At 39.0% G+C, this 72089-nt stretch overlaps 2 protein-coding genes across 2 annotated transcripts; both read left to right on the plus strand.

Moving 5' to 3' along the window:
- The first annotated feature begins 36634 nt into the window (after window positions 1-36634).
- LOC104451727 (jasmonate O-methyltransferase) lies at window positions 36635-42109 on the plus strand. Its single transcript, XM_018875550.2, is given in 5 exon segments — window positions 36635-36755; window positions 36938-37342; window positions 40728-40951; window positions 40953-40995; window positions 41484-42109. Coding segments are annotated over 5 exon segments (1113 nt in total). The 5' UTR covers window positions 36635-36689; the 3' UTR covers window positions 41859-42109.
- Window positions 42110-45023: 2914 nt separating this feature from the next.
- On the plus strand, window positions 45024-46457 carry LOC120294685. The gene is made up of 2 exons (XM_039315076.1): window positions 45024-45387; window positions 45471-46457. The coding sequence occupies exons 1-2, from the start codon at window positions 45283-45285 to the stop codon at window positions 45855-45857; spliced, it is 492 nt and encodes a 163-aa protein (XP_039171010.1). The 5' UTR covers window positions 45024-45282; the 3' UTR covers window positions 45858-46457.
- The last annotated feature ends 25632 nt before the right edge of the window (window positions 46458-72089 follow it).

The following is a 72089-nucleotide window of genomic DNA, read 5'->3' on the forward strand; positions in this document are numbered from 1 at the left end:
ATATTCGTTCCCATGTCCTTTGTCTTTAAGAAAATCATCAACATAGTTCAAAGGAGTACGAATTCCTTTTAAGGCACGATATAGCTGGTAAATATAAGCGGGCTTTTGAACTCTTACTGTGTGATATTGCTAGTATAAGTACCTAGAGGGGGGTGAATAGGTATATAAAAGATTTTTCTTCCGTAATTGCACAATACTAGACAGTTGATGGATTTGAGACAAACGATAATCAAAGTAAGACGGAGAGAAGAGAAAATTGAACACGCGGTTTATAGTGGTTCGGCTTATATCAAGCCTACGTCCACTCTTCTTCACTGACAGCCTATTGGCTGGATTCCACTATGAACAAAAGAGAAGTTACAGCACAGCTTTGCCTTGATTCCACAAAGTGTAGATGTTCTACCACACCTCCTCAAGATTTCTCACAAATATAGACTCTCTTTTGTATACAAGTATTCGCTCAGAGTAATTGTCTAAACAAAAAGGAGCTTCAGACTTTGGAATTCTTCTATCGCGCACTCCTTGAACAACTAAGACCGTCTTCCTTATATACTCCTTTATGCCATCATACCCGTTGGCACTTACAAAAGGAATTCCTCCAATCTACCCATTGGACGGAATCAATTAGGAAGATTGTTCGAGCTATTAAAGGAACATGTTGATAGCCCATCAATCCGATCGCCCATATAATCGGGATCTCGGTTTCCATAAGTAGAACCTTCAATAATATTTAGGCAATCACCGGATCTTCAATTATCGAGTCAATCTTCGATCAATCAAAGGACTCCGTTATGTTTTTTCCAGCCACGAGATCTTCTCCAGTTGATAAGGTTAAATCCTTAACGAAACATCCAGTTCGGATAACCTTTCTTCAACGGATTAGAGATGTCAATGAGGATAGACTTTGAGTCTTGAGTCGGCTGTCCGGAGGTCTTTAGACTTTAAATAGCGAGTCCGCAAGCCTTCGAGACTAGATCGATGGAAACGTTTTGGCAACTTCAAAAGACTTCAAGAAGATTTCTCCAACAATCTCCCCTTTTTGATGGTGACAAAACTTTCATGCGATTTGGATAACTTTGACCGCAAAACATTTCTCAAACACATATGCATATCTTATAGAGATAAATGGCTAAATGAATAATCACTAGAATGCAACCGCAGAAAATAGGTTAGTCTAGTATACGATAAAGCCATCCATAAGATATCAATACTAGTTAATAGAAGCGATCAAGTCCAGGTCTAGTTCGGTTCTCATCCGGACACAAAACAAAAATCAAACGAGTTCAAACAACAAAACAATCCAACAAAAAGTTTAACAATTGAAAGTTTGTTCAAATCTTGCATCTCTCTCCCTTTTTGTCAGCATAAAAAAGGTTGAGATGTAGTCAAGATTGCTTGGGAACGCGGACAAGCTGGAAATTTTCCATAGATCGAACGATGCCTTCCGGCCTTTTAAAGTCTTCCTTCGTTGTGCAATCTCCTCACTCTTGGCATTGGCCTCATTCTCGAATAGAGAGGGCTTGCATCTTATCATTCAATGAACAGGGAAGAAGCTTGACCTTCATTCTTCAAGCTTTGAACCTCCCATCCCAAGGCATAAATTTGACCTTGCATCTCCAAGAGAATATCCATGATTCTCGCGAAAATCTCTGTAGTATCGGTCCGAGTACTTGCTTGATCCTATCTTATGGAGTAAATGCAAACGATGGTACATCAGCATAATCTCGCAGTTTGGCGATGAAACTTCATGACCTTTCTCCGGAAATTGAGAGGCATAAACATCCTATGGGTGCGGGTGAGCGGCGACTCCTTCACTTGCATCGGGATATGAAGACTTCACTCCTTTCTCCCGATCTCCCCTGTTTCCATGCCTACGGGTGGAGAAGAGTGTTCCTCGGGTTCTCCTTCTTCTCTTCTTTCTTCTTCAGTCTTTCGCCTCTGCTTCTTTTTCAGCTTCTCTTTCTTCTTCTTCCTTCTCCTCTCGCTTCTTTCGTCATTTGTTCCGATTCTTTCGTGGAACAGACGACTTAAATTCTTCAAAGCCATTGCAGAGATGGTGATGTCTTCCTCATCATCTTCATCCTCAACGAGGAGAGCTCTTCTTCTCTTGGATGGAGCAACCATGGGCTCCTTCCCTTTTCTTTTAGCTGCGAAGAGATTTGATGATGTTTGGTAGGAGTTTTCTCCTTGAATTTCTCCAACTCCTTGCTCAGTTCCTTCAGACGCATTTTGGTCACCATTTTCAGTCCTACCACCATATGATCGCACGGTCGAACACAAAAGATTTGCGGAGGCTGAATATTCGGATGTCGAATAACTTCGTAACAAGGCTTGGATAAGGGAGTTGACCTCTGTCCTTCATCATTGCTCTATACATGTGAAACATAACAAAGTGTGAGGGAGAGAAAACCTTTTCCCAAAGAGGATGGCATACATCGGCTTGGCCTCGAACTTGAAACATCGGTCTTGGAAGTTGATTTCGGTCGAAGGCAATTAATCACAATCTTGTGAAGCAAGATGTTGAATGCACTCATCCTTAAGTAGGTGATCTTTTCATCTGTTCTCCTGTCCTTCACCAGTTCCAGTGTGGCCCGAGCAATGGAAACTTTGATTGGTTGATATCTTCCTCTTTCAACTCCTAACACATCTGCAAAGCATATTCATATCCACAACATAGTCCTGGTCTTTAACGCTGAAAGAGAATCTATTCGCATCCAAAAGCTAAGATTTGAATAGAAGTATGCAAGCATTAAAGATAGGCCTCTGTAGTGTCGAGAAGAACTTTTCAAGTTGAAGATAATCGAACTTTTCCCTCAAGTTCACATTCACAAAGCATCCAGAAAATCAAAACCCACACTCCTAGGGTTTATTACCCCACGCTTCAGCAATTTCGGGTACAGATCCTTTTGTTCATTCGATCTGAACAAATCTCCCATTTTTCCTTGATTTTCAACCGCAACACCCATTTTCGGTTGAAATTGACTGTACAATTTGTCATCATCATTCCCATCTACAGGATTCGGCCCCCAGTCACGAGGATCACTTGGGATATTCGCAAGGGTTTCCTCAGCCACCCCTTTACGAGCAATTCCCAAACTTTCCATTTTTCGCAGAAAGATATATTCGTTCCCATGTCCTTTGTCTTTAAGAAAATCATCAACATAGTTCAAAGGAGTACGAATTCCTTTTAAGGCACGATATAGCTGGTAAATATAAGCGGGCTTTTGAACTCTTACATGTGATATTGCTAGTATAAGTACCTAGAGGGGGGTGAATAGGTATATAAAAGATTTTTCTTCCGTAATTGCACAATACTAGACAGTTGATGGATTTGAGACAAACGATAATCAAAGTAAGACGGAGAGAAGAGAAAATTGAACACGCGGTTTATAGTGGTTCGGCTTATATCAAGCCTACGTCCACTCTTCTTCACCGATGACCTATTGGCTGGATTCCACTATGAACAAAAGAGAAGTTACAGCACAGCTTTGCCTTGATTCCACAAAGTGTAGATGTTCTACCACACCTCCTCAAGATTTCTCACAAATATAGACTCTCTTTTGTATACAAGTATTCGCTCGAGTAATTGTCTAAACAAAAAGGAGCTTGAGACTTTGGAATTCTTCTATCGCGCACTCCTTGAACAACTAAGACCGTCTTCCTTATATACTCCTTTATGCCATCATACCCGTTGGCACTTACAAAAGGAATTCCTCCAATCTACCCATTGGACGGAATCAATTAGGAAGATTGTTCGAGCTATTAAAGGAACATGTTGATAGCCCATCAATCATGTTCGCCCATATAATCAGGATCTCGGTTTCCATAAGTAGAACCTTCAATAATATTTAGGCAATCACCGGATCTTCAATTATCGAGTCAATCTTCGATCAATCAAAGGACTCCGTTATGTTTTTTCCAGCCACGAGATCTTCTCCAGTTGATAAGGTTAAATCCTTAACGAAACATCCAGTTCTGGATAACCTTTCTTCAACGGATTAGAGACTGTCAATGAGGATAGACTTTGAGTCTTGAGTCTCGGCTGTCCGGAGGTCTTTAGACTTTAAATAGCGAGTCGCAAGCCTTCGAGACTAGGCGATGGAAACGTTTTGGCAACTTCAAAAGACTTCAAGAAGATTTCTCCAACAATCTCCCCCTTTTTGATGGTGACAAAACTTTCATGCAGATTTGGATAACTTTGACCTGCAAAACATTTCTCAAACACATATGCATATCTTATAGAGATAAATGGCTAAATGAATAATCACTAGAATCTGCAACCGCAGAAAATAGGTTAGTCTAGTATACGATAAAGCCATCCATAAGATATCAATACTAGTTAATAGAAGCAGTCAAGTCCAGGTCTAGTTCAGTTCTCATCCAGACACAAAACAAAAATCAAACAGAGTTCAAACAACAAAACAATCCAACAAAAAGTTTAACAATTGAAAGTTTGTTCAAATCTTGCATCTCTCTCCCTTTTTGTCAGCATAAAAAAAGGTTGAGATGTAGTCAAGATTGCTTGGGAACGCGGACAAGCTGGAAATTTTCCATAGACTGAACGATGCCTTCCAGCCTTTTAAAGTCTTCCTTCAGTTGTGCAATCTCCTCACTCTTGGCATTGGCCTCATTCGAATAGAGAGGGCTTGCATCTTATCATTCAATGAACAGGAAGAAGCTTGACCTTCATTCTTCAAGCTTTGAACCTCCCATCCCAAGGCATAAATTTGACCTTGCATCTCCAAGAGAATATCCATGATTCTGCGAAAATCTGCTGTAGTATCAGTCTGAGTACTTGCTTCAGTCCTATCTTATGGAGTAAATGCAAACGATGGTACATCAGCATAATCTCGCAGAGTTTGGCGATGAAACTTCATGACCTTTCTCGGAAATTGAGAGGCATAAACATCCTATGGGTCGCGGGTGAGCGGCGACTCCTTCACTTGCATCGGGATATGAAGACTTCACTCCTTTCTCCCGATCTCCCCTGTTTCCATGCCTGGTGGAGAAGAGTGTTCCTCGGGTTCTCCTTCTTCTCTTCTTTCTTCTTCAGTCTTTCGCCTTTGCTTCTTTTTCAGCTTCTCTTTCTTCTTCTTCCTTCTCTCTCGCTTCTTTCGTCATTTGTTCCGATTCTTTTGTGGAACAGGACGACTTAAATTCTTCAAAGCCATTGCGAGAGATGGTGATGTCTTCCTCATCATCTTCATCCTCAACGAGGAGAGCTCTTCTTCTCTTGGATGGAGCAACCATGGGCTCCTTCCCTTTTCTTTTAGCTGCGAAGAGATTTGATGATGTTTGGTAGGAGTTTTCTCCTTGAATTTCTCCAACTCCTTGCTAGTTCCTTCGACGCATTTTGGTCACCATTTTCAGTCCTACCACCATATGATCGCACGGTCGAACACAAAAGATTTGCGGAGGCTGAATATTCGGATGTCCGAATAACTTCGTAACAAGGCTTGGATAAGGGAGTTGACCTCTGTCCTTCATCATTGCTCTATACATGTGAAACATAACGGTGTGAGGGAGAGAAAACCTTTTCCCAAAGAGGATGGCATACATCAGCTTGGCCTCTGAACTTGAAACATCAGTCTTGGAAGTTGATTTCAGTCGAAGGCAATTAATCACAATCTTGTGAAGCAAGATGTTGAATGCACTCATCCTTAAGTAGGTGATCTTTTCATCTGTTCTCCTGTCCTTCACCAGTTCCAGTGTGGCCCGAGCAATGGAAACTTTGATTGGTTGATATCTTCCTCTTTCAACTCCTAACACATCTGCCAAAGCATATTCATATCCACAACATAGTCCGGTCTTTAACGCTGAAAGAGAATCTATTCGCATCCAAAAGCTAAGATTTGAATAGAAGTATGCAAGTTAATTCAAAGCATAGGCCTCGTAGTGTCGAGAAGAACTTTTCAAGTTGAAGATAACTGAACTTTTCCCTCAAGTTCACATTCACAAAGCATCCAGAAAATCAAAACCCACACTCCTAGGGTTTATTACCCCACGCTTCAGCAATTTCGGGTACAGATCCTTTTGTTCATTCGATCTGAACAAATCTCCCATTTTTCCTTGATTTTCAACCGCAACACCCATTTTCGGTTGAAATTGACTGTACAATTTGTCATCATCATTCCCATCTACAGGATTCGGCCCCCTGATCACGAGGATCACTTGGGATATTCGCAAGGGTTTCCTCACCACCCCTTTACGAGCAATTCCCAAACTTTCCATTTTTCGCGAAAGATATATTCGTTCCCATGTCCTTTGTCTTTAAGAAAATCATCAACATAGTTCAAAGGAGTACGAATTCCTTTTAAGGCACGATATAGCTGGTAAATATAAGCGGGCTTTTGAACTCTTACTGGTGATATTGCTAGTATAAGTACCTAGAGGGGGGTGAATAGGTATATAAAAGATTTTTCTTCCGTAATTGCACAATACTAGACAGTTGATGGATTTGAGACAAACGATAATCAAAGTAAGACGGAGAGAAGAGAAAATTGAACACGCGGTTTATAGTGGTTCGGCTTATATCAAGCCTACGTCCACTCTTCTTCACGACGACACCTATTGGCTGGATTCCACTATGAACAAAAGAGAAGTTACAGCACAGCTTTGCCTTGATTCCACAGTGTAGATGTTCTACCACACCTCCTCAAGATTTCTCACAAATATAGACTCTCTTTTGTATACAAGTATTCGCTCGAGTAATTGTCTAAACAAAAAGGAGCTTCGGACTTTGGAATTCTTCTATCGCGCACTCCTTGAACAACTAAGACCGTCTTCCTTATATACTCCTTTATGCCATCATACCCGTTGGCACTTACAAAGGAATTCCTCCAATCTACCCATTGGACGGAATCAATTAGGAAGATTGTTCGAGCTATTAAAGGAACATGTTGATAGCCCATCAATCCGATCGCCCATATAATCGGGATCTCGGTTTCCATAAGTAGAACCTTCAATAATATTTAGGCAATCACCGGATCTTCAATTATCGAGTCAATCTTCGATCAATCAAAGGACTCCGTTATGTTTTTTCCAGCCACGAGATCTTCTCCAGTTGATAAGGTTAAATCCTTAACGAAACATCCAGTTCGGATAACCTTTCTTCAACGGATTAGAGACTGTCAATGAGGATAGACTTTGAGTCTTGAGTCCGGCTGTCCAGGAGGTCTTTAGACTTTAAATAGCAGAGTCGCAAGCCTTCGAGACTAGATCGATGGAAACGTTTTGGCAACTTCAAAAGACTTCAAGAAGATTTCTCCAACAATCTCCCCTTTTTGATGGTGACAAAACTTTCATGCAGATTTGGATAACTTTGACCCGCAAAACATTTCTCAAACACATATGCATATCTTATAGAGATAAATGGCTAAATGAATAATCACTAGAATCGCAACCCAGAAAATAGGTTAGTCTAGTATACGATAAAGCCATCCATAAGATATCAATACTAGTTAATAGAAGCAAGCCAAGTCCAGTCTAGTTCGGTTCTCATCCGGACACAAAACAAAAATCAAACGAGTTCAAACAACAAAACAATCCAACAAAAAGTTTAACAATTGAAAGTTTGTTCAAATCTTGCATCTCTCTCCCTTTTTGTCGGCATAAAAAAAGGTTGAGATGTAGTCAAGATTGCTTGGGAACGCGGACAAGCTGGAAATTTTCCATAGATCGAACGATGCCTTCCGGCCTTTTAAAGTCTTCCTTAGTTGTGCAATCTCCTCACTCTTGGCATTGGCCTCATTCGAATAGAGAGGGCTTGCATCTTATCATTCAATGAACGGGAAGAAGCTTGACCTTCATTCTTCAAGCTTTGAACCTCCCATCCCAAGGCATAAATTTGACCTTGCATCTCCAAGAGAATATCCATGATTCTGCGAAAATCTGCTGTAGTATCAGTCTGAGTACTTGCTTCAGTCCTATCTTATGGAGTAAATGCAAACGATGGTACATCAGCATAATCTCGCAGGTTTGGCGATGAAACTTCATGACCTTTCTCTGGAAATTGAGAGGCATAAACATCCTATGGGTCTGCAGGTGAGCGACTGACTCCTTCACTTGCATCAGGATATGAAGACTTCACTCCTTTCTCCTGATCTCCCCCTGTTTCCATGCCTACAGGTGGAGAAGAGTGTTCCTCGGGTTCTCCTTCTTCTCTTCTTTCTTCTTCAGGTCTTTCGCCTCTGCTTCTTTTTCAGCTTCTCTTTCTTCTTCTTCCTTCTCCTCTGCTTCTTTCGTCATTTGTTCCGATTCTTTTTGTGGAACAGACGACTTAAATTCTTCAAAGCCATTGCAGAGATGGTGATGTCTTCCTCATCATCTTCATCCTCAACGAGGAGAGCTCTTCTTCTCTTGGATGGAGCAACCATGGGCTCCTTCCCTTTTCTTTTAGCTGCAGAAGAGATTTGATGATGTTTGGTAGGAGTTTTCTCCTTGAATTTCTCCAACTCCTTGCTCAGTTCCTTCAGACGCATTTTGGTCACCATTTTCAGTCCTACCACCATATGATCGCACGGTCGAACACAAAAGATTTGCGGAGGCTGAATATTCGGATGTCCGAATAACTTCAGTAACAAGGCTTGGATAAGGGAGTTGACCTCTGTCCTTCATCATTGCTCTATACATGTGAAACATAACGGTGTGAGGGAGAGAAAACCTTTTCCCAAAGAGGATGGCATACATCAGCTTGGCCTCTGAACTTGAAACATCAGTCTTGGAAGTTGATTTCAGTCGAAGGCAATTAATCACAATCTTGTGAAGCAAGATGTTGAATGCACTCATCCTTAAGTAGGTGATCTTTTCATCTGTTCTCCTGTCCTTCACCAGTTCCAGTGTGGCCCGAGCAATGGAAACTTTGATTGGTTGATATCTTCCTCTTTCAACTCCTAACACATCTGCCAGCATATTCATATCCACAACATAGTCCTGGTCTTTAACGCTGAAAGAGAATCTATTCGCATCCAAAAAGCTAAGATTTGAATAGAAGTATGCAGTTAATTCAGCATAGGCCTCTGTAGTGTCAGAGAAGAACTTTTCAAGTTGAAGATAACTGAACTTTTCCCTCAAGTTCACATTCACAGCATCCAGAAAATCAAAACCCACACTCCTAGGGTTTATTACCCCACGCTTCAGCAATTTCGGGCATGATCCTTTTGTTCATTCGATCGAACAAATCTCCCATTTTTCCTTGATTTTCAACCGCAACACCCATTTTCGGTTGAAATTGACTGTACAATTTGTCATCATCATTCCCATCTACAGGATTCGGCCCCCAATCACGAGGATCACTTGGGATATTCGCAAGGGTTTCCTCAGCCACCCCTTTACGAGCAATTCCCAAACTTTCCATTTTTCGCAGAAAGATATATTCGTTCCCATGTCCTTTGTCTTTAAGAAAATCATCAACATAGTTCAAAGGAGTACGAATTCCTTTTAAGGCACGATATAGCTGGTAAATATAAGCGGGCTTTTGAACTCTTACAGGTGATATTGCTAGTATAAGTACCTAGAGGGGGGTGAATAGGTATATAAAAGATTTTTCTTCCGTAATTGCACAATACTAGACGGTTGATGGATTTGAGACAAACGATAATCAAAGTAAGACGGAGAGAAGAGAAAATTGAACACGCGGTTTATAGTGGTTGGCTTATATCAAGCCTACGTCCACTCTTCTTCACTTGACCTATTGGCTGGATTCCACTATGAACAAAAGAGAAGTTACAGCACGCTTTGCCTTGATTCCACAAAGTGTAGATGTTCTACCACACCTCCTCAAGATTTCTCACAAATATAGACTCTCTTTTGTATACAAGTATTCGCTCGAGTAATTGTCTAAACAAAAAGGAGCTTGAGACTTTGGAATTCTTCTATCGCGCACTCCTTGAACAACTAAGACCGTCTTCCTTATATACTCCTTTATGCCATCATACCCGTTGGCACTTACAAAAGGAATTCCTCCAATCTACCCATTGGACGGAATCAATTAGGAAGATTGTTCGAGCTATTAAAGGAACATGTTGATAGCCCATCAATCCTGATCGCCCATATAATCAGGATCTCGGTTTCCATAAGTAGAACCTTCAATAATATTTAGGCAATCACCGGATCTTCAATTATCGAGTCAATCTTCGATCAATCAAAGGACTCCGTTATGTTTTTTCCAGCCACGAGATCTTCTCCAGTTGATAAGGTTAAATCCTTAACGAAACATCCAGTTCGGATAACCTTTCTTCAACGGATTAGAGACTGTCCAATGAGGATAGACTTTGAGTCTTGAGTCTCGGCTGTCCGGAGGTCTTTAGACTTTAAATAGCGAGTCCGCAAGCCTTCGAGACTAGACTGATGGAAACGTTTTGGCAACTTCAAAAGACTTCAAGAAGATTTCTCCAACAATCTCCCCCTTTTTGATGGTGACAAAACTTTCATGCAGATTTGGATAACTTTGACCTGCAAAACATTTCTCAAACACATATGCATATCTTATAGAGATAAATGGCTAAATGAATAATCACTAGAATCGCAACCGCAGAAAATAGGTTAGTCTAGTATACGATAAAGCCATCCATAAGATATCAATACTAGTTAATAGAAGCAGTCAAGTCCAGGTCTAGTTCAGTTCTCATCCAGACACAAAACAAAAATCAAACAGAGTTCAAACAACAAAACAATCCAACAAAAAGTTTAACAATTGAAAGTTTGTTCAAATCTTGCATCTCTCCCCATTTTTGTCAGCATTAAAAAAGTTGAGATGTAGTCAAGATTGCTTGGGAACGCGGACAAGCTGGAAATTTTCCATAGACTGAACGATGCCTTCCAGCCTTTTAAAGTCTTCCTTCAGTTGTGCAATCTCCTCACTCTTGGCATTGGCCTCATTCTGAATAGAGAGGGCTTGCATCTTATCATTCAATGAACAGGAAGAAGCTTGACCTTCATTCTTCAAGCTTTGAACCTCCCATCCCAAGGCATAAATTTGACCTTGCATCTCCAAGAGAATATCCATGATTCGCGAAAATCTCTTTGTAGTATCGGTCCGAGTACTTGCTTGGCTCCTATCTTATGGAGTAAATGCAAACGATGGTACATCAACATAATCTCGCAGGTTTGGCGATGAAACTTCATGACCTTTCTCCGGAAATTGAGAGGCATAAACATCCTATGGGTGCATGTGAGCGATCGACTCCTTCACTTGCATCGGGATATGAAGACTTCACTCCTTTCTCCCGATCTCCCCCTGTTTCCATGCCTACAGGTGGAGAAGAGTGTTCCTCGGGTTCTCCTTCTTCTCTTCTTTCTTCTTCAGGTCTTTCGCCTCTGCTTCTTTTTCAGCTTCTCTTTCTTCTTCTTCCTTCTCCTCTGCTTCTTTCGTCATTTGTTCCGATTCTTTCTGTGGAACAGGACGACTTAAATTCTTCAAAGCCATTGCAGAGATGGTGATGTCTTCCTCATCATCTTCATCCTCAACGAGGAGAGCTCTTCTTCTCTTGGATGGAGCAACCATGGGCTCCTTCCCTTTTCTTTTAGCTGAGAAGAGATTTGATGATGTTTGGTAGGAGTTTTCTCCTTGAATTTCTCCAACTCCTTGCTTAGTTCCTTCGAGACGCATTTTGGTCACCATTTTCAGTCCTACCACCATATGATCGCACGGTCGAACACAAAAGATTTGCGGAGGCTGAATATTCAGATGTCTGAATAACTTCGTAACAAGGCTTGGATAAGGGAGTTGACCTCTGTCCTTCATCATTGCTCTATACATGTGAAACATAACGGTGTGAGGGAGAGAAAACCTTTTCCCAAAGAGGATGGCATACATCGGCTTGGCCTCGAACTTGAAACATCGGTCTTGGAAGTTGATTTCGTCGAAGGCAATTAATCACAATCTTGTGAAGCAAGATGTTGAATGCACTCATCCTTAAGTAGGTGATCTTTTCATCTGTTCTCCTGTCCTTCACCAGTTCCAGTGTGGCCCGAGCAATGGAAACTTTGATTGGTTGATATCTTCCTCTTTCAACTCCTAACACATCTCGCCAAAGCATATTCATATCCACAACATAGTCCCGGTCTTTAACGCTGAAAGAGAATCTATTCGCATCCAAAAAGCTAAGATTTGAATAGAAGTATGCAAGTTAATTCAAAGCATAGGCCTCTGTAGTGTCAGAGAAGAACTTTTCAAGTTGAAGATAACTGAACTTTTCCCTCAAGTTCACATTCACAGCATCCAGAAAATCAAAACCCACACTCCTAGGGTTTATTACCCCACGCTTCAGCAATTTCGGGTACAGATCCTTTTGTTCATTCGATCTGAACAAATCTCCCATTTTTCCTTGATTTTCAACCGCAACACCCATTTTCGGTTGAAATTGACTGTACAATTTGTCATCATCATTCCCATCTACGTGATTCGGCCCTGATCCACGAGGATCACTTGGGATATTCGCAAGGGTTTCCTCGGCCACCCCTTTACGAGCAATTCCCAAACTTTCCATTTTTCGCGAAAGATATATTCGTTCCCATGTCCTTTGTCTTTAAGAAAATCATCAACATAGTTCAAAGGAGTACGAATTCCTTTTAAGGCACGATATAGCTGGTAAATATAAGCGGGCTTTTGAACTCTTACAGGTGATATTGCTAGTATAAGTACCTAGAGGGGGGTGAATAGGTATATAAAAGATTTTTCTTCCGTAATTGCACAATACTAGACAGTTGATGGATTTGAGACAAACGATAATCAAAGTAAGACGAGAGAAGAGAAAATTGAACACGCGGTTTATAGTGGTTCGGCTTATATCAAGCCTACGTCCACTCTTCTTCACCGACAGCCTATTGGCTGGATTCCACTATGAACAAAAGAGAAGTTACAGCACAGCTTTGCCTTGATTCCACAAAGTGTAGATGTTCTACCACACCTCCTCAAGATTTCTCACAAATATAGACTCTCTTTTGTATACAAGTATTCGCTCAGAGTAATTGTCTAAACAAAAAGGAGCTTCAGACTTTGGAATTCTTCTATCGCGCACTCCTTGAACAACTAAGACCGTCTTCCTTATATACTCCTTTATGCCATCATACCCGTTGGCACTTACAAAGGAATTCCTCCAATCTACCCATTGGACGGAATCAATTAGGAAGATTGTTCGAGCTATTAAAGGAACATGTTGATAGCCCATCAATCCTGATCGCCCATATAATCAGGATCTCGGTTTCCATAAGTAGAACCTTCAATAATATTTAGGCAATCACCGGATCTTCAATTATCGAGTCAATCTTCGATCAATCAAAGGACTCCGTTATGTTTTTTCCAGCCACGAGATCTTCTCCAGTTGATAAGGTTAAATCCTTAACGAAACATCCAGTTCGGATAACCTTTCTTCAACGGATTAGAGATCAATGAGGATAGACTTTGAGTCTTGAGTCTGGCTGTCCGGAGGTCTTTAGACTTTAAATAGCAGAGTCTGCAAGCCTTCAGACTAGACTGATGGAAACGTTTTGGCAACTTCAAAAGACTTCAAGAAGATTTCTCCAACAATCTCCCCCTTTTTGATGGTGACAAAACTTTCATGCAGATTTGGATAACTTTGACCTGCAAAACATTTCTCAAACACATATGCATATCTTATAGAGATAAATGGCTAAATGAATAATCACTAGAATCTGCAACCGCAGAAAATAGGTTAGTCTAGTATACGATAAAGCCATCCATAAGATATCAATACTAGTTAATAGAAGCGAGTCAAGTCAAGTCTAGTTCGGTTCTCATCCAGACACAAAACAAAATCAAACAGAGTTCAAACAACAAAACAATCCAACAAAAAGTTTAACAATTGAAAGTTTGTTCAAATCTTGCATCTCTCTCCCTTTTGGTCAGCATAAAAAAAGGTGGAGATGTAGTCAAGATTGCTTGGGAACGCGGACAAGCTGGAAATTTTCCATAGACTGAACGATGCCTTCCAGCCTTTTAAAGTCTTCCTTCAGTTGTGCAATCTCCTCACTCTTGGCATTGGCCTCATTCGAATAGAGAGGGCTTGCATCTTATCATTCAATGAACGGGAAGAAGCTTGACCTTCATTCTTCAAGCTTTGAACCTCCCATCCCAAGGCATAAATTTGACCTTGCATCTCCAAGAGAATATCCATGATTCGCGAAAATCTCTTTGTAGTATCGCCCGAGTACTTGCTTCAGTCCTATCTTATGGAGTAAATGCAAACGATGGTACATCGGCATAATCTCGCAGGTTTGGCGATGAAACTTCATGACCTTTTCTCGGAAATTGAGAGGCATAAACATCCTATGGGTCGCAGGTGAGCGATCGACTCCTTCACTTGCATCGGGATATGAAGACTTCACTCCTTTCTCCCGATCTCCCCGTTTCCATGCCTACATGTGGAGAAGAGTGTTCCTCGGGTTCTCCTTCTTCTCTTCTTTCTTCTTTGGTCTTTCGCCTTGCTTCTTTTTCAGCTTCTCTTTCTTCTTCTTCCTTCTCCTCTGCTTCTTTCGTCATTTGTTCCGATTCTTTTTGTGGAACAGGACGACTTAAATTCTTCAAAGCCATTGCAGAGATGGTGATGTCTTCCTCATCATCTTCATCCTCAACGAGGAGAGCTCTTCTTCTCTTGGATGGAGCAACCATGGGCTCCTTCCCTTTTCTTTTAGCCGCAGAAGAGATTTGATGATGTTTGGTAGGAGTTTTCTCCTTGAATTTCTCCAACTCCTTGCTAGTTCCTTCGGACGCATTTTGGTCACCATTTTCAGTCCTACCACCATATGATCGCACGGTCGAACACAAAAGATTTGCGGAGGCTGAATATTCAGATGTCTGAATAACTTCGTAACAAGGCTTGGATAAGGGAGTTGACCTCTGTCCTTCATCATTGCTCTATACATGTGAAACATAACAAAGTGTGAGGGAGAGAAAACCTTTTCCCAAAGAGGATGGCATACATCGGCTTGGCCTCGAACTTGAAACATCAGTCTTGGAAGTTGATTTCGGTCGAAGGCAATTAATCACAATCTTGTGAAGCAAGATGTTGAATGCACTCATCCTTAAGTAGGTGATCTTTTCATCTTGTTCTCCTGTCCTTCACCGGTTCCGGTGTGGCCCGAGCAATGGAAACTTTGATTGGTTGATATCTTCATCTTTCAACTCCTAACACATCTCGCCAAAGCATATTCATATCCACAACATAGTCCTGGTCTTTAACGCTGAAAGAGAATCTATTCGCATCCAAAAGCTAAGATTTGAATAGAAGTATGCAAGTTAATTCAAAGCATAGGCCTCGTAGTGTCGAGAAGAACTTTTCAAGTTGAAGATAACTGAACTTTTCCCTCAAGTTCACATTCAAGCATCCAAAAATCAAAACCCACACTCCTAGGGTTTATTACCCCACGCTTCAGCAATTTCGGGTATGCAGATCCTTTTGTTCATTCGATCCGAACAAATCTCCCATTTTTCCTTGATTTTCAACCGCAACACCCATTTTCGGTTGAAATTGACTGTACAATTTGTCATCATCATTCCCATCTACGGATTTATTTGATCCACGAGGATCACTTGGGATATTCGCAAGGGTTTCCTCACCACCCCTTTACGAGCAATTCCCAAACTTTCCATTTTTCGCGAAAGATATATTCGTTCCCATGTCCTTTGTCTTTAAGAAAATCATCAACATAGTTCAAAGGAGTACGAATTCCTTTTAAGGCACGATATAGCTGGTAAATATAAGCGGGCTTTTGAACTCTTACAAGGTCTGCATCCTCGATGATTTCTTCCTGTTGATGATGGTCAACGCCTTGAGGACTAGATGAAGGAGAATGACGCTGCTGAGAATGTTGTGGGCTCGGTTGTTGTTCTGGAGACACTTCTTCTTCAGTAAGATCGAAGTGCATAGGCCCCTCACTCATTCGCCGTGGTCCCCTGCTTGCGATTCTCGAAGACTTTCTTGAAGATGACATCTTTATCAGTTTTTGGAAGATTCTTTGCTTGACTTTCCCAAGAAAAATGACAACTTTTTGAAGATTAAACAAAGAAGACAAACGGGAATGGAGGATCGATGCTTTCTAGGGTTTTTGAGAGTAAAGTGAAGAGGAATCGACGGTGCACGATCGGATAAAAGGAGAGATAAACGAACCGTCACAAAGGAAAAAAAAATGCCTTTTCAAAAAAACTGTCTTTTTCCGCAAAAATAGCCATTTCAAAAATAACTTCCTTTTTGAAAATGAAACGATGCAATAATTGCGTCAATTAAATATAGCAACAATTTAAATATAGTCTGACGATCGTACCTTTTGAAGATGAGATTAAGGAGAGAAAGACTTACAGTCTGACGGTCGTACCAAGACTATCTTTCAGATAAAGTCTTGTAAGTCTGAGTCTGAAAGTCTTTAGATTTTGATATCTTCATATCTCAAAATGTTGAGTCTGGAACGGATAGATTCAAATTGATATTTCTCCAAAGGCTTTGTGAATATATCCGTTAGTTGGTTCTTTAAGTCAACAAATTGAATTGAAACATCTCCATTTTGAACATGGTCTCTAATAAAGTGATGTCGAATCTCTATATGCTTTGCTCTTGAGTGGAGAATTGGATTTTTGGTGAGGTTGATAGCGCTGGTGTTGTCGCAATTAATCTTTATGCATGAGTCTTCAATTTCAAAGTCTCTTAGCTGTTGTTTTATCCATAGAATTTGCGAACAGCAAGACTTCCAAGGGCTACATACTCGCTTCGTTGTTGAAAGAGACACAGTGCTTTGTTTCCTTGAAAACCAAGATACTTGTCCCGCTTCAAAGCAAGCGGCAAGTTCCCGAAGTGCTCTTTCTATCAACTCGCAACCGGCTAGATTGCGTCTCGAATATCCGAGGAAGATTAAAGTCTCCCTTCTTAGGATACCAAAGACCGATGCTTGATGATGAAGCAACGTATTTAATGATATGTTTCGCAAAGACTGAGATGGGATTCTCTAGGATCCGATTGAAACCTAGCACAGATGCAAACACTTAACAAAATGTCGGGTCTAGAAAGCGAGTAAGATAAAGAAGTGAACCAATGATGCTCTGTACAACTTTTGATCAACTTTCTTCCCTTCTTCATCTTTGTCTATCTTCAAAGAACTTGACATCGGTATGTCGGTCTTTTTGCACTTTTCCAGTCCAAACCTTTTGACAAGATCATTAACATATTTTTCTTGATAAATAAAAGTTCATTCCTTCAATTGTTTTACTTGAAGACCAAGAAAGAATGTTAACTCTCCCATCATACTCATTTCAAACTCATCCCGCATAGACTTAGAAAATTTCTTGCCTGATTTTCATTAGAGGATCCAAAAATAATATCATCCACATATATTTGAACAAGTAAGAAACTTTTGTTTTCATTTTTGATAAATAAAGTCGTATCTACCTTACCTTTGACAAAACCATTTTGTATTAAGAACTTACTTAATCTGTCGTACCAAGCTTGAGGTGCTTGCTTTAAACCATACAAAGCCTTTTTCGTTTGAAGACTAAGTCTCGGCTTCTTTGGGTCTTCAAACCCGGTGGTTGTTCCACATAAACTTCCTCATGGATAAATCCATTTAGGAAGGCGCTTTTGACGTCCATTTGGAATAACCTGAAATTCTTATAACAAGCAAACGCAAGTAATAGTCGAATAGCTTCTAACCTTGCTACTTGGTGCGTAAGTCTCATCATAGTCTATTCCTTCTTCTTGTGTATATCCCTTGGCCACGAGTCTTGCTTTGTTTCGTACGACTTTTCCTTTCTCATTCATCTTGTTTCTGAACACCCATTTAGCTCCAATAACAGTTTTACCTTTTGGTTTGGATGTCAATTCACATACATCATTAATGTTGAACCGTCTGAGCTTTTCTTGCATAGCTTCAATCCAGCTTTCATCAGATAAAGCTTCTTCTATGCTCTTTGGTTCAATTTCAGAAACGAGAGCCACGGCACTAGACTCTTCTCCCCTTTTTGATTTGGTGCGAATTCCTTCATTAATTTCGCCGATAATAAGATCTTTGGGATGACTGGACTTATGCTTCCAGTTACTTGTTGATTTGTCCGGTTGATGGTCTCTCTCTTTGTTTGGATCTTCACAAACAACCCGATGCTGGTTTTCAGTCGAGATGCTTCTTGAGTTGTAAGCTTTGGAAGGTTCAGGTAGGTTCGAGACTCTTCTTGATGAGTCGACTTGATTCATCTTGCGTTGAGTCTTGAAATCGACATTCATTGACTCCTCTGATCGGCTCTTCTTGTTATAGACTCTGAAGGCTTTGCTTGATGTAGAATATCCAAGGAATATACCTTCATCTGATCTTTCTTCAAACTTACCAACTCGATCTTTTGCATTTTTCAATATAAAACATTTGCAACCGAATACATGAAAGTATGAAACAATAGGCTTCTTATCTTTGAATAACTCATAATGGGTTTTCTCTAGAATAGGTCTTAAGAAGACTCTATTGATGATATAGCAAGCTGTTGAAATTTTTCAAATTGACCAAAATCGTGAAGAAATCTTAATTTCAATTAAAAGAGTTCTAGCCATTTCTTGAAGAGATCTGTTCTTTCTTTCCACAACTCCATTTTGTTGAGGAGTATATGGAGAGGAGAACACATGCTTGAAGCCGATTCATCACAAAATTTTGTAAAATCTTGATTTTCAAATCCACCTCCATGATCTCTGTTCTTATACTAGAGATAACACATCCTTTTTCATTTTGAACCTTTTTAGCAAATTTTTCAAAATACGAGAAGGTTTCGGACTTACTTGCAAGGAAATATACCCAAGTAAAACGGGAGTAATCGTCCACAATTACTAGGCAATATTTCTTACCTCCAATACTCGTGTTCGGTTGGTCCAAAGAGATCCATATGCGAAAGAATCGTAGTACATGATTAGTAGAGACATGATTTATTGGCTTAAATGAATTTCTTACCGCTTTCCCTGAATACATGGAGTGCATGGATCAGTCTTTTGATAAGGTAATTTGGGTAGTCCTCAAACAAGCCGCTTTGATGAAATTTTGGCTAATTGCTTCATGTTGACATGACCAAGCTTTCGTGCCATAAGCTTGCTTCATCTTGAATTGAGATAAAACATTGCCATTCATTTGGTTTCACATCCGAAGATAGATGTTTCCATGTCTTCGACCAATAAAAGATCGAGTAGAGTCTTTACCGATTCCGAGAACATATTCCTTCTTGAAAGAAGATCTTGAAACCAAGAGTATCACACAATTGACTAATCTTTGAGAAGATTGTAATTGAGTCCTTCCACTAAGGAAACATTACTTATTGTGAGATTTCCAATTTTCACAGTTCCAAATCCCACAATACTTCCTTTGTGTTTCCTCCAAATGAAACTTTTCCGCCATTTACTTGAGCAAGCTTTATAAAACAATTTGAGTCTCTGTCATGTGTCTTGAGCATCCGCTCTCAAGATACCACTTTACCTTTTTCTTGACGGTGACCCGCATTTAAAATAAAGTCTCAAGCTTTCTTTGGTACCCAAACTTTCTTGGGTCCTTTGGTGTTAGTAACATAAGCGATTAGCCCATATTTTCTTAACAGGTTTCCAAACCATAGGACACTCTTTTTCAAAGTGATCCGGACTGTTGCACTTTGAACATCTGAGAGCATTTCTACCTACAGATTTTACAAAAACTTTATTGAAATGATTTTTGTAAGCCTCTCTCGAGAGTCTTTTCTTAATTCTTTCTTTTACTTTAGGAAAATCAATCAAGGGAATTGTTTATCTTTGTCATACCTAGACCGGACTTATTGAAGTAAGGTCTTTGAGCTGAAAGAATTTTTTCAAGTTTTTCGACCCTATTGAAAATTTCTTTGAAATATTTGATAAGTCAGTTTTTAAAAGAGCATTTTCTTTTAAAAGATTATCTTCATTTTCTTTAAGAGTGGAAACAGTCAAGTCTAGACTTTTAACTCTTTCTACTAAAACATTTTCCTTTTGTTTTAGAGCTGAGTTTTCTTTTTTCAGTTCGGAAATTCTTTTGAGAGAAGTCTTAAGACTAAAACACAATTCATCAATGTATTTAGAAACTTTGACAGGAATTTTAAAATTACTTGCCTCAAATTCACCGTCCGAGTTTGATCCAGTCTCGAGTCTGATTGTGCCATCAGATATAGATTAGCATATTCATTATCACTTTCTTCACACTCTGTATCACTCCAGGTTTCAGCTTTGAGAGCTTTTCGATATCTTTCAGATTTTCCTTTCTTCTTTCTTAGAAGAGGACAGTTGAGTCTGATGTGTCCCTTTTTTCTTACATTCAAAGCAAACTACATCTTTGTTTGGTTCCTCATCATCACCGAGACTTGGTCCTTTGTCTTTGAAAGCTTTGTTTCTTTGAGTTGAACCTTCTTCATTTTCTATTCAGTTTTATGAATCTTTTTATCATGAGAGCAAGTTCCTCATCGTCCATATCATCTTCGAATCAGTATCATCGAATCATCATTTGATTTTAATGCAATGGATTTCTTACCTTTTGGATCTTCATCTTCATTGATCCGTTCCACTTCATAAGACTGAAGAGTTCCAATCAGCTCATCGACAGATAGTGGCATAATTCTTTGCATCTCTCTTATCGAAGTCTTTATGTGATTCCAATCCTTGGAGAGTCCACGCAATAGCTTGTTTACCTTCATGGGATCAGAAATTGGTTGACCTTGATTTTCAAAACCATTCACAATATCTCGTAAAACGACTAAACATGTCGCGTTATAGATTCTCCGGTTTCATTCAAGGCTTCGTATTGACCGAGAAGAATGTTGATTCTTGTTTCCTTCACTCGATTTGTTCCTTCATAAGTGATATGCAATCTGTCCCAAACTTCTTTTGCTGTAACACAAGAAGATATTCTATTATATTTAGTTGGTGACAAAGCACAATATAAGGAGTAAATTGCTTTTGCATCGAGTGCTTGTCTCTTGATTATCTCTTCCTGAGTCATTCCGCTCGTCTCAACAGTTTATTTCCCTCTTTCAGAGACTGATGCAACGGTAGGAGTAATTCCTTTTTCTACAATGTCCTATTCCAGAGGATCCTTTGATCGTAGGAAAGCTTTCATCTTGTTCTTCCAGATGTTGTAATCCTTTCCATCAAAGTAAGGTGGTCTAGTGTTGTTTTGCCCTTCTACCAGCCCCGGAGCCAACATACTAGCCATGGATCTTTAACTCAAGTAAAACACTTCAAACAAAGTGAGTACACAGTGCTCGATACCAATTGATATTGCTAGTATGAGTACCTAGAGGGGGTGAATAGGTATATAAAAGATTTTTCTTCCATAATTGCACAATACTAGACAGTTGATGGATTTGAGACAAACGATAATCAAAGTAAGACGGAGAGAAGAGAAAATTGAACACGCGGTTTATAGTGGTTCGGCTTATATCAAGCCTACGTCCACTCTTCTTCACCGATGGCCTATTGGCTGGATTCCACTATGAACAAAAGAGAAGTTACAGACAGCTTTGCCTTGATTCCATAGTGTAGATGTTCTACCACACCTCCTCAAGATTTCTCACAAATATAGACTCTTTTTTGTATACAAGTATTCGCTCAGAGTAATTGTCTAAACAAAAAGGAGCTTCAGACTTTGGAATTCTTCAATCGCGCACTCCTTGAACAACTAAGACCGTCTTCCTTATATACTCATTTATGCCATCATACCCGTTGGCACTTACAAAAGGAATTCCTCCAATCTACCCGTTGGACGGAATCAATTAGGAAGATTGTTCAAGCTATTAAAGGAACATGTTGATAGCCCATCAATCCTGTTCGCCTATACAATCAAGATCTCGGTTTCCATAAGTAGAACCTTCAATAATATTTAGGCAATCACCGAATCTTCAATTATCGGGTCAATCTTCGATCAATCAAAGGACTTCGTTATGTCTTTTCCAGCCACGAGATCTTCTCCAGTTGATAAGGTTAAATCCTTAATAAAACATCTAGTTCTGGATAACCTTTCTTCAACGGATTAGAGACTGTCAATGAGGATAGAATTTGAGTCTTGAGTCTGGCTATCTGGAGGTCTTCAGACATTAAATAGCAGAGTCTACAAGCCTTCAGACTAGACTGATGGAAACGTTTTGTCAACTTCAAAAGACTTCAAGAAGATTTCTCCAACAACAGGGTCTGCATCCTCGATGATTTCTTCCTGATGTTGATGATCAACGCCTTGAGGACTAGATGGAGGAGAATGACGCTGCTGAGAATGTTGTGGGCTCGGTTGTTGTTCGGGAGACACTTCTTCTTCAAGTAAGATCGAAGTGCGTAGGCCCCTCACTCATTCGCCGTGGTCCCCTACTTGCGATTCTCGAAGACTTTCTTGAAGATGACATCTTTCTCGGTTTTGGAAGATTCCTTGCTTGACTTTCCCAAGAAAAATGACAACTTTTTGAAGATTAAACAAAGAAGACAAACGGGAATGGAGGATCGATGCTTTCTAGGGTTTTGAGAGTAAAGTGAAGAGGAATCGACAAAGTGCACGATCGGTTAAAAGGAGAGATAAACGAACCGTCACAAAGGAAATAAAAAAATGCCTTTTCAAAATAACTGTCTTTTTTCATAAAAATAGCCATTTCAAAAATAACTTCCTTTTTGAAAATGAAACGATGCAATAATTACGTCAATTAAATATAGCAACAATTTAAACACAGTCTGACGATCGTACCTTTTGAAGATGAGATTAAAGAGAGAAAGACTTACAGTCTGACGGTCGTACCAAGACTATCTTTCAGATAAAGTCTTGTAAGTTTGAGTCTGAAAGTCTTTAGACTTTGATATCTTCATACCTCAAAATGTTGAGTCCGGAACGGATAGATTCAAATTGATATTTCTCCAAAGGCTTTGTGAATATATCCGCTAGTTGGTTCTTTGAGTCAACAAATTGAATTGAAACATCTCCATTTTGAACATGGTCTCTAATAAAGTGATGTCGAATCTCTATATGCTTTGCTCTTGAATGGAGAATTGGATTTTTGGTGAGGTTGATAGCGCTAGTGTTGTCGCAATTAATCTCTATGCATGAGTCTTCAATTTCAAAGTCTCTTAGTTGTTGTTTTATCCATAGAATTTGCGAACAGCAACTTCCAAGGGCTACAAACTCTGCTTCTGTTGTTGAAAGAGACACAGTGCTTTGTTTCCTTGAAAACCAAGACACTGTCTTGCTTCCAAGCAACTGGGAAGTTCCCGAAATGCTCTTTCTATCAACTCTGCAACCGGCCAGATCTGCATCTGAATATCCGGAAGATTAAAGTCTCCCTTCTTAGGATACCAAAGACCGATGCTTGATGATGAAGCAACGTATTTAATGATACGTTTCGCAGCACTGAGATGGGATTCTCTAGGATCTGATTGAAACCTAGCACATATGCAAACACTCAACAAAATGTCAGGTCTAGAAGCAGTAAGATAAAGAAGTGAACCAATGATGCTCCTGTACAACTTTTGATCAACTTTCTTCCCTTCTTCATCTTTGTCTATCTTCAAAGAACTTGACATCGGTATGTCGGTCTTTTTGCACTTTTCCAGTCCAAACCTTTTGACAAGATCATTAACATATTTTTCTTGATAAATAAAAGTTCATTCCTTCAATTGTTTTACTTGAAGACCAAGAAAGAATGTTAACTCTCCCATCATACTCATTTCAAACTCATCCCGCATAGACTTAGAAAATTTCTTGCCTGATTTTCATTAGAGGATCCGAAAATAATATCATCCACATATATTTGAACAAGTAAGAAACTTTTGTTTTCCTTTTTGATAAATAAAGTCGTATCTACTTTACCTTTGACAAAACCATTTTGTATTAAGAACTTACTTAATCTGTCGTACCAAGCTCGAGGTGCTTGCTTTAAACCATACAAAGCCTTTTTTAGTCAAGGCGAGTCTGGCTTCTTTGGGTCTTCAAACCCTAGTGGTTGTTCCACATAAACTTCCTCATGGATAAATCCATTTAGGAAGGCGCTTTTGACGTCCATTTGGAATAACCTGAAATTCTTATAACAAGTAAACGCAAGTAATAGTCAAATAGCTTCTAACCTTGCTACTGGTGCGTAAGTCTCATCATAGTCTATTCCTTCTTCTTGTGTATATCCCTTGGCCACGAGTCTTGCTTTGTTTCGTACGACTCTTCCTTTCTCATTCATCTTGTTCCTGAACACCCATTTAGCTCCAATAATAGTTTTACCTTTTGGTTTGGATGTCAATTCCCAGACATCATTAATGTTGAACTGTCTGAGCTCTTCTTGCATAGCTTCAATCCAGCTTTCATCAAATAAAGCTTCTTCTATGCTCTTTGGTTCAATTTCGAAACGAGAGCCACAAAGACTAGACTCTTCTCGCCTTTTGGATCTGGTGCGAATTCCTTCATTAATTTCGCCGATTATAAGATCTTTGGGATGACTTGACTTATGCTTCTAGTTACTTGTTGATTTTTCTGGTTGATGATCTCTCTCTTTATTTGGATCTTCACGAACAACCTGATGCTGGTTTTCTAGAGTCTGAGATGCTTCTTGAGTTGTAAGATTTGGAGGGTCTGGAGCAGGTTCAGACTCTTCTTGATGAGTCTGACTTGATTCATCTTGCATTGAGTCTTGAAATTTGACATTCACTGACTCCTCCACAAACTGGCTCTTCTTGTTATAGACTCTGTAGGCTTTGCTTGATGTAGAATATCCAAGGAAGATACCTTCATCTGATCTTTCTTCAAACTTACCAACTCGATCTCCAATACTCTATGTTCTGGTTGGTCCGAAGAGATCCATATGCAGCAACTGCTTTCCCAGAATACATGGAGTGCATGGATCAGTCTATTGATAAGGTAATTTGGGTAGTCCTTGAACAAGCTGCTTTGATGAGATTTTGGCTAATTGCTTCATGTTGACATGACCAAGCTTTCTGTGCCATAAGCTTGCTTCGTCTTGAATTGAGATAAGACATTGCGATTCATTTGGTTTCACATTCAGAAGATAGATGTTTCCATGTCTTCGACCCATGAAAGACTGAGTAGAGTCTTTACTAATTCCATAACATATTCCTTCTTGAAAGAAGATCTTGAAACCAGTATCACACAATTGACTAATGCTGAGAAGATTGTAATTGAGTCCTTCCACTAAGGAAACATTACTTATTGTGAGATTTCCAATTTTCACAGTTCCAAATCCCACAATAGTTTTTTGTTGTTTCCTCCAAATGAAACTTTTCCACCATTTACTTGAGCAAGCTTTATAAAACAATTTGAGTCTCCGGGCATGTGTCTTGAGCATCCGCTCTCAAGATACCACTTTACCTTTTTCTTGACGGTGACTCGCATTTAAAATAAAGTCTCAAGCTTTCTTTGGTACCCAAACTTTCTTGGGTCCTTTGGTGTTAGTAACATAAGAAAAGTATTAGCCCATATTTTCTTAACAGGTTTCCAAACCATAGGACACTCTTTTCAAAGTGATCCGGACTGTTGCACTTTGAACATCCGAGAGCATTTCTTCCTCTGATTTTACAAAAACTTTCTTGAAATGATTTTTGTAAGCCTCTCTCGAGAGTCTTTTCTTAATTCTTTCTTTTACTTTAGGAAAATCAATCAAGGGAATTGTTTCTGCTGTCATACCTAGACCGGACTTATTGAAGTAAGGTCTTTGAGCCGAAAGAATTTTTTCAAGTTTTTCAGACCCTATTGAAAATTTCTTTGAAATATTTGATAAGTCAGTTTTTAAAAGAGCATTTTCTTTTAAAAGATTATCTTCATTTTCTTTAAGAGTGGAAACAGTTAAGTCTAGACTTTTAACTCTTTCTACTAAAACGTTTTCCTTTTGTTTTAGAGCTGAGTTTTCCTTTTTTAGTTCGGAAATTCTTTTAAGAGAAGTCTTAAGACTAAAACACAGTTCATTAATGTATTTAGAAACTTTGACAGGAATTTTAAAATTACTTGCCTCAAATTTACCGTCCGAGTCGATCTAGAGTCTAAGTCGATTGTGCCATCGACATAGATTGGCATATTCATTATCACTTTCTTCACACTCTGTATCACTCCAGGTTTCGGCTTTGAGAGCTTTTCGAAAATTTTCAGCTTTTCCTCTCTTCTTCTTTAGAAGAGGATAGTTGGGTCTGATGTGTCCCTTTTTCTTACATTCAAAGGAGACTACATTTTTGCTTGGTTCCTCATCATCAACAGACTTGGTCTGCTGTCTTTGAAAGCTTTGTTTCTTTGAGTTGAACCTTCTTCCTTTTCTATTCAGTTTTCTGAATTTTCTTATCATGAGAGCAAGCTCCTCATCGTCCATATCATCTTGAGAATCTGTATCATCGAATCATCATTTGATTTTAATGCATTGGATTTCTTACCTTTTGGATCTTCATCTTCATTGATCCGTTCCACTTCATAAGATCGAAGAGTTCCAATCAGCTCGTCGACGAGATAGTGGCATAATTCTTTGCGTCTCTCTTATCGAAGTCTTTATGTGATTCCAATCCTTGGAGAGTCCACGCAGTAGCTTGTTTACCTTCATGGGATCGAAATTGGTTGACCTTGATTTTCAAGACCATTCACTATATCTCGTAAGCGACTAAACATGTCGGTTATAGATTCTCCTAGTTTCATTCGAAGGCTTCGTATTGACCGAGAAGAATGTTGATTCTTGTTTCCTTCACTCAACTGTTGTTCCTTCATAGGTGATATGCAATCTGTCCCAAACTTCTTTTTTGCTGTAACACAAGAAGATATTCTATTATATTCAGTTGGTGACAAAGCACAATATAAAAAGTAAATTGCTTTTGCATCGAGTGCTTGTCTCTTGATTATCTCTTCCTAAGTCATTCCGCTAGTCTCAACAGTTTCTTTCCCTCTTTCAGAGACTGATGCAGTGGTAGGAGTAATTCCTTTTTCTACAACATCCCATTCCAGAGGATCCTTTGATCGTAGGAAAGCTTTCATCTTGTTCTTCCAGATGTTGTAATCCTTTCCATCAAAGTAGGGTGGTCTGGTATTGCTTTGCCCTTCCATCAGCCCTGGTGCTAGCATACTAGCCATGGATCTTTTACTACGAAGTAAAACACTTCAAATAAAGTAAGTACACAGTGCTCGATACCAATTGATATTGCTAGTATAAGTACCTAGAGGGGGTGAATAGGTATATAAAAGATTTTTCTTCCATAATTGCACAATACTAGACAGGTTGATGGATTTGAGACAAACGATAATCAAGGTAAGGCGAGAGAAGAGAAAATCGAACACGCGGTTTATAGTGGTTCGGCTTATATCAAGCCTACGTCCACTCTTCTTCACTGACAGCCTATTGGCTGGATTCCACTATGAACAAAAGAGAAGTTACAGTACAGCTTTGCCTTGATTCCATAATGTAGATGTTCTACCACACCTCCTCAAGATTTCTCACAAATATAGACTCTCTTTTGTATACAAGTATTCGCTCAGAGTAATTGTCTAAACAAAAAGGAGCTTCAGACTTTGGAATTCTTCTATCGCACACTCCTTGAACAACTAAGACCATCTTCCTTATATACTCCTTTGTGCCATCATACCCGTTGGCATTTACCAAAGGAATTCCTCCAATCTACCCGTTGGACAGAATCAATTAGGAAGATTGTTCCAGCTATTAAAGGAACGTGTCGATAGCCCATCAATCATGTTCGCCCATACAATCAGGATCTCGGTTTCCATAAGTAGAACCTTCCAATAATATTTAAGCAATCATCGGATCTTCAATTATCGAGTCAATCTTCGATCAATCAAAGGACTCCATCATGTCTTTTCCAGCCACGAGATCTTCTCCAGTTGACAAGGTTAAATCCTTAACGAAACATCCAGTTCTGGATAACCTTTCTTCAACGGATTAGAGACTGTCGATGAGGATAGACTTTGAGTCTTGAGTCTGGCTGTCCGGAGGTCTTCAGACTTTAAATAGCGAGTCCGCAAGCCTTCAGATTAGACTGATGAAAACGTTTTGTCAGCTTCAAAACACTTCAAGAAGATTTCTCCAACAACATGGCTGTCGTTTTTCACCGTCTAGCTGCCGTCTGCCACTATTGAGCACTGCTCGACCCTATTGTAGCCCGCGTCACCGCCTGGCCTGTTTCGGCCTCAACTAGCCGCTCGAGCAGCTCCTTCGGCCAACAAGTAGAAGCCGAAGATCTCAACCTAGCTGAGACTTTGGAAAGATTTTCCAAGGTCGTCCGGACCCCGCTTGGTGTCGCCGCAAGGTTGTCTATTGCCCGCCTTCGCGTCGCTATCGCTGTGAACTCATCGGAACGCTAAACCAGTGAGTTTACTTGCTAAACTCTCCTTAGGGAGTTAATTATGCTTAATAGGTGATTAGTTTAAGCTAATTAGGGATTATGTGGTTAGTTAGATTATATTAGTGATTTAATTATTCAATTATGCATGATAGATGGTTAGATTAAATAAATTAAGGGCTAGATAAGTTATACTATTTATCTAATTAGGTTCGAAAATTTTCTAGGCCTGTTTAGGCAGTTAGATTAGCGTTTCTGGCCTAAGTTGCTATTTATTGAATTTAAATTGAGTTATTTAATTAATTTCGGTATTTATTTATTTAATTAATATTTTCCGGAAATTATATTGGGATAGTCGGTGACTGGGATTTCGTACCAATCGCAATGATGTAGTTAATTTTTGCAATTGAGTGTTAAATTGTTTAAATTGAGTGATGGTTGCAATTTTGGGTATTTAATTCAAAATTTGAAAATTTTGGTAATTATTTAAAAATTACCGAGTGTCAAGTTTTGACACCAAAAATGGTTTTATATACTATATCAAATAGTTGGATTTGAAAAGGATTGGTATCAGTTTTTCTAGTTTAAATTGACTGTATACCCACACACGACTATTTTTACCGTGTATTTTTAATGTGAAGAAAATAGGCAAAGTTCACTATTTTAATTAAGGCATTTGAGTGTAATGCACAGTATCCTAGGTCGAGATTGTATGGTCATGTATTGATTAAGAGAACCCGTCCCGAGCTGTTGAGTTGGACATACCCTTATATGAAATGCCCTATCAATGGATACCGATCGTAGTAGAGGCTGAACCAATGCTCCTTTATGGAATGCCGTTGACGAGTGACATTGCCGTGTTTGGTGGAGTGAGACAATGCCTAGCTACGCCAGAAGACTGCCGAACTTCGAATAGGCCGTGCCCATGTGTGGTCATGATTAACAATTGGAACGCATGCAAAGTGAAATTGACGCGCTGGATTATGGGACAAAATTGTGTGGCACAGAATGGTACGGTCATATGACGATTTGGCCCTATAATCGAGACCCTTTGTGTTTGTGGAGGTGGAGGTGTTGGCATTCCAATTGTTTGAGCATGAATAATGTTATGTCTATGATATGAATTGTGCTGACATGCAGGAAGGATCTGAGACGAGGTAAGTCTATGTGCTTATGTGGCTCTGTGGTTAGAACACTCTTAAGTGTATTTCCTTCCTAGTTGGAGTTTATGAGTGAACTTACTGAGACATTGTCTCACCTCGTCGTGGGCTCAATATTTTTAAGTCCTTAGATGGCAGTTCCTCTGGAACGTTTTGGACAGCCGCGGGCTATTATTGAGCGAGGGATAAATGTTCGGATCCCCGGTAGTCATTGGGTCTATCAGTTGATCGTGACCACCGTCTGGGTCAATGAGGGTGTATCTGAGAGGATACCTCATCAATTCAAGGCGTAGTTCCACCACGGACTCAAGGGATACCGAGTGGGTCTCTTCCAAGGTTTTGAGATTCTCGCGGTGGTTGTTGATGCTGCTTTTGGTGAGGGTGCAATTGACCCTCCAGATGGAGCTATAGAGGACCCAGTGCCCTTGAAGCTAGTGGAGTCTGAAGGATCGGTGAACTTGTCTGACTAGTAGGCTATAGGACAGTTCCTTTTTGAAAGCCAGTCTTTTGTTTATAAACTCAGCTTGCTTATGAAGGTGTTTGGTTTGATGTGATTATCTTGCTTTCCCATCCCATGCTATTTGTTATCAAGGGTTGTTTATTCACTTCCGCATGTGCAATGAAATGAATGGGTCGGTGATGCATTATGGGACGTCGCAAATTTTATCGACCACCGAGGGATGGGCACGCACTCGAGGATTGGGGCGTGACACATAGTCTGCATATCAATGACTCGCCTATAACCAAATTGGAAATACACGCATTCGGTCTGCTTCTTGAAGCTATATGCGTAACATATCATGTAATCACAAAGTTCAATAGTTCCCTCACTTTAGCTAATTATATCAAATCCATTACCCTACCACGAACCCGATTCAGAAATCGGACTAAAATGGTCACAGTTATGCTCCCTTTAGTGCGGTTCGACTAACTCAATTCTTCGTTCGCTCATATTGTGAGCGCGAAGTCTCATGCACGGTTAACTATTCTAACAGTTTTAAATAATTTCCAATGTTTTCCGAGGTTCATAAAGTGAATTCTTGCTCAGCTTTTGTATGTGGTCTTAATAAATTTTCGAGAAAGTGCTAGAAAAGTCCTAAACTTACAATATTAGTATTAAATTATAATGAATTTTTTAATCATACCAATTGAGTCCTAAATCTTTTCGCCCTAGTGTCAATTCAATTCTTCCGGTTAATTTTGGCCGATATTACTAACTTGAATGCTAAAGAGGCCCAACTAACCTACGTGGTACTGCTAACTAATGTGAATAATGTTCAATAATATTTTAATTTTTTTCCATTAATTAATTAATTATTTAGGGGCGCGTTTGGTTGTGTTTGTTTAAAAATTGTTCCGTGGAACATAAATAGAAAAAAGTATTTGTTCCGGGGAACAATTTTTGAACAAAAATACGCGTTTGGTAAACTTGTTCGGGAATAAAAAATAAACAGAAACATGTTTGGTAAATTTGGATAATTTTTTTATTTCTTTTATTTTTTCTATTTTTTTTCTTATTTTTCCTTTTTTTCTTTTTTTCTTTTTCATTTTTTTTTTCTTCTTTTGGCCGGTCGCGGCCAAGGCCTTGGCCGACGACCGGCCGGCGAGGGCCGAGCTCGCCCGGCGGCGGGCGCGAGGCGCGGCTCGCCAGCCACCGCCAGCGAGGCCGAGGCTCGCCGGCCACCGGGCGAGCTCGGCCTCGCCGGCTCGGGCGAGCTCGAGGCGGATCCGGGCGAGATCGAGCTCGCCCCGGCGCGCGAGGTCGGCTCGCCTTGATCCGGCGAGGCCGAGCTCGCCCGGAGCCGGCGCGAGGTCGGCTCGCCATGGCCGGGCGAGCTCGAGCTCCTGCATCCGGCGAGGCCGACCTCGCCCGGCGGCGACGAGCCTCGGCCTCGCCGGATCTCGGGCGAGCTCGAGCTCGCCCGGCCATGGCGAGGCCGACCCTCGCCCGGCTACGGCGAGCGTCGGCCTCGCCGGGGCCGGCGAGCCTCGCCGTGGCCGGGCGAGGCCCGGCCCCTCGTCGGCCGGTCGCCGGCCGTGGCCGAGGCGGCGACCGGCCTCGGCCATGAAAGAAGAACAAGAAAATAAAAGAAAAAAAGAAAAAAAAGTGTTTCGATTTGTGTTCGAAACAAGAAACACAAAATTTGTGTTTCTTGTTGCTTTTTGTTCCGGGAACAAAAGAACAAAAAAGGAACAGAAACGCACACAAACGCGTTTACATTCCTTTTTGTTCCTGAGAACAAAAAAGAAAAACCTTGTTTAAAAACAAAAAAGAAACGCAAACAAACGGGGCCTTATTTATTTATTTATTTATTTTGCCTTTCTTCTTCCTTTGGTCAATGACCGGCCACCAGCCACATGTGATGGCTAAGAGAGTTGGCCTCAACCGGGCAAGGGTCACCATTGCCTTCCACAAGCGAAGCTTGGTTGAGACCACTAGCCTAGGTGAGGGCGAGCCTTGCCAAATTGGGCAAGGTCACCCAAACCTGGGCAAGGGCCAACCTCGCCAAATCTGGCAAGGGGAACCCTTACCTAGCCAAGCCTTACCCATGGTCGGCAATGGCGACCCTCACCCAAGTGAGGCTAGCTCGCTTAGCAATGGCCAATGGCCAATCATCGACAAAAGGAAAAAAAGAAAGTAGGAAAAAAAATGCAAAAAGGAAAAAAAATAAGAAAAAAAATAAAAATTGAAAAAATATCAAAATATTATTATAATTGCCCAAGTTAGTGCTTGTGGTACCACATAGGCTAATCAGTGCTGTCCAACATCTATGTCAGTAATATACAGTCAAAATTAGCCGAAAAAATTAAATTAGCACTAAATAAAAAAGTTTGAAACTAAATTGGCACAATTGAAAAGCTTATGACTAGATTGACATCAATGCAATAGAGTTAAGAGTTTTGCGATATTTTTTCCTGAAGTTTTCTATTGCTTTTCTGAGTTTTGTAAGGCGAATTATCCATTTTCCCTTGCTTGATGACCCACTCTTGCCTAGCAGTACGCTTTACATTATTAAAAAGTGAAACGTTTGCGGAAGGCATTGTTCACATGCACTGTGTGATCTGAGTTATTGGGTTTGGTGAATCCCACGTAGTGCCCACACGCGAGGGAGGGAAAAAAGGTTCGCATTATAGGGGTTTTCCGGTAGGATTTGAGATCTGCTCTATTTATTAGTCAGAAGTAAATTGGCAGCTTTAAGTGAACCCCTTAAATTACAGATTGTCATGCTTAAAAGGAAAATTGCACCAATAGGTTTTAGCGTTTTACCTGAATTACAATTAAGTCCAAAACATTTGAAAAAGTGTAATAAAATATTTGAAATCAATGCAATCAAATTTTTCTGGCGATCACACAGCCAATTTTGCTAGGGCACGCTGGAAATTGAATTGATTTTTAAAATAGTTTGAGACATATGTCAAATTGACTTGAAAAATATGAAAAATTAAAGTAAGCAAGAGGACGAGAGGAACCCACCATCAAAAGGGGTTTGAAGATTCGGGGTGGCGCCACCAACCCCATGATGCGGAAGAGGGTTAGTAGGACTTTGGTGAGGATTGGTGAATTTGCGGTTACTTGGGAGCTAAGTAGCACCAATACCGATACGCAACACGCGACACGACACGACAAACTGACACATCGTTTCTAAAAAAATAGAGAATTTGGACACGTTGTATATTATATAAATATTTTGTATATAAATAATAAATTATTACTTTTATGATTATTTCAATCAAATTAATCTGATTCAAATTCACAAATAAATAAATTATAATAAAATCCTACAACAAATTTACACTAAAAACATTAATCCATCATTTATTAATATCCTTCATTGTTTCAATTTGACAAATTCAACTCCATTTCAATAAATCCATAAAACTTGGAAAGAAAAAAAAAATAATTCACATTCTAGACTTGTTTGTCGACGTGTCGAAAGGAAAAAAAAAAAATGTGAGGGTAATTTGTGTATCATGGAAATTGAAAGTCAAAAGAGAAGATAAAAAAATATTAGGTTTTTTTCTTTCCTAATTTGTTATTTTTATTATTGATTTTTATTTTTTCACATAAGTATTTTGACCCTTCATTTATTGAAATTTTTTAAAATTAATCTTGCATGTCAGAATCATGTGTCGGAAACTAGTATGTCGGAATTCTGACTCAAGTGTCGAAGAGTGTCGAAAAAATTGACCAAGTATTAGATTTTCTGACATGTGTTGATCGAGTATCCAAGAGTGTTGGAGAGTGTCAAACATATGTCAAAGATCCGACACAACACAAAAACTCTCTCGAGAGTGTCAGTGCTTCATAACTTGAGAGTGGAATCCTTTAACCCTTTATGATGTCTCTTTCTTTGACTCCATTTATTTCATAAAGAATTAATTTTGAAAAATATTTTCCTAAAATTAATCATTTGTATTACTTAAAATAATTAATTCATGAAAAAAATTTCATTGTCAACAATAATTTGTCATTCATTCATTTTATAAACGATATAAGTGATCAATTTTAAGAAAATATTTTTTAAATTATTCTTTTTCACAAAACAAGTAGAGTTAGGGCACGCATGACAATCATTTTTTTTTCAAAACAATTTTTTTATTCCAAACTTATTTTGGAAAAAAAGATCCGTTAAGTGAGGCAATTTTATTTTTCTATTTTTGCAACAAATTTTTAGTCTAGAATTTAGGTTTGGAACAGAAATGCAAAGTAAATTTTTTTATTTCTCTATTTCTAGAATAGAAATGAGAAAAAAATTCTTCTTTATTTCTGAAATAGAAATGAGAAAAGAATTTTCATCATTGCTCATTCTCTTTGCTAATTAACCACCCACCCGTTGCTACCACTCACCATCCATTGCAGTCCACCACCATCGGTCGTCGTATGCCAACACTGGTTGCTACCGCTGTTTGCCAATCACCACTGCTAGGGAAAGAGAAATTTTGTGTTTTATTTTGAGAACAAAAATTTTAGGTCATTATTAAACATGAATTTTTGCTCAAAAACTCATCTAAAAATAAAAATAGAAAAATCAATTTCTAACTAAAGTGGTTATCATTCGTGCCCTTAGTGTAGTTAATTTTCCTTTTCCTTTTTTTTTTTTTGTCTCTAGTTTTGTTTTGTCTTGTTTTCTTGTAAACAAAAAAAAAATGACTATTATAATATAGCACTAGATTAGACACAAAAACATCTAAAAATATCAAGTCAGATTCCAACGAAATACGCCAATAAATTTGCTTGAATGATCGCTAAAATGGCTTGATTATGCTAGAGTCAAAACTTTTCGAACTTAATTCCACTTAATTGAATTGCACATTGGAGGAAACTCTTAAAATTGTTGGTGCAATTTTCCATTTTTAAAATTGAAGTTCCAGATTTAATATTCAATGTATCAACCTTAAAAAGAAACTGGCCCCCAAGTCACCGCCATGTGTCCTGTTTGTTCTTCGTGGACTCAACCACCATCAGAAAGTTTCAACCAAAAAAAAAAAAACCACCACCAGAAAGTCCTCACACCACATCCAAGTCGCCATCTGCTTCTATTCGCCATCACACATTGTATTTGCCCATCTGTCTCTCTCTCTCTCTCTCTCTCTCCCCACCCCCAAATCTACCATTCGGAGTAGTTGAGTCAAAAAGTGATCATGGAGGAGGAGCGACTCTTTCGATCAGGAAAAAAGAAAAAAGAAAAAACGAGAGAGACAGTGAAAGACGTGCAACTCCAACCTTGTCTATGGATCTAAATTTCTTGAATCGTACCACAATATGTCAAATCCCGTGATCGTCATGCAGCACTAAACTTAGGATCGAAGTCGCCCATGAGAACATCATGGCGACTTCATTACAACGTATGACAGTCTTTGTCCCAGGAAGGCATTGGCTCTCGGCATTTCCATGTCATATAGAATTTGCACCTTCCATCTTTCCCAAAAAGAAAAAACACAAGAGGAAGCGTGATTTACAACCAAATTTTACACGCAATATAAAGATCCTTGACGTGTGAAATATGTTGATTTTTTGTTTATAAAACAAATATAATAGTGTTGTTCCTAAGTATGTAGGTCATATATAAGTACAGATATCTTTTAGTTTGTACAAATGAATACAATGAACTATGAACTAGATCCCACAATATCATGTGCTAATAATTAGCACTAATCTTCATTTATTATTATTATTTGTTTTGTACGATTATTTTGTTAATCTTTATTAGTTGTGTCATAACCTTTGAAAGTTTATTTCGTTTAATCGGTATTTTCAAAATTTATGGAATTCGGAACTATTAGTATAATTTTTACTACGAATGTTTTAATATGTCTTTTTAACCTAAATTTTGAGAACTTGCCTATTAATTTTGCAATCCGTTTCAAAAGGTTGCCTCTATTAAAAAAAAAAAAAAAAAAAACCGAGATGAGTCCATCAGTTTTTGGTATCAATGATTATCAGGTTTTGCCGAATTTTCTTTCCAATTTGTTTCTCTTCAAGATCTTGGAGAAATACTGTAATTGCTATCTAGTGTTCTCATTTAGATTTTGTTGTATTTTGAAGGATTTTTGTTAGTAATCATTAGCAACATTGTGAGGCAAACAATTTCTTAAATAGAGTGTTATGATGCCTCTAAATCGGATTCCATTTCTTTCTAATCCAAAGCATTTTTTTCCAACAAAATATTCCAAGAGCAAATTTTGACATTTTATGTGGACAAGATCCAAAAAACAGAAAAATAAAAAGAAAGAAAAAGAAGTTTGGCTTGCCTAAATCCTACTAGGGGTTCAGCCAAAAAAAAAAAATCCTACTTAGGGAATTGAGGAGCACATTTTGCTCTCTAGCAAACAGATTTAATTCTCTTGAGATTGCCATGATGCCCCCACACGAATTGAGGACCACATTTTGCTCTCTAGCAAACAGATTTAATTCTCGTGAGATTCCCATGATGCCCCCACACGAAAAGACATCTTAGGAATTAAGCACCACATTTTGCCCCCCAACATATTTTTGAATGGGTTTTGCTAACATAATCATCTTTGAGCTATTATGAGATTAAAATTATCTATTATTTGATTTTTTTTATCAATAATAAACTGTTATTCTCACAATAGATTAAAAACCGTCATCTAATCATTTTTCTTTCTAAATAATGTTCACAGTTTCCTTTTCCTTCTTTATATAGATCTTTAGCTCTCTCCAACCTTCCATGCCCAATACTTTCTTTCTAATCATATAGTTCAGAGAGAGAGAGAGAGAGAGAGAGAGAGAGGGGAAGTCATGACGGTACTTCACATGAACAAAGGTGCTGGGGAGACTAGTTATGCAAAGAACTCCACACTTCAGGTACTTCTCTCATTCATCTTGTAATAGATAATTATGTTCATGCATGGAATGCTAAGACATAAGCACATATCATAGAGTCAACACATTTATTTAGTAGTCCATCACTAAAGTGCTTTGTGTACTAATTTCCTCCTCCTCCTCCTCCTCCTCCTCCTTCTTTTTCTTCTTTTTTCCTTTTGTAGAGCAAGATCATATCAGTTGCCAAACCATTCGTGGAAGAAGCCATCCTGGGGGTCATGTGCTCTGACATTCCCGAAAGTCTAGGAATCGCAGATTTGGGGTGCTCATCGGGACCCAATGCTCTGTCAGTAATATCCGAGGCGATCGACATTGTCCATGCCAAGTGCGTGCGTATGAGCCGCCTGTCCCCCGAGATTAGAGTTTACTTGAATGATCTCCCCAGCAATGACTTCAACAATATTTTCCTGTCACTACCCGAGTTCCACAAGAAGTTGAAGGTTGATAAGAGCGCTGGGTTCAGGCCCTGCTTCGTCTCAGGTGTGCCCGGCTCCTTCTACGGCCGGCTATTTCCAAGCAAAAGTTTGCATTTTGTGCACTCTTCTTCAAGTCTGCACTGGCTCTCTCAGGTTTGAACCACATTACCTTTTACTTGTCAAAAATATTAAAGACGTCTCCCCACTAGTTCTATTGCCAAGTAGTTGCACCATATCGATTGCATGATTGGTCGGATCATCATGACTGACGCATCACACTCATACTTGTAGATATGACATCTCAACGACATGTCAGGTTGTCGGAAGTTATAACCCAACCTTAAACACAAGTTGGCTTTAAATGGAGTGTCGAAGTCATTTCGATCTAACTTGACAAACTTTATTCTTTTTAATTTGAATAAAGGGTAAAAACCACAAAAAAATTTAAATTATACTCATCGTAACACATTTTCTTAACAAAAAAAATCCAACTATGTATATATAATAGAGGGTAAGTGTATATATAACACATTTACCCTCTGTCAAAATTATGTCAATGGGAACTACATGGATACCAAAAACAAATAGTGTTGATATGACCCTCATGTGATAACAATGTTGTTTTGGTTGAAAATCATCTAAGATCTTAATGGAGTGTAGGTACAAGTTTGGAGTTTTTTATGTTACAATAAAATTTTTAGAGTAAATGTGTCATAATAGGCATAGTTTGAGGTTTTCAATATTACCAAAAAAAAAAAAGACTTCGGAGTAAATGTGCTATAGTGAGTATAGTATGGGATATTTGGTGGCTTTTTCCCTTAAATAAAATAGTACGCAAAAGTTCTAGACATGTTATACAAAGTATAGTCAATTTTAACATGTTTACAAAGTATAATTACAATCTAAAAGTTATGAAGTTCTAGAAATTGAATCCTAACTTCGTTGGCCATGGCATCTAGTCACAATTTGTCAATTAAGTCTATTAGGTTAATTTTAATAGTAAATTGCTAACATGGACATTGGTCATCCTATATGACATAATTGATTTTGATGTGGACAATTTTTTTCATCTAAAAAAATTAATTTTTATTTTATTTTTTCTTAATTGTTTTCATTTCATTTTAGCTAGCAAGGGTTGCCAAAGAAAATAATAATAATAAAAAAGAAAATATGAGAACAAGAATTTTAGGACCCCATAATTTTTTTAAAAAAAAATTTTGATGTAATTTTGCTTTATGTAAAGTACATTGATAGAAGAATAATGGTATTTCCGTAATATGGATAGTCATGTTTGAGTTTCGAACGATAATGATATTTCATATTCGAGGTATACTGGCCAATCGAATTCCAAACTTATCAGAAACCCTACATGTTTTCATATAAAGAGACTCCAAAATCGATAACTTGGAAGTTGAAACCTCCAACAAGATTGTAAATATATGTACAGTTTGTCGATTTGGGTGGGTCAGGCAATTGATAAAGCATGAACAAGTGTACTTTTGTCACGTATTTGAGTTTTAATTATATAGGCTTTCAAGAAATCGTAATTTTTTCATATAAAAAGACTGCTATAAGTGGAATCTTGTTATTTTTGTGAAACGATTTAGTAGATTGGGACTAGTTATTTAGCTAGCCTTTAAATTTAATTCCTAATTCTACGTTGTAAAACCAATTTTTATCTCTTTAGAATTAACACACATAAGAAATTAAAAAATCAACGGGAAACTTATGCAATTTCTTTAAACCAATGTTTGACTTTTACCATTGCGCCGACAACGTATCAAACCTATATGAGATTTTTCTTAGATGTGTTACCGTACTAACCATTGCAGGATTGACAGGTTACATAGATTCTACTACAGTATAGACGGTTAGGATAAACATATAGACCTACTTGCACAAGGAACATGCCTGCAGTATTACTCGTGACATCTTTAAATAGCTACTTTGAAAAAAAATAAAAATTCCCTTGAGTTTCATTTTATAAGATTAACGAAATTGGGTTCAAATGTCATTACTAATGTAACAAAAAGAAAACATAAAACTTAGTAAGTAATGCTTGCACGTGCTTGAGCCACATGGCGTAATCACACACGAGTATTAGACACTTATAAATTTACTACTAATTAAAAGAAGGAAAATGAGAAATTGACCACATCGATGCAGTTTGCATCACATATTTTCTTAAGGTAACCGTTTCCTTTGGAATTCAAAGATCTCACCATAGATTTTCACCAGGAAAAAACCTAAAATGATTAACTATCAGATAATGATGAGTATGAAATAATATTTTTGTATCTAATTCATATTTACATCTTAGGTTGATTTTTTTTATCATTTTTTTTTTGTTTATGATATGAATCATCTATCACAATCTAAAGGATTATACTTTTATTATTATTATTCCTTTTGTACAAGTTTAAAACTCTAATGCCAAATTCAGCTTTCTACTAAAGTATTAAAATGTGTGAACTTATAAGAATTGAACTTTATAACCATTCAAGATAACATAGATTTCTTGTTCCTTCTTGTCATAATATCTCCATCATTAGCATCTTTAATTAAATAATTGGCTCAACCTTCTTATAATATATTCTCATTAATCTAATTACAATTTACAGTAAAAGGAACTCCACGTTGACAAAAAAATGGAAAAAGAAAAATAGTTTAAGCATTTTTTATTCAATTAAAAATAAATATTTATATCAGTAACAACAACTGAATTCGATGTTCAAGTGCCATTTACTTGTGTGTGATTAAAGTTGATAAGAAATTGGTAAACTTTTTTTTTATTGGAAAGAGAGGCTAACTAGTTTTTCAATGCGCAGATAAAAAGAGCATAGTTGTGAATGTGATCAAGAAAAGTTAAAAAAATTGAAAGCCCACAATTTATCCTTGATATATCGGAGATTTACTATTCGCATTTATCAATTGTTAAATTTTATAATTATTATTATTTTTCATTTTTACAATATTGGAAAATTTTCAAGTAAGGGCCCAAATCGCCTTCAATTTATCAAATAATGACCTGAAATTAACTTTGTATCAAAAGGAGCCTGAAATCATTTTCTCAAATAAGAGTCTTAAGTGGGTCTTATTTCAAATAATGACCTAAAATGACCATATTAGTCTCAAAGAATGACTTGACCTTACTAGCTGGCCAAGGGCATTTCCGCCCTTTTGCATGTTCTTATTTTCTTCCCTTTTCTTCAGTTGGAGGAGGGTCCATTAATGTGGCGTATCTTGAACGAAAATTATTTTTAAGTAACTTCTACATTTTCCGAAAGGAAAAATAACGTACACGACACAATCCACGCCTTCCATGAATGTATCATGTTACGAGGCCATTTCTCATTTATTATCTGCTGAAAACAGTCCATTTGTCGCGGTCCACTGCAACCACTATACATGCTTATGCACAGCCTTTAACAGGATGACAGCTATGGTTCCAATTTGACCTTTAGGCGACGGACATTATCAACGTTGTCAATATAGACTACCTAAAAACAAATAAACTGTTCTTGGTGCGCCTGCGTAGGTTCCATCAGGCTTGAACCGCGAGGGAGGACCCCCACTGAACAAGGGGAAGTTGTACATATCCAAGACCAGCCCCGAGTGCGTGGCTCGAGCCTACGCGGACCAATTCAAGCGCGACTTTTCGCGGTTTCTGGGGTCAAGGTCTGCGGAAATGGTGACCGGTGGGCGCATGGTCCTCACCTTAATGGGCAGGATCTCCAACAACCCCAGCTCTGAGTGCCTTCTTGTGGGAGCTCCTTTCCCTTGCCCTCTTGGCAATGGCATCCGAGGTATACACATCTCTCGTTCTCTTCCCTTCTTTACCATGTAACTTGGGCGAAAAAGAGGGGACCGAGCCGCTTGGTCAGCCAGACGGTGACATCTAAAATAAATGGTCCCATCCCTCGTTTTGTGTTCAGAATATTAATTGAGGGACCCGCTATGGTACGGCATTGCACCCCTAGCCAGACCCCAACCCCAAGGCCCCACCAACCTTCGGGATGAAGATCATTTTTCTCGTTAGGGCAAACTTAAAAATGTCTGGACTTGACAAAAGATGTTATATATCCAACGGATGAATCACTAAGAGTTATACGTTCAAAATTTAATATTATGAAAAATTCGTAATTGAAATATTTATAACAAATTTATCTAAAATTAATTTTTTGACAATAAAAGTTTTTTAACTAATAATGCTTCCAAATGTCATATTGATGGAGTTGAGTCCATTTGAATGAGTTTGGGCAATAATAACCGACAAATGGTCGCCTTGACGTAGGGACTGGTTGAAGAAACGAAAGTGGATTCCTTCGATGCACCGTACTACGCTCCGTCTGCTGAAGAATTGAAATGCGAGATAACAAATGAAGGGTCGTTTGCCATAGATTACCTCGAGACATTTGAAGCCAGCTGGGACTATTTTGGCTGCGGAGAAGAGTACGTGCAGTTTAGCGGGGTGAGAGTGGCGAAGATGGTGCGGGCGGTGGTGGAGTCGATGCTTGAGTCTCACTTCGGTGGAGGCATTTTGGTCGTGATGGACGAGCTCTTCAGGAGATATGCAGAGATGGTGGACGATTATCTATCCAAGAATAGGGCCAAGAACATTTTGGTGGTCGTTTCTCTGATTAGGAAGGATGCGCCTCGGTCACTTTAAGTTTGGTCCATAGAGAGAAGCTCTGTTGATTAAAAAAAAAGTTCATATGATTTCCCAAGGGGAAAATCAGACATCTCCCATGGAGATTTGGCTGCCACACAGTCTCGAAGGATGTGGGCTGGTGTTTCACCGACTGGATTGCGAAAAGCACAAGAAACATTAAATATGGAATACCTCTGCGTGCAAGGTTGCTCTTCCAAGCAATAATGTTATGACAACGAAGTCGAATGAAGTTCTGGGTTTTAGATAAATTCCTTGTTCGCCAAATCCGAGATCTATCATTTGGTATTTTTCTGTTGGGATCTTTGCCAGTAGCTAAGTCATACACTGCCTTTGTGCAGAAATTCCCATTTTTCAAACCCTCGTTAGGGGAAACTCCTGCCAATTGTACCTCACTTTTCAAATCCTGGTTAGAGGAGATTCCTGCCAATCATACCTCTAATTGTCGACGATGTGCATGCTTGTAATCCAACAATCAGGATGATGGTTGGAGAAACTTTTCTCATTCTGCGAATCAGATTTGTAGGAAAATATGGTCCACACGCATAATCTATGTGAGTGAAATCTTTGTCGACCATTCAGGATCGGCATAACTTAATCTCTTGTCATCAATCACATAAGCTCTATAATGATTTGCCCAGAGAATCGACAAACAAAAAATTAGAACTCAAGCGACAAATCGCCACCGTATTTGATTGAACAAAAAGATGCAATCTGAATCAAGACGAGGTGCTGAATGTAACATTGAAAAGGCAGTCTATTCTCCACACTATAGCCTTTGTTACCTCAACAGGATATACAGATGTATCTCGTGATCTAATTGGTCCAATGTCTTGCCATTTTCCTCTCAATGTTCTATTAACATGGGCGAGGTCCAAGCCACTTGACATTACGTCCAACCAAAATTGGTATCATGATTTGTATCTTCAATTGCAAAAGGGCTCATTTAAGTAGCTAGGTCCAGCTCAAAGCCCAGAGACGAACCCATCATAAACCCATCGCCGAAGGTCCCTACCGGGATTGTCGGAGCACGTCCAAACTGCCTGGTTAAATACGATCGAGGCAGTAGAGCCTGACGTGCCAGAAATACTGGAAGATGTAACTAGAGCAACACTCAAAGGAACAGGTTTCAATAGCACTAATTGATTCTTACCATGTTAATGAAAAATTTTCAGGAAGAGCCAAAACATTGTCAATTTCCGATTAAATATCACAATTTCAATGAAGCATTGGAAGGTAAGGGCATCAACGGTTTGATTTGGTTTAGGGATTTATAGGAAACAAAAACTGAACCTACCGTTAGGGTGTAATGTTGCTCCCAATCGAAACATAATCCAAACTGAATATAACCCGAACTGAAAAGCCGGCTCAGTTCAATTTTTCAAGTTTTCATTTTTTTAGTATTATTTTTTCCCCTGCTCATAAGTTAAGGTTTAGTAAAGCAACCATTTTTTTTTAATGAAATTTTAGTAAAACAAAATACGAATAACTAGACATGAAACATATCTGGCAAACGAACGTAAGATTTCTTCATTGAGCTTTTCATGTCTTAAATGGAAATGGCAGAAGTATTTGCGAATTTGTCGGATAAGAGTACATTTGAACCACAAAATGTAGCATGAATTTTCTCTTAAGGCTAATTGGAGCATGAATAGCCAGTGAACATGAGCACCGATGACTACAGTTCTTCCTTAATCAAGCGTACTGCATTTTCGTGAACAAAAGGACTTAAATTCGGCACATGTTTGATGGTCGAGACACAAACCCCTTCCTGCCATCTGACAAAACAAAGAACCTCTATTTGCACTGAGAGACTATGAAACAAATTTCCCAAAGTTAACGGATAAAGTGAAAAAAGATGACGAAGCAATAGATAAATTACATAAAAGACACAAACCCCTTCATGCCGGCAATAGTTGGTTAGGGCTTAGTCAACCTTGAGATCTTGGCTTCGATTCCCCAACTAGTTGATTGCGACTTAAGTGAGGGGCCATGGGTGGTAGGGTCCCATACTAGTCCCCCTCGAGGTATAGTCGCTGGTCTTCGCTGGCTGGTGTCCGGCGGGGACCGTGAGCACTCATAAAGTGTGCCAGGGCGGATCCTCGGTATAAAAGAAAAAAAAAATTGACATAAAATTTCGTTTAGTATTGGTAGTCACATACAGAGATTACCATTCCTAGATATCAATATCACAAAATACAAACAAATCGGATAGAGCCAAATCTACGGAAATGGACAAGTGGTAAACGGAAGAGGAACTTGAAATAACATGTTTTATCATAGTAATACTACAACACCAATATGTGAGAGTGGTGTCGATACCTGATTTTTAGCTAACGCGTCATTAAAAGTAAAAATTTGATAGTACACTTTCTGATGGTCCCAAAATAGTCTTCTTAATCTCACTTTTGAGTTGACTTTTCAATTAACCCTTTGACTAAAAAGTCAATCCCGAGTTAAAATTTGACTTTTTGCATGAAAAGTCCCAAAATAGTCTTAATTTCAATTTTGCATTGTCAATTTTCAAAATAATCAAAATTTGACCCATTAATTCACGTCACCAAAGTGACCAAAAAATTGAAATAATTTTAAAAACCTTCGAATCATCTTCTTTTTGACTTAATTTCACTTTGGCATCATTAATTTCACAAAACCGATCAAGAGCCGATTTTTTTTTCTAATTTATGGATTTTGGCTCAAAATTGATTTAAAATAAAATTGGCTAGTTTCTAGTCATTTTTAGAAGAAGTTCCTTTTATGACGCTTGATCATGAGATCGTCCTTCATTCAATTTCCAAACCAATTTTGAGATTCCACAACAAAAGTAAAAATCTTCAATTTTGGCTTTAATCAAGGATCCCGATCAATTCTTCATGGTTTGCACACTTAAATCGTTAATGAGTCCAACTTTTTAGTGGCAATCCATATTCGACACCAATTTCGAGAAATTCTCATGGATTCATCTCAATTAGATCAATTTGGCTTCTTTTTTTTAACAAACAAACGAAAATGCATTAAATAGGATACGTGTTTAGTACATACATCTCTAGCATCAGCACACAACAAGTTTAAAAGAGCAGACGGGGGATTATTTAGCTAGTTCCTAGGAAGGCATCCCATTCGTTGGGCTTTGGCTAATCAGTTGGCCACCTTGTTCGTATTTTGATTACAATGGGCTAAAGTAAAACCCGAAAAATCTTCTAGTTTGCGCTTGGCCCAGTCCACTAAAGGTTGCACGTCCCAACTTAGGGTAGCTGAAGTGAGAACCCCTTCCACCAGCGTACTACAATCAGAGTGTACGTGTATCTCTCTTTCTGGTCTATGCTGGGCAAGCTTTGAGAAGATAAAATCTAGGGTTTCAACCAATGCTTTTGCCTTTGCTTGTTCAACTGATTTCACCTCTATAGATTTAGTAAACCCGTCAATGATTCTTCCAAGGGAGTCCCTGCAGATACAAGCCACTGGGGGGGGTGGTCGCTGTTGGGTGTCTAAAATGTGGCCGTCCTCCTCTATGTCCAAATCTGGGCTTGTGAGTAGTTCACGGCCGCTGGCAACCTCTTCTCTGCACAGATCCATCCTTCCCCTATAACTGGCGTTAGAATTGATGTGCAGACGGGGGTGTTGAGAAGGCTCAGAGGTGTGGCTAGGTGGTTCGGAGCTGCTGTTAGCCACTTCTTTTCCCAGATCGGTCCTGCCCCTTTGCACGGCGTCCACAATGCTAGACAGAAAAGGGATGGCTATAGCCTACCTGTTTTGTATGGATCGAGCAGTTCGTCTGGCGTTCCTGTAGCTATAAGCCACAACTCCACTCGAGGGGGGATGTCGCTACTTGTTGCCAGAAAGGCTGCCGTCCTCTTCAAAGTTCAGATCTGGGCTCGTGTGTTGTTTACAGCCACTAACAACCTGTCTTCTTCGCAGATCCTTCCTTCCCCCTTGACCTGCGTCAGAGTTGCTGTGCGGACGGGGGTGTTGTGCAGATTCGGAGGTGATGTTGGGTAGTTCAAAGTCGTCATCAGCCACTTCTCGGTTCAGATCCATCCTACCCTGTGTTCAGCGTCCAAATGGCTGGATAGAGAGGACTAGTCGTACCCCTTTTGCTGTATATATGCTGTATATGGAGCGAGCATTTCGTCCGGTCAACCTTGGGAGCATTGATGAAGCAAAGGTGTTGCTGTCATCGCCATGCTTCTCGCTAGTAAGATCGTGGCGCATGGGTAGTTGAAATTCACCGTTAACCATTTCGCTCTCCAGATTTGTCATTCCCCTGTATTTAGTGGCCGATCTGTTTGGCATTGGAGGAAGGTCTGTGCCCTATGTGTTGTGGGTGGGTCGGGCTTTTCGTCTAGTTGGGTGCAGGGGATGCCACTCACAGCTGCGTGCATCCCATGCTGTGTGGAGACCTCTGTTTATCGTGGAGGGTATCTTTCTAGTAAATGGCCTAACATGTGCATCTCTTCCCTTTTCCATTTTCTTTAATAAAGTCCACGAGAGTGTGGGGACTTCCATGTGCAATTGTTTGTTGTCCTTTGTGGATGTTGTCCCAAAAGGTAATATTTTTTTTCTTGGTGCAAAAATGGCTTATGATAAAGATTATGTTGTTGTCATAGTTTGTTATGATGGGGATTTTGTGATTGGGGAGGATGAGTGGGAGTATGAGGGTGGAAATGAGGGCACCATCTTTGTTGATATAAAGAATGCATCATATATATGATTTGTTAGGGATATAATGACCTATTTGCCTTGTAAAGTACATAAATTGTTGTATTATATTCCTGAGAAAGGCTTGAGAGATGGTTTGAGAAATTTAGAAAATGATAATGGTTTTAGGGATGTCTTATACCATTATCTTCATGGCAAAAAGGTAAAAGTATACGTTGAGTACAATAGTAATAGTGAGGTTGAGGATGATGACGGAAAGAGCACCCAAGTAGAAGAAGGAGGAGATGATATTCAAGCTAGTACTAAAGTTAGGGTTGAATGAGGGCAAGATAGACAGGACTGTGAGGAGAGGGGCATAGATGCAGTTCACCAAAGTGATTATGACATAAGTGATGTCATAATCATTGGATTGGATTGAGAAGTAACTGAATCCAATGATGATGACGATAAACGGTTTGCCTGTTGAAAATTTCTTAAGTGATGACAGCAACCAGGAGCTTGCATAGTTAAAGAAAAAGCAAAGGGAGTTTTTGTCAAATAGGTTTGTAGCTTTGCAAGTAACTAATGAAATTTCAAATAGGGCCAAAGGCCCTACAGATGTTGGTGTTGCTAGCAAGGAGACTAATTATGAAGAAAACATCGAGAATGCTATTTCTCAAGATAAACTTGAAGAAGATCAAGGAGTTGTGCATAAAAGGAATAGTAAGTTCCCTTCCTATGATCCATATGTTGCCTCTCCTACTTTGTTGGTAGGAATGAAATTTCAAGATGTGAAACAATTTAGGGAAGTTATATTAAAGAACTCCATTTCTGCACAAAGGAATATTAACTTCATTAGAAACACTAAGACATTTGTAAAAGTTAGGTGTTCGCAGTAAAATTGTCCATGGATAATTTACGGCGTATTTGTTAGGAGAAGTGGATCCTTCTGGATTAAAGCCTACCAAGAAAAACATATTTAATTAACAAGTGCATAGTTGTCCAACCACTTCTTCGATCTAATCAAGCTTATGCCCGAGATGAAAAGTATTGAGTTCAAGATGTTGATAAAGGAGCGTGTAGGCATCGATGTATCTAGGAATCAATGCAAAATATTGAAGCAAAAGGTGATGAAGATACTCATTGGTTAGTATGGCAACAAATATGGATAGTTATCGGATTATACTTAGGAGTGTAGGTTGCAAAACCCTTCAAGTAGAGTGTATGTAGAGGTCATGAAGAGACAATTTCTTGATAGTGGGACCAAAATCGATAAATTCTATATGTGCTTCAATGCATGCAAATGATGATTTTTTTCTAGTTGTAGACAGATTATAGGATTAAATGGCTATTTTTTGAAGGACTTGTAAATGAGAAAATTGCTGGCCTCACTTGGAAGAGATGCGAATAACCAAATATTTCCACTGGCTTGGGCTATTGTGAAGGTAGAGAATTGGTCCTTGTTCCTAAAAAAATCTAATGGCTGACATGGAGATAAAAATGGGGAAGGGTGGCATTCATGAGTGACCAACAAAATGTAGTGTTTGCTTTTTGAAAAATTTGGTTAATTGTTTACTTTTTTATATTAACATGTTATTTGTTTATATTTCTTATTTAAAATTATTGCAGGGATTGGTTTCAGCAGTAACTGAGTCATTGCCCTATACCTAACATCAAATGTGTGCAAGGCACACATACGCAAATTGGGCAAAGGCTTATAAAGGGGATAAGCTACACTTGTAATTTTGGCAGTTAGCAAATAGCATGAATATGACTGATTTTAAGATGGCCAAAGAAGAACTGCTTCACTTGACAAATGAAGGTTTTAATATATTATTCCAAATATAACCGAAGCATTAGTGTAGGGCATTCTTTAATGAGGAATTCAAGTACGATAACATCGACAACAACATATGCAAAGCATTCAATAGGAGTATAATAGATGCAAGATGCAAACCATTCATCTCGATGCTTGAAGAGATGAGGCTACACAAACAAAGAGATGAGGCTACAAAATGGACTAGGCAATGTGGCCCTAGGATTGCCAAGAAATTGGATGAGAACTTGGCTACAAGTAGGTATTGTCATCCTATTTGGAATGAGGATGAAAGATATGAGATAATGAAAGGTTCCGATAAGTATGTTATCCATTTATGTACGAGAAAGTGTTCATGTAGAGCATGGCAACTAAGTGGGATTCCTTGTGCATATGCCATATGTGCCATCCAATTAAAGGGCCATAACACAGAGGATTACATTGATGATTAGTACAATAAACCAAAATACCTTGCTTCGTATCAATTCATGATGCAACTAATCAGAAGTAGCAAGTTCTAAGAGCCAACAGATTGTGAAGCACCTCAACTTTCGCCACTAAAGAAGAAAATGGGAAAACCAAAGCGAAAATGAAGAATGATGGTGGGGGAGGTCTTAGGTCAGTGTAGGATGAATTGGACAGGTGCAAATATGGCGTGCTCTTATTGCCACATAGCAAGGCACAATACTAAAGGTTGTTAATTAAAGAAGCAGCAGGAACAGTTGAAGCCAGCCGAAGGGCCTACTAAAGGGACAATTAGAGAAGAAACCTAGTAAGTCATGACATTTGTGTTTATGTTACTTATGGTTTATAATAAATATGTACATAGATACAATTAGCCTTGTATGTAATTTCTTTGTTAGGTCACGAGAATGACACATGAAGGATTGGCTAAAGCCTTTACTATACCCGAAACTGAAGGGCCTATTCGAAGAAGGTAAGGTAGAAGACAACCAATTAAAGGATAGGCCGAAGCAACTGAAGGGCTAGTCAAGTCGACTATTATTCAGTAGTAGAGAAAAAAAATACCAAGTAAGTTCAATAATTTGTGCTTAGTTTTCCTTCACATTATTTATATGGCCAAATATTATATTTATGATGTCATTTGCCTCTTTCTCAGATTCAAAGAAAGCAAGCTAGAGCTCAATTGCCAATAGAGAGCTCAACTCAAGGGCCACCACAAGATCCATCACAAGGGTCACCACAAAGGCCATTAGAAAAGTCATTACAAGGGCCACCACAAAGGCTAACAGAAGGTGTCAATGAAGCTAAAGGGCTAAATAGAAGAATAACTAGAAGAATGCTAAGTTAAGGGACAGCTACAAGAAGGCCATCTAAATGATGCCTAGCTGAAGAATTGGTCGAAGAAGCCTCTATTGTAGCTAAAGGGCCAAAACAAAGGCCTAAGAAATCACAGGCGAGAAGAAGAAAGCCAACAAATCACAAGTACCTGAAAGGGACATTTCTTTCAAACAAGAGGGGCTCTTGGGAAGATGCTAAGATAATATGGTTATGACCTTTATACATATGAGCGTACTAGAATAATCACTATTAATTTAAGTTTTATTGGTTGTATTTACTTTAATTTATGGTGCAAACTTTTGTTGATAATTGATTTTATTTTTTTTGTAGCTTAGGAAAAGTTCGAAGGTTTTTATCTCTCAAGACTCAACTCAAAAATCAACGGCTGTACCAACAAAAAAGAAGACATTAGCTGTGCCAACAAGAAAGAAAAGTAAAAACCCAATTGTAAGTCCATCCGAATCAATTTAGCCTACGACAATTGCATCTCTTTCTGAATCAATTCAACCTGAGACAGTTGCAGCTCCATCAAAATAAGTGTATCCTGAGACAGTTGAAGAAGAAGTCGCATGGCCAGTTACAAAAAGTGCAAGAATCATGAATCAAGTGAAAGGTCCATCAAAAAGAGCTCGAGTAGGAGACGTTGTGCATATTGATTGATGAGATGGGACAGAATAGGGTTTGTGGGGTTGATGAGTCAATTGTTGTTTATAAGTTGCTATGGATGTTTTTATTTTTATTTTTTATAGTTTGTTATTGAATTTGGGAGACTTAATTTCAATATCAATTGAACAATCTTGTTGTTAGTTATATGCCCTAGAGCAATCATGTAATAGTTACATGTTAAGGCAATTGTGTTGTCAAATTAATGGCAAAGATGAATTCATTTATTTGTCCAATTATCTATATGAATCATTCCATAAGATCAATTGTGATTGGACTTATTCTTGAGACGTTAAGAATATGCGTAACAGGTTTACAATTAGACTGAATCTTTTAACCGTTCTTGATCAATGGATCAATGAGTGGATATTATTGATCCTGTTGAGACCGATGTGTTCTTAGCTTCACCATTAAGTATTGGATGCTTAAGGTAATGATGAGTCATAAGTCATTAGGTATTATGATGCCTGAATTAGAACACAGGTACTTGTAGTAGACAAGTTCACTGAACGTGACATATATAGAACAATTGGCAATATGGAAGCTTTTAGCGGGGTCAATGACTAATCATTCTTGCTCTAGTCTTGTGTACATAATCCTTAGAGCTGATGCACAGTGCTAACTTGTGTGTTGAACGGCTATGGTTCACAAGTATGCATATTAGCAACTCATTGATCAGTCTCTATACCTAATGGTCATAACCCGTTCACTTACAAAGTTACATGTGTGCGCAACATGGAATATGTCTCCTTATTACATGCAAGGTATAGTAATGATGTCCTATGCGATCTAATTGTGACACCGCATTGAAATCCTCAGCGGGGGTTGTAACCAAGAATAAATTGTTTTGTCTCGTATAAAATGCAAGTCAATTAGGTTTGTGCATATGATCGAATTGGTGACTTGACAAATATTCCATGGTCTTTGTTTGATCAAGACACGGTAAGATAGATGGTTGAATTACATTGTAACCAGAGCTGATAGGTTCATTATGTTCTTAAAGCATTCACATTGTCTAGGTAACCATGACATATTGCTAGATGTCAATCATGACTTGTATGACCTAAAGATTGATCGGGACAATCAATTCTCTTGGGAGTACTAATGTATTAGTGCAAGTCTTACTGCCAGCTCAGTGATGAACCTAGGGATGTCACACACCATAACCAATTCACTCGATCGGACACAGCCCACCCACGAGAGATGTTCTCTTGCTCACCCAACTTTTGGAAAAAGTAGTCAACAACTTATTTGAGAAGTTATAGACCAACTTATGGAAGAAGTAACTTCTGGAAAAAGTAGTCAATAACTTGTTTGAGAGGTTAAAAACTAACTTCTAGAGGAAGTTAAATGTTGACTTCACCAAGACATTATAAATAGAGCAGAGAGAGGGTGAGTGGGTTATGTTAAGAAAAATAGAGAAAGTTCAAAGAGAGAACTTTATGGTTAGCAAACGGTTGCTAACCACATGCAGAGGATTGTCTCCACAAGATTGCTAGCACAATTACAGTGGTGATTACCTGCAAGCCCTCTTTCATTCGAGGTGCGTTGGTGGTGTGTTTAAACAAAAGGCCCGACATTTGTGGGGCTCGAACTAAATAACATTTGAATCAAGTCATTTAAATCATGCTTCAAGAGGTAATCCGTAAAACCCTCATTGATATTATGATTTTTTATTGAAACACATGAACAACACCTTTGGAGGAACATGTATAGAATAATTTTATATTTGCTTCCGCTGCGTTTAAGTTTATTTAGCCTATATATGTTCCGTAAAATCCCAACACTTGTTGCTTGTCATGTTTGCATTTTCATTTTTTGGATTTTGCTTTTACTTACTACTTCTAGTGGTGGGTCTATGGTGGTGACTAGGGTGCTCATGTTGTCATGCCCCAAACCCCGAGTATGCAAACATCCCTCTGTAGTGAATTAAAAATGAGACGTCCCAGAACGCGTCGCCAACCCATTCCTTTTCATCTTTCAAATATATGCATGTGGAAGCGACTTAAATAAACACACAGTCAACCAACAAAAATAAGGATAGTAAAACACAATAATGATTTCCCAAAAACAACGATTTATTTAGCAACTGGTTAACCCAAGGAGTTTAATATGTACAGGCCTACCACAAAAAGAAACTCTTATGTGACCTACAAGCAAAAAATGTCAGAAGGTCAGGGGTAACTTCTAGCTACACAAACTCCAAACACTTGCCTTAGTATCCAAGCACAAAGTCATGCACGTAGTCAGTCGGGTGGGTACGGCTCCTCGAGCCCCTTCGACTCGGAATCTAGATTCATCGTGACACCATCAGGGATGTCAATATCCATGGGGTCACAATCTTGCCCTCCCATGTTACCGACAGGCGGTCCATCAAAACCATGAAGGGGACCAATCCGATCACCGTTCGTCTCCCTAATGAACCATGCCTTGAAATTGTGGGGCACCACATGTACAAACCCCTCATCTACCCACACCGTCGTAACCACTAGCTTGCGAGAACAGTCGATCCCAGGGATAGGAGATACAGTGGTCTCCACCTCCGTGTCCCATGGGAACCCAAAACGCACAAGGCGACACTCCATACTATGAACCTAAAAATATGTGACAATGACGGGGTGATATAAAATCTCAGCGAGTTAAGCCTCTAAGCCTAGATTAGGATGCAAATTTGCCTCCAAGGCAGCCTAAGCATGCACAACACATAAACTCACCTCGCCTCGACACACCCATGCATATTAGCACGTCTCGCACAGCAATAGTAGTGTAACGTGCATAAATAACAATCAAAACACATACTAAAATTTTATTCGCATTGTCGCCACACGTGTTTCAATTATTACAACCCCTCGGGCCATGGCAACCACAAGTTTCGGTGGTCTTCCGGCATAACCAGGCATTGTCCCGCCCCATCGGGCATGGCATCATCTAGAACCCTCGCCTAAACGGCATTCCATAAAGAAGCTTCGGTCCGGCCTCAACCGTGACTCGGCATCCGGACCCTCGCCGGGCATCCGATAAAATTGGGCATCGCCCCCAACTCTCGTTGGGTGACAAGTTCGATTAAATGATCACTCGAGCACACCATCAATCAAGCCAATTTCTATTGCCATTAATTAGCCAAGAACACAATATTTCATTTTCAAACAATAAACTTGGGCAACTTCTTTTTCTTTAAAACTCTCGTAAAAAAAAAATCATACGTGGTCACGTATTTGAAATCAACCCGTCAAACTTTGCACACTTTTATTTTAAAACCCCATTGTTTTATTGAGCACATAAAATTTGGTGTCCAAACCTGACACCTTAATTTATTTATTTTTGTATTTTCTTGCCCAACAACCCTTTTTAAAATATTTGATAAAATTTGCAATTGGGCAATTAATAGCACAACATCATACACGCAAGCAACCAAAATTTTTGAACAATCTCATCCAAGAAAACGAGCATAAAATTCTAATTAACAACTAATCCGTCACTAATTATGCTAATTGCGATTAATTAAGTAAATCGCGATTAATAAAGCTAAAACTCAATTAATTAATCTAAACATGATTAATTAAACTAATCGAAATTATTTACACTAATCGTAATTAAATTTAATCTAAACTATCCTAAATCACAATTAAGAATAAATTAAGATTAACTAATACTAATCACTAGTAAACTAAACTAACCACCCCTAAACACAATTAACGCCCTAATCCATGATTAGGAAATTAACTCACGGGTTTTCAATGGTGGTGGGCTCACGGCGACGGCGACGTGACGGCATCAAAAACATGACGCTCGCGACTTGAATGGAGGCTCGACGGTGGCGGTGGCGGCTCCTCAAGCTCTCGGCCACCTAGGGTGGCTCGGCTTGTTGGTAGCCGTGGAGGAGGTGACGAACGGCGTGAGCGGGCGGTGGCTGACGGCCGTGATGGAGGTGGTGACTAACGGTGGTGCGGCCAAGGTGGTGGGGGTGTTGCTAGCGGATGGTGGAAGTGCTGGCAGTAGTGGAGGTGGTGGCGGTGGTGGCTGGACGTGGGGGTGAAGGTGGCGTGGTGGTGGAGATGAGAGATGAGATGGAGGAAGGAGAATTGAGGTAATGGGGAAGAAGGCGTGAGGGAAGAAAGGAAATAAAAGAGGAAGAAGAAGATGGTGGGTTATCTCGTAGAGGAAGGAGAAGAAGTAGCATGGGGGAGGGAGAGGAAGAAGAAAGAGAGAGAGAAAAAAATAAAGCAAACAAAAGATTTCTTAAGAAAATATTTTAAAAACCCATCATCACATTCTCTCTACATGCCTCAAAAGTCTTCTAAGCCTATCTTTACCCTCCCAAATATCTTTTTAACTCTAATTTCTTAAAAACTAAAGCTTTTGTGTAGCAAAATTCCTACTTCGCCTCTTCATCCGAATTTCTTTTCCTTTTTCTTTTTGTCTGAAAATCCATTTTTTCCAATTTTTTTTGAATTCCTTGAAAATTTGGTGAACAATGAGACGAAATCCAATAATTAAATCGTGAAATCCTCGAAAGTCCGATACCCGAGTTCGAATTAAATTTCATTGTTAAAATCGATCGAACATGACTTTAGTACGATCTAATCTATCAGGTAGCTTTTAGGAGTTCTCATGCGTTTGACCTATGGTTGATAGTTTTCAACTCATGTTTGTGCATCTTCGAACTGTAAACAACCCTCGGTTGTCATGTAATCGCGAGAGTTCAATTACGTATCCTGGATATAATATCAATAGAAAATCGATTTATTGTCGTTTGACACGAATATCATAATCATGTGGAACCACTCGCAATTCGACTACATACCTCCATTGAATCGGAATAAATTCATTCGCTAATTGATTTATAACAGTGTAGCATTGACCCTTGTCGATTATTATGGTGGAGCAGTCGATTTCTGATCGAACTTTCTAGTTTGTCGCGTTTATAACCCTTTACAGCCTCAATAAATAGATTAGTTAACTTGTAAGTGATCAATTCCGAGTAAAATAACCATAAGCGCATCGATGAAATAACCATTTCATATATTCGAAACAAGGGCCAAATTTTGAGACGTCACAACTCTTCCTCTCTTACAAAAATTTCATCCTTGAAATTTAAACCACTACAAGTCCTCAACAAAAAAGGTGAGGGTGTTGACGTCTCATCGACTCTTCGCTTTCCCACATGACTCCTTTTGTTCCATGGTGTTGCCAGACCACTTTAACCAAGGGAATCGTCTTGCTACATAGCACTTGCTCTTTTCAATCCATTATCCAAACCGATCTCTTCACATACGACACTCTCTTGTCCACATCTATTTCCTTAAAATTTAGCAGGTGGGTCGGATCAGGTTCATACTTCCTCAATATCGACACGTGGAAGACATCGTGTACTTGAGCAAGTCTCGGTGGCAATGCAAGACAATATGCCAAAGTCCCAATTCCCTCTAAAATTTCAAAAAGGCCAATGTACCTCAGGCTTAGCTTTTCTTTCTTGCCAAAATGCGAAGTACCCCTCATTGGTGACACTTTGAGGAATACCTATTCACCTACTTGGAACTTAAATGGTCTACGCCGCTTATTTGCATAGCTCTTTTGACGACTCTGGCCGGTCTTGAGCCTTTCTCAAATGACTTTGACGGTGTTGACTGACTGCTGAACCAACTCAGGGCCCATAATCTTACGCTCTCCAACTTCATCCCAATAAACATGAGTCCCGCAGGCCCTGCCATACAACGCTTCAAATGATGCCATCTTGATACTCTGCTGATAGTTGTTGTTGTAGGCAAACTCAACTAGATGAAGCTATTCCTCCCAGCTTCCTTTGAAGTCCAATACGCAAGCTCGCAACATGTCCTCGAGGGTTTGAATAGTCCTCTCAAACTGACCATCCCTCTGCAGATGATAGGCCGTGCTGTACTGCAACTTCATTCTCAAGGCGATTTGTAAACTTTTCCAAAAAGCTGCAGTAAACTTTGGGTCTCGATTTGACATGATCGTCACTGGCACTCCATGAAGACGAACTATCTATCGCACATACAATTCAGCATACCTATCTAATGCAAAGTTCTTTCGTACGGAAATGAAGTGAGCAAACTTCATCAACCTATCGACTACAACCCATATGGAATCGTTACCTCACTGACTCCTTGGCAATCCCATCACAAAATCCATTGTGATATGTTCCTATTTTCACTTGGGAATCTCGAGAGGTTGCAAAAGTCCTCTAGGCTTGCAATATTGTGCTTTCACTTGTTAGCACGTCAAACACTTGGCAACATGTCTGGCGATATCTGCTTTCATACCGTTCCACCAATAGTATTGGTGCAGATTCTAATACATCTTTATGCTGCCCGAATGAATGCTATAACTACTACGATGAGCTTCTGACAAAATTTCCTCCTTAAGCTCCACATCCTTGGGCATGCATAATCGTCCATGAAACTTTAGTATTTTGTCCTCAATAACTTGAAAGTCACCTTTCCTCTTTTCTGTATCCTCCTGCAAAACTTTTTGGATTTCAGGGTCTGTCAATTGCAACGTCTTAATCTTCACCTGCACTTCTAGTTCAATTCTGAGGGTAGCCATGAGACTTGAAAGAATGCATACCTCAAACTTGAAATCTGAATCTTGAACCCCTTTGAGTAGGATCCACTCCTAAACCATTATCTACGCAATTGATGACTTCCTACTTATTGCATCCACGACCTTATTGGCATTTTCAGGATGATACAAGATGTTGCAGTCGTAGTCCTTGAGAAGCTCCATCCAACAACATTGCCTCATGTTCAACTCCTTCTGAGAGAATAAATACTTATGGCTTTGATGGTCTATAAAAATCTGGAACTTTTTTCCGCATAAGTAATGTTTCCAAATCTTTAAGGCAAAGATGATCGCTACTAGTTCCAATTCATGTGTCGAATAATTCAACTCATGAGGCCTCAGCTGACGGGATGCGTATGCAACAACTCTCCCATGTTGCATTAAAACGCAACACAATCCTCTATACGACACATCGCTATAAATCTCATATCCTTCGGGACCAAACGAAATCGTCAACACGGGTGCGGTAGTCAGCTTTTGCTTGAGCTCATCGAAACTACACTCACACTTATTCGTCCATTCGAACTTCTCTTCTTTCTTCAAGAATCGTGTCAAGGGCATGGCTATCACAGAAAATCTTTCCACAAATCATCTATAATAGCTTGCCGATCCCAAGAAACTTCGGATCTCCATCACTGTTGTTGGTCTCGGCCAATTTATAACAGCTTCAATCTTGGTCGGGTCCACGGAAATCCCTTTGCCAGAAATCACGTGACCTAAGAAAGTTACACGAGTTAGCCAAAACTCATACTTACTGAACTTGGCATACAACTCGTGACCTTAAGTGTTGTTCATGCTCCTCTAAACTTCTCGAATACACCAAGATGTCGTCGATAAACACAATTACAAACTGGTCCAGGTACTCCTTGAACACTCGGTTCATCAAGTCCATGAAAGTAGTTGAGGCATTGGTTAGACCGAATGGCATTACGGTGAATTCATAATGGTCATAACGTGTACGGAAAGCTGTCTTCGGTATATCCTCCTTCTTGATCCTCAACTAATGGTAACCTGTCCTCAGGTCAATCTTGGAAAAATATCAAAGCTCCCTACAGCTGCTCAAACAAGTCATCGATCCTTGGTAATGGGTACTTGTTCTTAATCGTTACTTGGTTGAGTTGTCAATAGTTGATGCAAAGGTGCAACGAACCATCTTTCTTCCTTATAAACAGAACTGGCGCTCCCAATGTGATGCACTAGGACGAATAAATCCCTTGTCCAACAACTCCTGCATCTGCACCTTTAGCTCATTTTAACTCTGATAGTGCCATGCGGTAAGGAGCCTCAGAAATTGGCTATGTCCTAAGGGCCAACTCAATCACGAACTCTATCTCCTTTTCTAGGGGCAAACCAGGCAACTCCTTAGGAAACACATCAGAAAATTCCTGCACTACGGTGATGTCCTCCATCCTTAGCTCATCAACTAACGTATCAATTATAGCTGCCAAATAACCTTAGCAACCCACCTCTAGCAATTTGGTTGCCTCAAGTGACGAAATTAAGGTAATCGAGGGTCCTCCTCAATTTCCAATAAACTCGAAACTTTCACCCGCTAACAGGTTAAACTGAATCGCTTTACGATAACAATCTATGGTAGCTCGTTGCTTGGTGAGCCAATCAATACCAATAATCACGTTAAAATCAAACATTGCTAGCACAATCAAATCTATTCTTTCCTCTCAATCACCAATCACTAACTTGCAACCAAGACTCCCTATCGCAAACAACACTCTATCCTTTAACAGGGTGGATATACTAATGATTACTTCTAATAGTTTTGAACTTAACCCTACTAACTTAACAAATTGCTCAGCAATAAATGAATGTGTGGCTCTAGAACCAAATAAAGCATAAGCAACATGGTCGTTCAACGAGACCATACCTGTAACCACGTTCTACGAGTCCTCCACCTCCCTTCAGGTGACAGCATACACCCTTCCTTGCATTGGAGGCCTACTCAAGATGCCCTGTTGTGCATTTTGCAACACACTCCTCGTTGTCTATCCTATCTTCGATAGTGGTGCCTGCACTCCTATGGGTCTACGCGGGCAGTTCTTCACCTGATGACAGTGCTGGCCACATTCATAGCACACTCCCGTTCTAGCAAGACACGTGGTTGGTGCTTGTTTCCTTCCATGAAATCGGCACACACCATTCGAGTTAGGTGCCGGCTTTCCAATTCCACTCTTTCAGTTGGGAGGAATGGAATACTTTCCTCCTGTCATTAGCCTATTCCCAAACCGATTATTATCTATGTTGGGCACAAATCGCAACCCAGATGCAGCGGCCCACTCATTCAGATTCCTCTCAATCAGTTGGGCCCTCTTGTACAGTTCATCATAGTCCTTGAGATTTAGTGGCACCGGCGGGTCTTTAATCTCTAGCTTCAGACCATCTTTGAACCTCCTTGCCCTCTCCACCAAGTCCTCAATTAACCTTGGTGCATACTTTGACAACTCAACAAACTTCGCCTCATATTAGTTCACGGACATCTAATTTTGACAGAGACGCCGGAACTCGGCCATTTTCTATTCCTGCGCACAATCTGAAAAATACTTTCCGTAGAAGGCCTCAATGAAGGCATCCCACTCCAGGACCGTACCTTTGGGAACCACTCTCCCTTTGGTGGCTTCCCACCAAGTACTCGCATTACCTTGCAACTGGTAGACAGCCACGACTACATGTACAAACCCCTCATCTGCCCACACCGTCGTAACCACTAGCTCGCGAGAATAGGCAGTCCTAGGGATAGGATATAGAGTGGTCTCCACCTCCATGTCCCATGGGACCCCAAAACGCACAAGGCGACACTCCATATTATGGACTTGAAAATATTTTACAACGACGGGGTGAGCTAAAATCTCAGCAAGTTAAGTCCCTAAGCCTCGATTAGGACGCGAATTCGCCTCGAAGGCAGCCTAAGCACGCACCACACATAAACTCACCTCACCTCGGCACACCCCTGCATATTAGCATGTCTTGCATAGCAATAATAGTGTAAAGTAGTGTAACATGCATAAATAATAATCAGAACACATACTAAAATTTCATATGCATTGTCGCCACATGTGTTCCAATTATTATGACCCCTCGGGCCATAGCCAACACAAGTGTCACCACATGTCTTCCGTTATGACTAGGCATCGTCCTGCCCAATCAGGTACGGCATCGTCTAGAACCCCTAAACGACATTCCATAAAGGAGCTTCGGTTCGACCTCAATCGAGACTTGGCATCCGGACCCCCGCTGGGCATCCAATAAAATTGGGCATCACCCCCAACTCTCGTTGGGTGACGGGGTCGATTAAATGATCACTCAAGCACACCATCAATCAAGCCAATTTCTATTGCCGTTAATTAGCTAAGAACACAATATTTCATTTTCAAATAATAAACTTGGGCAACTTTTTCTTTCTTTAAAACTCTCCGAAAAAAATTTGTACGTGGTCACGTATTTGAAATCAACCGGTCAAACTTTGAACACTTCTATTTTAAAACCCCATTGTTTTATTGAGCACATAAAATTTGGTGTCCAAACCGACACATCATTTTTTATTTTTGTATTTTCTTGCCCAACAACCCTTTTTAAAATACTGGATAAAATTTACAATTGGGCAATTAATAGCACTACATCATACATGCAAGCAACCAAAATTACGAACAATCTCGTCCAAGAAAACCAGCATAAAATTCTACTTAATGACTAATCCATCACTAATTACGCTAATTGTGATTAATTAAGTAAATCATGATTAATAAAGCTAAAACTCAATTAATTAACCTAAACACGATTAATTAAACTAATTGAAATTATTTACACTAATCGTAATTAAATTTAATCTAAACTATCCTTAATCGCAATTAAGAATAAACTAAGACTAACTAATACTAATTACTATTAGTACTAAACTAACCATCCCCTAAATGTAATTAACGCCCTAATGCACAATTAGGAAATTAACTCACGGGTTTTCGACGGCGGTGGGCTCGCGGTGTCACGCCCCTATCCTCCCGAGCGCATGCCCATCCCTCAGTGGTCAATTAAATTGCGACGTCCCAGGACACGTCGCCGACCCATTTCAATTTTTTAATGCACATGTAGAAGCGAATAATTAAATCCCCAAACAACACCAAGATGAAGTAGAAAAGCATGGCCACAAATTTTGAAAACCACAATACACCTTTATACAACACAAACTAGGTCATATATACAAGTCTACAAAAAATGATCCTCAAACAAGCTACTTGTAACCAGCTAGCTGGACTCATTCACCGATTCTTCAGTCTCCATAGGAGTCAGGCGGGACGTCGAGTTCTTCACTATGCCATTGGGAGGGTCAGCTAGATCTTTGTCCAAAACAGCGTTAATTACCATAATGGGGATATCAAAAGTCCTAAAATGACCTAGCCTAACACCATTGGGAGCATAGTGGAACCACGCTATGAATCGATGATGGAACACATAATATGGACGTTCTTCGACCTAGACAGTGATCTCTACAAGCTCATAGACCCAAAAGCTCCCGGGATTAGGATAATTATAGATTTGCTCAATGACTCTCATCAACCAACCATAACACTCAGGGGGATTCGCCATCTAAAAACCTGAAAAGTTAAGCCCACGATGGGGTGAGACAATGTCTCAGCAAGTTCACCCCCTAAACTCCGACTAGGAAGGAAATACATCTAAAGGCTACCTATGCACACAAGAGATAGGTGACTTACCTTTGCCTTAGTCCCTTTCTGCAAGTCAGTACGATTCTTATATTCAACGAATCACTTCAATTTGAATCAAATCATCAAATCAAATCAAGTCATCGATCAATCGATCCAATCGATTCCATACCATCAATACCATCTCTCAGTCAACCCATTCAATACTATCTATAAAATTCGATCACATCAAAGACTGCTCACCCTAAGCTAAAGATAGATAGTATAGCTCACCAAAATTTGATAATAGATATATAATAAGGCTTGCTGGAGCTGATAGAGTATACTACTCACCCCAAGCTGATATATCAAAGCTCGCAGGCTGATATAGTATACTAATAATGCTCACCAAAGCTGTGTGATACTTAATATCTATTATACATGATAAAATAAGCGTGTGTGGGTACACGGTCAGTATTAGCCAAAATACAATAAGTTCCCTTTTATAAAATCCCACTAAAAATAATAGCCTACAAACACATTTTTGGCGCTGTAAACTGATGCCAAATATTTTCTAATTAAATACCGAAATTACCTGATTTTAGAATAAATTCCTAAAATTACAAATATCAATTAAATAGCTGGCTTGGGCTCTCTCCCCCTAACGAAGGGGAGGAGTATGAATCTGAGAGGCGTTGTTAGGGATTCTTACCTAGAGTACTGTGGTGGTGGGTCCTACAGTCACTCCCCAGGGTTTGCTTGCCGACTGTTGGCTTACGGAGTTCCTTGGGTTACCAAAACAAAATCAAATAGCACAAATTAGCATCAAGATAAATAAACCGAACACACCATTGCAATCAGCACGAAATTCCGGTCACCGGCTATCTCAGTATAATTTCTGAAAAATAATAAATAATTAAATAATTACCAAAATTAATTAAATAAATACCAATAAATGCCAAAAATACAAACTTAGGTCGGAAAAGCCTAATTAAATACCAAAACGGGCTCGAAAAATTTCCGAACCTATCTAGATAAATAATACAACCTATCTAGCCGCTAATTACACTACTCTAACCACCTAACATGCAATAACGAGTAATTACATTGCTAATCCGTTATAACTAATCACATAATCCTTAATTAACCTAAACTAATCAACCCTTTAGCATAATTAACTCCCTAAGTGGAGATTAGTGAGTAAACACATTGGTTTAGCACGAAAACCGGTTCACGGTGACGGCGGTGCGACAGCGTTCGAAACTTGGGCTTACAGCGGCGCCAAAGGAGACCAAACTGTGGCCGAAATCGACCCCGCAAACTCCCTGCTTGAGCTGAAAACAAATTATGCTCAAGGTTGGTCGCGAGTTTTGGCTTGGCGGCTCGAGCTGGAACTTGTAGGATTGTTGCGTGTGAATCAATGGAGTCATGAGGCGTTGAAAATCAACTGGCATTGGGGTTGAAAACGTGGACTGAAGCTGCAGCGAGAGAGAAGATTGTAGGGGGCTTCGGTGGAATGGCATGTGGACATGCTGGCATGAAGGTCCACAGTCAAACGACCGCTGAAGTTGACTAGCGTCTTCGAGATAGCAAGAAGGAGAGTCTGTGGGGTGGCTTTGGTTGAAGGAACAGCTGAAGGTGGAGCAAGGCATTGGTCAAGAGAGAGAAAAAACGAAGAGGAAATGAAACTGAAGCAGAAGCCGCGAAGGTGGGAAGCAACTGGACGCACACGAAGAAGACAGGGAGGAGAGAGAGATAGATGTCGGCAGAGAGGGGAAAGGATAAGAGGGAGCCCACAAAGTCAAAGGAATAAAAAGGGAATGGAAGACCACTGTTGAGTTGTCGGATGGAGGGGGAACATGCGAGAGGGAGAGACTAAAGGAGGGGGAGGGGAAAATGTTAGATAAAATATCTTATACTCAGCAATTCTTGGTCCCACAAGCTCTCATGCACATCCCTATTGTCCCCTAAGCCTTTATGCACATACAAACCCACAAATAGCTAGGTTGATGTCCACATGCTGCAGCCCCATGCAAGCCTACGAATTTCACTCAATTGGATCTCCATTTCTTTAATTTGATGTCCAATTTTGCTGAAGAAGAAGCCCACACAAATTCCACAACTTCCCTTCACCAAATAGCTCACTTTGGTAGCCAAAAATCCCCTCAATATCGCCTCTTTGAATTTTCGTTCTTTTTTTAATCGTCCGAATTGATTTTCCATAAAAATTCCGAACTCGCTGAAAATTCTTCGAAAGATGAGTCGATATTCCTAAAATGACTCGTGACATGACAAAACTTTTAACTTCTGAAATCGGATTCAAATTCACGGTTAATTTCAATCTGGTGCAATTTTAACGTGACCTAATCTACTTGGTAGCTTTTACAAACTTTTAGTGCAATTAACCCGTAGTTGATTATTTTCGAGTCACATTATACATCTTTGACACATTGGCGACTCTCAATTGTCGGGAAAATCTCGAGATTTCAAATATGGACATAGGGCACCAAAACGACAGAAAAATTGATCTAGTGCCGATCGACGAGAATTTTATAATCAGGTGAAATCACCCACACTTGATCACATATCTCAGTCAAACCAACCTATCTCTGATCTCTGATCGATTTTTAACCGTACCGTAATGACCCTTGCAGACTAGCACGGACGAGCAGTCAATTCATAGTCGAATTCTCAAGTCCATTGCATTTATATTCCCTAATAGCTTCACCTAATAGGTTAGTTATCTCGTGAGTGGCCAAATTAGAGAAAAGAACTATAGGTTTATCAATGAAAAGCCCAACTTATTCAATCGGAAACAGAACTTGAAAATCAAGATGTCACATGCAGTGACAACGACGCAACGTCGTCGAAAACATGTCGCTCACGGCTCGAATAGAGGCTCGACGATGGCGGTGGCGGCTCCTCAAGCTCTTGACCACCTAAGGTGGTTTGGCTTGTTGGTGGCCACGGAGGAGGTGACGGACGGCACGACGCGGGCGATGGCTGATAGCGGTGATGGAGGTGGTGATCAACGATGGTATGGCCAAGGCGGTGGGGGTGTTGCTTGTAGATGGTGGAGGCGCTGGCAGTGGTGGTTGGACGTGGGGGTGAAGGTGGCATGGTGGTGGAGATGAGAGATGAGATGGAGGGAAGGAGAATTGAGGGAATGGGGAAGAAGGTGTTAAGGAAGAAAGAAAATAAAGAGGAAGAAGAAGATGGTGGGCTATCTGCAGAGGAGGGAGAAGAAGTAGCATGGGGGAGGGAGAGGAAGAAGAGAGAGAGAGAGAGGAGAGAGAGAGAGAGAGAGAAGAAAATAAAGAAAACAAAAGGTTTCTTAAGAAAATATCCTAAAAACCCATCATCACATTCTATTTACATGCCTCAAAAGTCTTCTAAGCCTATCTTTACCCTCCCAAATATCTTTTTAACTCTAATTTCTTAAAAACTAAAGCTTTTGGGCAGCAAAATTCCCACTTGGCCTCTTCATCCGAATTTCTTTTCCTTTTTCTTTTTGTCCGAAAATCCCTTTTTTTCCCAAAAATTTCGAACTCCTCGAAAATTTGGCAAACGGTGAGATGACATCCAATAATTAAATAGCAAAACCCTCGAAAGTTTGATACCCGAAATCAAATTAAATTTCGTTGTTAAAATCGATCGAATGCGGCTTTAGTACGACCTAATCTATCGAGTAGCTTTTAGGGGTTCTTGTGCGTTTGACCCGTGGTCGATAGTTTTCAACCCACATTTGTGCATCTTCGAATCATAGACGACCCTCGGTGGTCATGTAATCGTGAGGGTTCAATTACGTATCGTGGATATAATATCAATAGAAAATTGGTTTATTGTCGTTCGACGAAAATATCATAATCATGTGGGACCACCTGCAATTCGACTACGTACTTCCATCGAATCAGCTTTTATCCATTCACTAATTGATTTATAATAGTGTAGCATTGACCTTGTCGATGATTATGGTCAAGTGGTCGATTTCTGATCGAATTCTCTAGTTTGTTGTGTTTATAACCCTTTACGGCCACACCAAATAGATTAAATAACTCGTGAATGATCAGTTTCAAGTAAAATAACCATAAACGCATCGATGAAATAATCATTTCATATATTCAAAACATGGGCCAAATTTCACATGTGGCTGGTGGTTGCAGCTGGTGAAGCCTGGTGGTGGTGGCGAATCTATTGTGGGGATTGGATTTGGGGCTTGTGCTACACCTAGTACTGGTGCAAGTGTGCAGTGTGCACATCTTGCACTAGATGGTGCTGGTGTAAGCTAATACAAAGGTCAGCTTGCATCAACACATTTTGCAACAAACCCATCACGCACCACCAGCAATGGATGCTAATGATGAGTCTATGGTGGTGGCTGCGTGCTAGTGTGGTAGTTGGGGTGCTACTGTGGCTGGTAGTGGTGGCTGGTGATGTCTAGTAGTGATGAGTCTGTTGTAAGGGTTGGGTTGGGGACTTATGCTGCATTTGGTGCAAGATGTAAGTGTGTAATGTGCACATCTTGCACCAAGTGGTGCTGGTGCAAGCTGGTGCAAGGCACCTAGCACTAACACCTTCTACAGCAACATACCACCAACACAATGGTGGCTGGTGGTGGCTCAAGGTGGTGCCTAGTGTGATTGTTAGTGATGGCTAGAGGTTGATGATGTCTAATGGTGGGCAGTGGTGGTGGTTAGTGGTGGTTGGTTGTTAGTGCATTTTTTAGAGGAAACCTACAAAAAAAATTGACACTTAACTGATCATATTCTAAAAAACTTGGTACTTAAGTGTTCACTTTTAACCACAAGTGGCACTTAAGTGATCATTTTTAATAATAACTTGATATTTAAGTGATCATTTTTTTTATCATGACTAGCACTTAAGTAATCACTAAATACAACTTATGGCACTTAAGTAATCACTTATGATTGTCCTATGTATATGCTAATTTGCAGCAAACCAAAGAAGTTGTTGACTAGTTTATATTCAGTTAAACTTATGGCAACTCTATTTAATTCAATGTTTGTTACTAGTTTATATTCTTTTCAAGTAAAGAAGTCACCACAACACATTAATCCAATACACATCCATCCTTATCGATTTATATTTATGAACAAGCAAAAACATAATACATGCAGTATTTTATTCACTCAATCCCTTTCCTTGATCTCTCCAAAAGTACAAGAAGTAGCCCACAATACATTTGTCACAACGATCTTATGGACAACACAAAACTTCTTCTCATCTTTCAAAAAAAACCTATATTTGATCCAAAACAATTACATTTGTCCACTCAATTACAATTATGGCAGTCGGAGAAACTTCTTCTCATCTTCTAGTACTTTACATTTCATCATCTAGTATGATATACAAAAAAAATAGCACCATAATAAACGCTTGGTAACACTTCCGTTCAATTTTCATCCTTGAAATTTCATTCTTCAAATGGTTAATCGAAGATGCTTGAGCTTGCATTGAGTCAACATTGTCCAAGTCATCCACAACTGTAGATGGAGGTTGATGTCATCCATTAAGTAGGTCCAATATCACATATGTGACTTGGTGAAAGAATTTCACATTGAACCATTTATTGTATATGCACTTCGACCCTTCTTTATATCGAGCACGTCTATAGAATTCTCTTGGGATTCATTCGAGTCTACGATGTTCTTCTTGGACTCGATAACCCACAAAAACAGAAACACTCGCCTTCTCATTTGCTTCAGTGAGAGGAATTTGAGCCATTGCTGAAAGTCCTACTCTCCGATTCCAATATTCGGCTATGGAATTTGGGGCAAATCGAATTAGGGTTTGAGCACTTCAATGGAAATTTTGCCCAATTTGGGATTTTAGATTTGAGGCAATTTGGGAGATGACATCATTTTGACCGATTTAAGAGCTTTATTTTGGCCAACTATGGAAACTGCGTCATTTAGAGTGAGTCAGAGCTGAGTTAGCTTTCCAACGAGTCACATAAGCGAGCAATATTAATATTTAATTGCCACGTAAGATTTCCGACAAGGTTCGTCAAAGATGGCACTCAAATATCTCGTTTTTTAGAAAACGTGACACTTAAGTGTCACTTTTGTAACTTTTGGCACTTGAATGTCCCCTTGTGTCAAGTTTGGCACTTGGAGTGCTCTTTTGCCATTAATATAGAAATATCACAATATGGTTTTAAAGCAGGACTCCCTCTAGTAAGTGTACGGTATGGGGACGAACCATGTGGAAATTGGTAGGCCTATAACGATCCAGTCCGACAAGGGTGAGAAGTGGTCATTGGCACTAGAGAAGGCCTGGATAAAGAGCGGCTCCTGGCAGACTTCTAGGATGATGAAGGAGGTAAGAATGCACCAAATTGTGCATAGAATAGAGAGAGAGTGTGTGATTCTAGAATATATATGTGAAAAGTGGAAGGCACCTTATGACGTGAAGGTAAACTTTACTTTGGAACTCCAAAAGTTAAGCAAGACCATATTAGAGCACTATTAGAATGAATGACTTCATGGGAAAGTGTATGCCTATATGCCAAATGATAAAACCATGAAACTCGGTCTGGGACAAGCCAAAGCAGAGAATACCTCAGATGAATTAATTCAGGGATATCACATATGATCTGTCCGTGGTTCACGCTCGTGGTTTGGTACTAAACCACGAGAATGTCATCCCGTTTTTGCCGAAAGTAAGCATGAATGGACATAAAAGAAGACAGCTAGTCCGCAGCATGTAGCTACTGCGAAAGAAAAGGGCACTTTATTTGCTTCATAACGCGCACACATGCTGTCATTTGGAAAGAGCTCGAGTTGCGTTTATCTTATCTGGAGTTCTTCCATCGTTAGCACGTGATGGATTTGAGAGTTGGCTTCTAGCTCCAATCGAGTCAATAATTCAAGGGCTTCAATGGCATAAATGCAGGTACAAGTTCTTAATATTCTATTCATAACTAAAATTATTATGTGAAAGGGAATAATGTGGAGATGATTAATTTATTGTAAACTATCTATATAAACGATGTGAAATACTTTGACGATACAAAGTTGTAGTTAATATATTCAATAGTTAATATACTCAGCCCTCGTTCCAATTGAACATGGAGAACCATGTACCGTTGTCGTCATTGCGGTGAGTTGTGCTATGAGATTGGCTCTTTAAGTCCATTAATCATTCATCTTCAATCTTTTCAAACCAGAAAAACATCACGGTGAAAGAAATAGTTCGAGAAATGGGCATTTGACTTGTTAAACCACTCTTATGACGAAGCACACATTTGAGCAAAATAGATGTCGGCAAGCCTCAAGAAGCTGTTGGACAAAAATGAAAAATTCTCATACTGGTACCCATGATATATTTACCCATATCTAATTTTTGTCTCATCAAAAGTTCAAACTACTGTCCAATGACATATTTACTCCAAATTACTTTTCATCTTACAAAAAAACCTAAATTGGTGCTCTTGACTCAAATTTAACCTTCATTAGCATTTCATCTGATTTTACGTTAAAATGCATTTATGTCAACCCATATGGAAGATGGTTATAAGACAGATCTAATGAAGATTTCGACACAGAAAATCCATGTGTCAGCGATACTCGCCTCAAATTGTTTGTGAGATGAAAATTGATTTAAACATGTCATGGGATATCAATTGCTTGATTTTTTTACAAGACAAAAATTAGTTTAGCTTTAATATGTAATTAGGAAAATTGATAAAAAAAATTCCCAAACTTTTGTATAACTGTCAATTTAGTTCTAAACCTTTTGACAAACTCTCAATTTAGGCCAAAATTAGATGATGTAGACAATTTTCACAATCTTTTTAAATTTTCTGACTTTTTTACTTTGTTTCTTCTTTTTATTTCTTTATTTCTTTTATATTTCCTATTCAACTATTCATCTTCTTCCTCCCCTAGCCCTCGAACCTTACTGATGGTTGGCAAAAGCTGCCAATCGTAGGCAAGGGTTGACCTCGCCAACCCTTGCCTAGATCTAGCAAGAGCTGCAACTCTCACTTGTGACTAGCGATCGTTGAGTCCCTAGCAACCTACAGAGGAAAAACATTAACATTAGAATAGGAAAAAAAAATTGAAAAAAATAAAGAAAAATGAAAAAAAAAAATCATAACATATAAACAAAATTTGCACGCTAACCATGCCACGTAGTATGACTAGATAGAGCCACTTGGATAAGTCGTGTACATTTCTCTTTTATCTTATCATTTGTATATCTAACGAGTGGATGTTTTATATTTTAATCTCTCTTTTTCCAAGATATGGGTTGTCTTAATGAGGAAATTATCATCACTAACCAGAGTTTACGAGTTGAAATGGAATGAATATATATGGTGGGTTTTCTACTAATTGTTTTATTTTAATTATTCATTACTTTAATTTAATATTATTGCTAAGTGATTAACTATGTTTGTAATTCATTTGTTTTCAAGTAGTTAGAATCTAGAGCAATCTTTTTATGGTAATTCAAGAATGAAGTTCTAAAATTCAAATTTTATGTTATTTGAAAAAAAATGTTCAAAAAGTCCTAAATTCACTGTACTTTAATTTCAATTCAATTATAAACCTTTCAATTTTACCAATTTAGTCATAAACATTTTCACTTTTTGCTAATTGAGTCCATCCAACCAATTTTGGCTGAAATTTGCTAAGTGCACGCTGTCGCTAACATGGACAAATTTTATTAATATTTTAATATTTTTCCAATTTTTAATTTTTTTATGTTTTTAATTTCTCTCTTCTTTTTCTCTCTCTTTTTTAATTTCTTTATCTTTTTTCCTCTAACCAATCGCCTGACCTCCAAAGAACCAGCCAAAGGTCATGACTAGCAAGGGTGATCTCGCCCGAGGCCTGCGAGGTCAACCCTCACCGGCCTCTCGGCAAGAGTTAACCTTTCTCAAGAAGAGTGAGGTCACCGGAGGCTAGGTGATCGGCCGAGGAAGAAAAGGAAAATAAAATAAAAATATAAAGATAATACAAAATTCTAAAAAAAATATTAAAAAATAATCAATTTTGTCAACGTTAATGTCGGCCGTGCCATGTCAGACCGTCAAGATCCATGTTAGCGAATTCCAACCAAATTGACATGATGGACTTAATTGACAAATGGTTGAAAGATTTATGACTGAATTGGCAAAATTGAAATGTTAAGACTGAATTGACAAAAGTACAATAGGTTTAAGACTTTTTTGACAATTTTCCCTATGTTATTTGTTTTGAAATTTTTATTGTTTATTTTTTTTTACGTGTTTACTTTTATGATTGTTACTTTTGTCGGATGGGGATTTGTATTGGTACATTAACTTTCATTTTACTTGACTAAGAGATTAATTGGACACTTCCCAGTTGCTTTATATTTCTATTTGTTTTGTACCAATATTTTACTTCTCATTGTTTTGTTGTTCTACTATATTGTTGTAACTACTATTTGTCTCGGTTATAATAAGGCGATGTTTACTAAAGTTCTTTTTTAGATTACAAAAATGAAACAAAATTAAAAATTTAATCGGTTCCCAAGTAGACCCATCCTTGTTGTCCAGTTTGGTTCTTGTAGAGTAGAGAAATGATCCTGATAAAATAGGTTCCAAGTTCTAGATTTGGAGTCACTCACTTCAGAGAGAGAGAGAGAGAGAGAGAGAGAGAGAGATGTTAGGTATGGTGAATCTCAAATGTGAATTTGTGACGCATGTTAAAATACTCAGATAAAGTTCAGGTAAAAACAATTCGTATCAAACTTTTGAGTATTCATGATATGTAGTAAATATGGTTAATATAACAAAAATTGTAAATTTTATTCATTATAACGCCAACACCTCAATTTTGTTTTTGTATAAAACTATATCCACCGCAAGACAAACACCAAACTTTTTTTAATATCTCCAAAACCCCAAAAGTTGTACCATGTGAGCACAAAATTCTCACTATGGTCACTCTGACATAAATTTAGGGTATAAATATTATGAAAAAAAAAATAGTATATTGGTATCACCCGCCGAAAAAGAGGGGGGTTGCTAAGAGAAAGAGCAGTTAAGGACATTGGGTCACAGTGGGTATATTATAGAGTTTTTCTAAATACTTTCCCTAATAATTACAACCAAATTTACTTATATGAGCTCAAAGTCAGAGACCAGCTACGGTAAATGAACAAATAAAAGTCCTATATATTCGTTGACGTTCACAATTCATTTATATTCAAATTATTCAACATTGTCATAGCTATGTCAAATTATTATCCCTAGATTTTTTTAGAGTTAATTAAATAACAAATTTGCTATGAATTATGTACCGTTTCGTTATTCAGTATAAAGTTTTTGCTTGGTCTTATAGTTGGCTCAAATTTTGTCTTATTCTATTTGTTATTTAGATCTACTTCGTCTGTAGCGTCCAAGCTAATTAAGTTTCTCCATTCATTTTGGTAACGATTGAGTATATGATCTTCGACTTAATTTTAGAGATTTTGTTTTCTCTAGTAGTGGTCATACTTTAGAGTTTATGTTAGTCATTGTAATATTTCTTGAGAGAATCTTGTCAATTTGTCTTTTCTTGTCCCTTTTCATTGGGCAATTATAAT

Source organism: Eucalyptus grandis, chromosome 6 (assembly GCF_016545825.1).
Source record: "Eucalyptus grandis isolate ANBG69807.140 chromosome 6, ASM1654582v1, whole genome shotgun sequence".
NCBI lineage: Eukaryota > Viridiplantae > Streptophyta > Magnoliopsida > Myrtales > Myrtaceae > Eucalyptus > Eucalyptus grandis.

Bases quoted from the DNA above. Each gene is read 5' to 3' on its own strand.
- LOC120294685 (XM_039315076.1), top strand. From the start codon at position 45,283: ATGATTCTTCCAAGGGAGTCCCTGCAGATACAAGCCACTGGGGGGGGT. The intron at 45,388-45,470 runs GTGAGTAGTTCA...ATTGATGTGCAG, and splicing joins CTATGTCCAAATCTGGGCTT to ACGGGGGTGTTGAGAAGGCT.